At 41.0% G+C, this 71677-nt stretch overlaps 6 protein-coding genes across 6 annotated transcripts; 2 read left to right on the top strand and 4 right to left on the bottom strand.

The window, feature by feature from the left end:
- Nucleotides 1-9447: 9447 nt before the first annotated feature.
- LOC131327659 (uncharacterized) lies at nt 9448-10164 on the bottom strand. The gene has a single exon (XM_058360804.1). It carries the CDS (start codon nt 10162-10164, stop codon nt 9448-9450), a length of 717 nt encoding a protein of 238 aa, XP_058216787.1.
- A 17431-nt stretch (nt 10165-27595) lies between these two features.
- Nucleotides 27596-29622, bottom strand: LOC131327658 (uncharacterized). The gene is made up of 2 exons (XM_058360803.1): nt 29389-29622; nt 27596-29341 (listed from the first exon to the last, which is right to left on the bottom strand). Exons 1-2 carry the CDS (start codon nt 29620-29622, stop codon nt 27596-27598), a joined length of 1980 nt encoding a protein of 659 aa, XP_058216786.1.
- Nucleotides 29623-34407: 4785 nt separating this feature from the next.
- LOC131327656 (protein MAIN-LIKE 1-like) lies at nt 34408-36025 on the top strand. Its single transcript, XM_058360802.1, has 6 exons — nt 34408-34471; nt 34883-34908; nt 35012-35044; nt 35148-35180; nt 35296-35319; nt 35426-36025. The coding sequence occupies exons 1-6, from the start codon at nt 34408-34410 to the stop codon at nt 36023-36025; spliced, it is 780 nt and encodes a 259-aa protein (XP_058216785.1).
- A 2972-nt stretch (nt 36026-38997) lies between these two features.
- Nucleotides 38998-46290, bottom strand: LOC131327655 (PKS-NRPS hybrid synthetase cheA-like). The gene is made up of 8 exons (XM_058360801.1): nt 46261-46290; nt 46006-46101; nt 44714-45930; nt 44149-44611; nt 40326-41144; nt 40077-40235; nt 39797-39850; nt 38998-39156 (listed from the first exon to the last, which is right to left on the bottom strand). Exons 1-8 carry the CDS (start codon nt 46288-46290, stop codon nt 38998-39000), a joined length of 2997 nt encoding a protein of 998 aa, XP_058216784.1.
- An 8401-nt stretch (nt 46291-54691) lies between these two features.
- On the top strand, nt 54692-64176 carry LOC131327654 (uncharacterized). The gene is made up of 8 exons (XM_058360800.1): nt 54692-54781; nt 54973-55174; nt 55376-55656; nt 55766-56297; nt 58070-58100; nt 59261-59800; nt 59909-60132; nt 64067-64176. Exons 1-8 carry the CDS (start codon nt 54692-54694, stop codon nt 64174-64176), a joined length of 2010 nt encoding a protein of 669 aa, XP_058216783.1.
- Nucleotides 64177-70103: 5927 nt separating this feature from the next.
- Nucleotides 70104-70820, bottom strand: LOC131327653 (uncharacterized). Its single transcript, XM_058360799.1, has one exon. The coding sequence runs from the start codon at nt 70818-70820 to the stop codon at nt 70104-70106; it is 717 nt and encodes a 238-aa protein (XP_058216782.1).
- Between the last annotated feature and the right edge of the window lie 857 nt (nt 70821-71677).

The following is a 71677-nucleotide window of genomic DNA, read 5'->3' as shown; positions in this document are numbered from 1 at the left end:
CCAGTAGGCATTTATGTTGCTAGCTTCCAGAAAGCGTTCAACCTCCAGAAGACATTTGTGTTGCTAGCTTGCAGAAAGCATTTAGCCACCAAAAGATGTTTGCGTCGCTTGAAAGCGTTCAGCCTCTGGAAAGCACTCCCAACAGTGAAGGTGACGGAAATCTCCCTAACAAAAGGAGGTAGTGAGAATCTCCTAGAGTGCACGTGTGAATCACTCCGTCAGTGGAGGCAATGGAACTTTCCTTAAAACACTAAGTTTGAAAAGGCGATGGAAATCTCCAAAGGCAATAACAACCAACAAAGTTTGCCCAAAGCATTTAACAAGTCTTATAGTCAGAATTAGCCTTGGGGACAATCCCGAGCATGTGGAATATACTCAGAACTAGCCTTGGGGACAATCTTGAGCATGTGGAATCTAGCCTTGGGGACAATCCCAATCATACTCAGAACTAGCCTTGGAAACATCACGAGCATGTGGAAACTAGTCTTGGAAGCATCCCAAGCAGGAGGAACAAATCAAACCCCGTGGAAGATGGAAGATGGAATACTCAATAGCTCTAATATTAGTAGTTCTACGCTCACGTTCTCAAGCTCAGCCGACGCCACACCATCAACAAGATATCATATGTTCTCAAGCTCTATGCTTGAATGCTTAAAATCCAACATTTTGAATGTTCGAAGCTCTTCGAATGCCCAATTACTGTGTACTGGATGCTCAAGTTCTACACTGAAATGTTTAAGCTCTAAGCTTGAATGCCCAACCACTGCGTACTGGATGCTCAAAGCCTGTACTTTGAATGCTTGAACTCTACCCTCCGAATGCTCGAGCTCTATGCTCTGAATGCTCAAGTCCAGAACTTGAAAGAAGTTCTACGCTTAAAACAAACACACACGCACGGGCCCGTGCACATATTGCATTATTCACATCGAGTCTGCATTAATTACATCACCATTACCATTATCACATCTAACATATCATCATCTTCATTATACATACTTTGTTTTTGCATCTCTCACTCATGAAACAGGTCAATCCTGCAATCAAACCGGCTCTACGCCTCGGTTTTGTTGATTGGTTTAGTGCCTCGATCCTCTGGCTCTATGCCAAAATTTATGATGGGAAAGCTCCGTGCACAGACCTTCAGAATACAACCGATTCTGCGCCTCGGTTCTATCACCTCAAGCTTCAACTCCTCAGGCTCTCGCCTCATGATTGCAATCGACTCCATGCCTCGGTTCCACCACTTCAGGCTCTCACCTCATGATTGCAACCGGCCCCGTATCTCAGTTCCCTCATCTCAACGCTCCGTGCTCCAGTTATTGGCCTTGTGCCTCCCATATCTCAAAAATCAGCATCTAACTCGTCTCCAGAAGATGACTTGGGTTCCACCCCATATCTCAAAACTGGCGTCCAATTCATCCCCAGCAGATGGTTTGGATTCCACCCAATTACATCAATTCCATCCAGCTCATTCGTAAGGATAAAGCTACTCTACCGAGCTCCCTTCAGTCAAAGTAAGGATGATCAAGAAAAGCAAATGACTCACTCGCTGTGTATTGATCTACCCCAAAATACTACGGATGCTCTCCGTAAAAATTTCCCTGGTAGCCTTGCGCTTCTTCAACTACTCCTGGCCAAAATCTTGGCATTGCCCAGGTACGTTGCACTACGGCTTTTAAAGCCCGAAGGTACGTTTTCTGTTCTCAACCCTCCAAACTTTTTACTTTTTTACTGCCCTCCGAACTACAGTTGGTCTGAATTTCCCTTGTGGAATACGTAGGCAGCCTCCTAGCTCGACCATAACAAAAACCTTTTTCGAAAACCCTTGGAATAGTGGTTGGACCAAATTGACTTGTTTTGACAGCTTTGACTCTTACATAAACATGTCTCGCAATCCGTCTAAATTCAGTCAAAGAGGGGCATCTGTAGACACCCCAATTTGGCCTAACGATTATTTAAAGTCCCACCTTGGGGACCATCCCAATGACGATATGGATACAGTGATTGCTGATTGACTTCTCGTGAACCCATGGACTTATGGTAAGAACTTTGAGCCACTTAGAGGACCCAATCCAGAGCCATATAGCCTTCCAGACAGAAATACAGTATCCCAGGAGAATCCATTTGTCGGCCGTAACATCGATCTCACGGCCTCAACATCAATTCTTCACCCGTGAAGCCCATTGCTTGAAAATCTCCCTGAGAGATCAATCACTCAGCCGTCAGGTCCATTCCTTGGCTGCCCAATCTATTCCTCGGCCGCCTGATCAATGGCTCGGCCGCCAGATCAATGGCTCGGCCGCCAGATCATCTATTTTCCAGATTCTGGAATGTTCTGTCAATCGTTTGATTCGATCATCACAACCCTAGCAACCCTTTTCCGATGCGTTTGCGCTATGCAGCAGATTCGTCTAGAGATATTGTTGCCCTAGAATTCCTTTTTGATTCATGCCATTTGATTGGCCGGAGTGAGTCACCAATTGCCTATATAAAGGGCCCTTAGGGTTCCGAAAATAATACACAATTCATACATCAATTCACCCTCTCCAGCCATGAAACTCTACACAATTACTCTCTCATATCCCCTCTTCAAAAGCCTTAACCTTCCAAAGCCAGCCGCAATCCGACGATCGAACCCCTGAAGTACAAACCCTAAACCTAAGGTTTCGAGAAGTAAAGTCAGTCAATCATCCCTAATCCAAAGCAATCAAGCAACTGAGGGATCGAGGTGGTGAGGACCAGGGGCCTATGGTTTGATCTCTTTTACGTTTTTGTACTTCAATCATAGTATTTTGGTTTTCTGTTAATCGTTTAAGTCTGGTGTGAGGAAGAACATCGGCTGGGTCTTCGATCCTACGGCCGGTACATCGATCCAGAAGAATTCCTCGGCCGTGACATCCATTCACAGGCCGAGGGATCTATTCTCTAGGACAGTTTGTTTTTTGTTTTGATGCATGTTTTTATTACTATTTTGGCTCACCTTATCAACTGTTAAAAACTAAATAACCAAATTATGTGTTTAGAATTAAATAAAGCAAGTACTAATCATATGTCAAACAATTATGGGCCAGATTCACGACTGGGCAAAGAGGGGTGCCTAACACCTTCCCCTTATTGTACTTTTGGCTCCCGTACCCGGAATCTCTATCTCTTTTCCTAGTTTTATAAACTAGGTGGCGACTCTATTTTGATGATAACCGTTATCACGTGGTGATGTTCCTAGCCATGGGAACATCCACGATTTTGGTTTATAAAGTAGAACAAACAAGCATGATCAATCTATATGGCGATGCTCCGTTTGGGAGGTGTCTATAGTTTCTCTTTCCTATTTTTCACCACAACATCTAGATTAGGTGTGAAGAATACATCTATAGGCCCTTTAGTCTTCGGCTTTTTTGGCATAGGTTTAGAAACAGAGCCTTGACTGCTTCCAACGGATTTACGTCCAATAGATCTACCTCGTCCTCGCCCAGTGGCCCCACCCGGAATCTCCATAACATCATCTTCATCATCATCCTCCATACCATAATCATCAATATTTGGTATCATTTGCATTTGCTCTTTCAATGCTTCTTTTTTCCCATATACTCTTGAATCTCTAGTTTTACCTCGGGTGGGCATCTTGGACAACCTAACACGTCCCTATAACTTCCCACAAGGTGTTTCTTTGCCCGATAAACCCTGCCATTTGTTATTTTGCCACAAAAATTACACTTAAATTTATTAGTGTTCGCGGGATCTACCAAACTGTTATACTTCCATGCGGGATCTGTTCTATTCGTTGTTTCTTCGCTTGACATCTAACAGCAAAAAAAAAAAAAAAAACAAGTTCAATTTACATTAGGTAAACCCCTGACATTAGGAATCAGCCACAAATATATACATATTTTCTTATTTTTATTTTTATTTATTTTTAAAACCCCTCGGGTGGGTATCTGATCTCTATTCTTCTATTTTTATTTTTTTTCTTCTCTGTGTCATATCATACATATACACCAATACATGTATAAGAAGAGAGAGAGAGGGGAAGAATACCTCAGGAGAGACGAGAAACAAAGAGATCGACAAAGCAGAGACATAGAGATCGACGAAGCAGAGAAAGAGAGATGGACGACAGTAGCAGTGAAAGATCGACGACAGCAGCAGTGAGAGATCGTTAGCAGTTCGTTGGTAGTGAGAGATCGTCTGAGAGATGAGAGATTGTCGACAATCTCGGCAGAGAGATTGTCAGCAGTCTCGGCAGTGGGAGATGAGAGATCGAGTGAGAGAGGCCTTGATCGAGTGATCGAGAGAGGTCTCGATCGAGTGAGAGAGGTTGGCGAGAGGTAAACCCTTTTGTGTTTTTTTGGTTCAAATCTAACGGCGAGGGTTTGATCTTCAATATCCTAGGGTTGGGGTCAAATTTTAAAAGAAGCGCACTTTTCTTGCACCTCTTGCTTCGTCGCTTTTCCTCGCCTCTTGCGCCTACCCTGCGCCTTATTGAAGCCGTTGCGCCTGGGCTACCTCAAGGCGCAAGGGGTGTGCTGGGCCTCGCCTCGTGCCTAGGCGCGCTTTTGACAACTATGGTTGTGACACAGAGAGAGAGAGAGAGAGAGAGAGAGAGAGAGAGAGAGAGCAACAAGAATGAAGTGGTACGCGTGGAGCGACGATTTATAAGTTGAGGTCGGTGACATAGGCAGCTCGGACTACAGTCTGAGATCGGACGGCTGCTGATGCGCTTTTTTCAAGGCAGTGCAATCACAACGTGCTAGCTGGATTACGTCATCAACAAGGCGACAATGGTTGTTTTTTTTAACTGCGACAGTTTTTTTTTTAATGGTTGTGTCAATATTTGCGAATTATTGATTTGTGGCATATTTGATGGTTTTGTGTTAATATTTTGTAAATTGTTATTGGTTTGTCCGAACATGCTTAAGGAATTATACCTTGTTATTGGAATTTATGTGTAAGAGGGTATGGGTGCAGATATGATGTTATATTGTATGATATGCCGTAAGTGACATATATTTTAAAATATCACAGAAAATATTGACAATATTTAGTACAAAAAATTAGAACTGTAACGCCCCCAATTTTGGGTACGTTAAATAAACATTTTATTGATAAAACCAAATGGAAAATGGCTCGTTATTACAACAAAACTCCCACAAGAGTTTGATATTTATACAATGAAGAGGGTTCTAGGGTTCCTAACTATAGCTCCATCTGTTCCTCCATTCTAGCCAGCTCCTCAGCTCCAAAAGCCTCCACGGTGTACTGTTCATCTTAATCATCTACAAGGTCTGACACATTATACCAGTGTCGCCACTGATATAATATGTCAAGGTCACCAAAGGTAACACCGTGAGCTACAAAAGCTCAGCAGAACAATCCCATACCCGTTAACCCATAACTTATAAACAATAGGTCATAGATATAGCCCACAAACTCATGATTGTCACATAACTCATGTATAATGAATAACAATGACACATCCACATTCGCTATCTTCCTAGCGTTGGTGTCCATGACTTTCTGAGTTTCTCCTACGTGACTCCTCGTAGACCGTGTCAATGTTTTATCCACATTTTCATAACCATATCACATTTTCAAAATCGTTTCTAACACACCCAACCTCGGTTCTGCCATTCCGATCTCCCGAGTATCCACACACTGGTTATGCCGTCCAGGGTTCCCATTGGCACACAATTGCATTGGCTCCTCTCCACGGATAACCAAGCCATTCCTCACCATGGTTCCGCTGCTCCGGGTTCCCATGGGAACGCACACAACCTCACAATGGTTCCGTTGATCCGGAATTCCATTGGAACACACACAACCTCACAATAGTTCCGCTTTTTCCGGATTCCCATTGGAACACACACAACCTCACAATGGTTCCGCTTTTCTGGATTCCCATTGGAACACACACAACCTCACAATGGTTCTGCTTTTCCCGGATTCCCATTGGAACACACACAACCTCACAATGGTTCCGCTTTCCCCGGATTCCCATTGGAACATACACACACATTCCCACAATGGGCAAGTCCGGCCACATTGGGGTTTCAAAAACATCACCCTTTTCAAAACACAACTTGTCATTAACACCCCCTAGGCGTCATGTTTCTACTTTTTTGATTTCCGTGTCTCGTTCTCATGCATAGACTCCGCGGTAGGACTTTTCACATACGATATCATTCATTGAAATCTTGAAACTCAACTAGCAAGATCATCCAATTCTATATTGGTAATCATTCTCATAACCATCCTCAAGATCAAAATACGAATACTTCTATCAACAATAAGTCTTTATCTTTCGAAAACCGTTCTTTCTTCCTTTATTGGAAATTCAAAACAACATATGTTTATTGAAGCAAAAATCAATTATTCAACATGTTCATACTACCATTAGCAAAACGAGTTTGTTAACCATCGTGCATTCTAAACATAATAAACGATAGATAACCTTATCTTCTTTAAAAATACTTCAAGTTATACTTTGAACTCAAAAGTAGGGACATCCTATTTCTCAACATATGGTTCTACACTATACTTGGGTTTAATGGACGAGGGACTCTACCTTACTTCTTGGCGGTAGGGCGGCTACAGAAAGTATGTCGGTGATCGAGCGGAGTTACTTCCTATGGTAGGCTTCCGATAGCTTTGAAAGAGAAAGATTTCTCTCGAAACTAGATCTTGACTAAACTACTTAAACTTTTTGGATCGAAGGGTGGTTGAGGGGCGGTCTTGGATGAGTTTCAAGAAGAACTCATGAACACCAAGAACAAAGAAGAACAAAGCAATAACACTAGAAATTCTAGAGAGAGAAGTTGAAGAATGGAAGGTGTGAGTTGAATGGTGAGAAAGATGTGCTATTTATAGCAAAAGTCTTGGCTATTACCCAATGGATAAAATTTTTTCTAGCAATTATTGTCCAATGGGTAAAGATTTTCCTATTAAACTATTATAAACACATGGTACTTTATAATAAAATAAGTACACCTATATATATATATATATACATATATATACCAAAAAAAAAATCTTGGTAGATTTCCAATATCCAATAAAAATTACAAGATTAAGATTTTCTATTAAAATAATCCAATTTTGCACATGTTCTTATTAAAATATTAGATTTTGTACTTAGACAAATCTAGGGTATTTATATAATATAGTATATATGTACTCATGCCCAATATTTAAATAAGGAAGTAGGTACTAAGTATCCAATTGATTAAAAGGCTAGGATTCTCCCATTAAAATAATAATAAAGTACTTTGTACTATAATATTACTAGAAGTAATTAGGATCTAGGATTTAGATTTACTCCAAATACTTTTTAATGCACAAAATCACGTAGGAAATCCAAATCTTGATTTTTGTAATAAAAATCTTGTACCTTGTTGGAAGATTAGTGCTATTATCCAATGGATAACAATTTCCCTAGTAGTTATTAACCAATGAGCAATAGTTTCCCTAGCGGTTAATAACCAATGGATAATGGGAAAAAAGATATCTAATAAACAATGCATATATGTCCTTTGCACATGGGAAAATACACCAATATAATACTATATCTTACTATATCCTTGTACTTATCAAATATTCTAATGGAAGACCTATTGTCCAATGGACAAAGATTACCCTAACATTTATTGACCAATGGGTAAAGGTTAAAGGTCCAAAGGGTTCCACTAGGGTTTGAAAGGTTCAAAAGGTTCAAAAAAGGCTCATATAGGGTTAGGAGATAGTAACTAGATGAATTGGTAGTTAGGTCCCTCTAACAAATTGGTTAGGATCTAGCTATACTTGCCAAGTAGAATCTCTAGCCAATAAATATAATTTTAAAAGGCTAAAATTCTAATTATGACGGATTTTTAGGAATGAAAAGGGATTTCAAAAGCAATCCAAGTAATTAAAAATAAAAATTCAAATTTTTAACGAAATTTTTACTTACTAAAAATCAGGGTTGTTACAATTTATCCCCCTTAAAACAATTTCGTCCCCGAAATTGGCGCGTGACTACAGATTAGACATAGTCACTACGCTCCATAACTCTTTGGCATCACACGACCATTGTCTATGGCTCCGACAGGTCCTAGAAGTATCTCGGAGTAAGACGACAGTATTTTTGGCATTCATCACAATCCTTTGCATCAAATTAAGCCTCATCACCTGCTTAACCAGGCGGGGTTGAAGTTGCTTCTGCTGTCACACAATTTTCCTCGTTGTATGCCTTTGGTAAGGTTTCTACCGTAAACACCAACGTCAAATGCAAAACCTCTACCAAATCATTATGCGGTCCTGTATCCTACGCTCGTTTCATAGCACGTCCCTATTGAATCAGTATGCTTCCCCACCTAACGATATTAAACCCATTTCCAAAATTAGAAAACAACGGATCGTTTGGGCAGATTCACTCCATCATCATAAAGCATAAGTACTCTATCCTTCTCCGGGAAAAATCGAACATCAGCAAGTAAGCCCTACGATACAAACTCGAATAATATCCGCAAAGGCACTGAAAGAACCTATGCAATCACAGGAAAATAAGCCTTTGGTCCAACGGCTCTTGCAATTGGGTCTTAAGCTCCATTAGTTCAGCAGGGCCATTAGGTATGGCGCCATAGAGTTTGGTGCCATTTCCCGGTTGGAATTCTATAGAGAAGTCTATCTCTCCTTTTTGGGTGGTAAGCCAGGAAGTTCTTCAGGGAAAACATCGGCGTATTCTCTCACGATGTGTGGTAATCCCACTTCCATTCTGTAAGCTTCTTCCAATTGGAGACTAGCTAGCCATCCAAACAGTTGATTCTGCCACATGAATTTCCTCATCATCGAGCTCACCGTCTGTCTATCCCCCTTAAATTGGAAACGAGTCCCTTCGGGGGTATATGCGGTCACCATATTCTGATGACAGTCTATGACTGCTCGATGTGCTGATATCCAGTCTATCCCTAGAATTACGTTGAAATCCGCCATGATGATTACTTTACGATCACAGGTTAGGCGCAAGTTAGCTACTTCTAGTTCGCACCCTCTACACACTAGACTAACAGCTATCCTTCCCCCTAACGGTGACATTACTTTCATACACGTACTTAGGGGTTCTGTTTCTAGTGCTAGAGCAGTTACGCAGGCAGTAGATGTAAATGAATGCGATGCACGAGAGTCTAACAAGGCTTGTATGCAGGTACTATATAATAGTAGTGTACCATGGATCACAGAGGGATCCTGTTCTTGTTCCTCAATCTGCAGTGCAAAGATACGCCCTCCCGCGCTTCGTTGTGTTCCCATGGGCTGTTTTCCCTTGTTTTGCTGCTGCAATGGGCCTCCAGGGTTTTGCTTCCTAAAACTAGCCTGTTCTGGTGGTTGAGTTTTTTGGTTTCCAAAGCTCCCATCGCTCCTCCTTTGAGGCTGTGGGCAGTTGCGCCTAATGTGGCCCATAGCCCGACAATTGTAGCACTAAACTGTGGCTATGTCTTGACTTCCCCTCTGCGGTTCGCCATGTCCTGGTGTAGCAGTTTCCCATGATTGATTGCTTTGAGGCGGAATAGAGGGTTTGGTGGGGTAGGGTCCACGGTTGTTGTTGGGTGGTTGGGTTCGGATCGGTCCACCGGTGCCGCTTGTCGCCTTCCTCCATCGAGTTTTGAAGTCAGTCTCTTCACTCTCTAGCCGGAGTGCACACTTCACGACTTCAGCATAAGTGGTAAAAGCTTGAGCCACCACAGCCTTTCGAGCAGTCGTTAGTCCCCACTCGAATCTCCTAGCCTTCTTGTCCTCGGTTGGTATGGAGGTTAGGGCGTAATGGGACAATTCCTCAAATTTGGCCGTGTACTGGGTAACCGTCATTGTTCCCTGTTTCAGATTCAGGAACTCTTGTTCTTTGGCAAGGCGAAGAGGCGTGGGAAAATATTTGTCGAGGAACAGAGTCTCGAACTCGGCAAATGTCATGGTGGCTATGGCATGGGTCGCCTCCATTAGATCCCTCCAATAGCGGGCTTCTCCCTTCAATTGGTATGTGGCCAAGGCCACCCGATCTCCGTCTTGGGTAATCCCTAAAGTTCTGAGGATCATTTTGACCTCATTCAGCCAAGTCTCGGCTACAATGGGATTGGTGTCTCCGTGAAAGGTAGGGGGTCGACGTTTGCAGAACTCGTTCATTGCTTGAGTTCGGGTCATGGGTCTGTCGTTATGGTTTTGGTTTTGGTAGTTAGCGTTCAAAGCAGCTATGAATGCTTGCATGATTTGGGTTAGGTCGGAGTTAGCGTTTGAGGGTTCTCCGTTTTCGTATCCTAATCCGCTGCGTCGGTTCACCATCTACGAGGGGAAATTGAAAGGGGGTGTTTTAGTCTACTTAAAACAAATTTTCCTTTTGTAAATGGTGTTAGTTTATCGAATAGTATGCAACAATACTCTTAATATAAGCAAAATTTTCATAGATAAACAGAAAGATACAATCATAGGCATAGAGTTCTACTATAATGGCAAGTAGGGACATAAGGATAAGCACTTATGTGAATAGTCACTAAATACGAAATGTATCATACAAGGACAGTAGTAACGAAATAAGGCTTTTATTAATAACATAGGAATAATACAGCTTGGGAGATTCTTAAACAGACAGAAGTTATCCTAGTTTCCGACATCCTACATCCCGAAGGATTACAATTGCTCTTAGGTCGGCCTAAGATATGCCTAATTGGCGTCCGCTGCTTTTGGGGTCTCATCCTCTTCAAGATGCCTCACACCTAACTGATTTTCCTCCTCGGTAACCTCATTGGCGTCCTTATCGCCATCAATTTCTTCTTCCTTAACTCCAACCTCAAAGTTCTCCATCAGGGGTAAGGCACCAAAGAACTCATAGAAGGCATAATCCAATTGTTCGGGAATTCCCAGCTCAGTGGTACTGCCAATTTCCACACCTTGCTTCAATTTGAAGATTATTTTGTCAGAATTCCACCCAATTTGGGACGGTAAACTTAAACTCAATTCTCATTTGTGCAACGGTCAAACTATCTTATGGTCTACCCATGGCCGAGGTTTTGAACCTAAAACTTTGATACCAAGTTGTAACGCCCCCAATTTTGGGTACGTTAAATAAACATTTTATTGATAAAACCAAATGGAGTCTGGCTCGTTATTACAACAAAACTCCCACAAGAGTTCGATATTTATACAATGAAGAGGGTTCTAGGGTTCCTAACTACAGCTCCATCTGCTCCTCCATCCTAGCCAGCTCCTCAGCTCCAAAAGCCTCCACGGTGTACTATTCATTTTGATCATCTACAGGGTCTGACACATTATACCAGTGTCGCCACTGATATAATATGTCAGGGTCACCAAAGGTAACACCGTGAGCTACAAAAGCTCAGCAGAACAATCCCATACCCGCTAACCCATAACTTACAAACAATAGGTTATAGATATAGCACACAAACTCATGATTGTCACATAACTCATGTCTACTGAATAACAATGACACATCCACATTCGCTATCTTCCTAGCGTTGGTGTCCATGACTTTCTGAGTTTCTCCTACGTGACTCCTCGTAGACCGTATCAACATTTTATCCACATTTTCATAACCATATCACATTTTCAAAATCATTTTTAACACACCCAACCTCGGTTCTGCCGTTTCGGTCTCCCGAGTATCGTCACAATGGTTCCACCGTCCCAAGTTCCCATTGGCACACAATTGCATTGGCTCCTCTCCACGGATAACCAAGCCATTCCTCACCATGGTTCCGCTGCTCCGGGTTCCCATGGGAACGCACACAACCTCACAATGGTTCCGTTGATCCGGAATTCCATTGGAACACACACAACTTCACAATAGTTCCGCTTTTCCCGGATTCCCATTGGAACACACACAACCTCACAATGGTTTCGCTTTTCCTGGATTCCCATTGGAACACACACAACCTCACAATGGTTCCGCTTTTCCCGGATTCCCATTGGAACACACACAACCTCACAATGGTTCCGCTTTCCTCGGATTCCCATTGGAACATACACACACATTCCCACAATGGGCAAGTCCGGCCACATTGGGGTTTCAAAAACATCACCCTTTTCAAAACACACCTTGTCATTAACACCCCCTAGGCGTCATGTTTCTACTTTTTTGATTTCCGTGTCTCGTTCTCATGCATAGACTCTACGGTAGGACTTTTCACATACGATATCATTCATTGAAATCTTGAAACTCAAATAGCAAGATCATCCAATTCTATATTGGTAATCATGCTCATAACCATCCTCAATATCAAAATACGAATACTTCTATCAACAATAAGTCTTTATCTTTCGAAAACCGTTCTTTCTTCCTTTATTGGAAATTCAAAACAACATATGTTTATTGAAGCAAAAGTCAATTATTCAACATGTTCATACTACCATTAGCAAAACGAGTTTGTTAACCATCATGCATTCTAAACATAATAAACGATAGATAACTTTTATCTTCTTTAAAAATACTTCAAGTTATATTTTGAACTAAAAAGTAGGGACATCCTATTTCTCAACATATGGTTCTACACTATACTTGGGTTTAATGGACGAGGGACTCTACCTTACTTCTTGGCGGTAGGGCGGCTATAGAAAGTACGTCGGTGATCGAGTGGAGTTACTTCCTACGGTAGGCTTCCGATAGCTTCGAAAGAGAAAGATTTCTCTCGAAACTAGATCTTGACTAAACTACTTAAACTTTTTGTATCGAAGGGTGGTTGAGGGGCGGTCTTGGATGAGTTTCAAGAAGAACTCATGAACACCAAGAACAAGGAAGAACAAAGCAAGAACACTAGAAATTCTAGAGAGAGAAGTTGAAGAATGGAAGGTGTGAGTTGAATGGTGAGAAAGATGTGCTATTTATAGCAAAAGTCTTGGCTATTACCCAATGGATAAAATTTTCTCTAGCAATTATTGTCCAATGGGTAAAGATTTTCCTATTAAACTATTCTAAACACATGGTACTTTATAATAAAATAAGTATACCTATATAGGTCCAAGTACATATATATATATATACCAAAAAAAAAATCTAGGTAGATTTCCATATCCAATAAAAATTACAAGATTAAGATTTTCTATTAAAATAATCCAATTTTGCACATGTTCTTATTAAAATATTGGAATTTGTACTTGGACAAATCTAGGGTATTTATATAATATAGTATATATGTACTCATGCCCAATATTTAAATAAGGAAGTAGGTACTAAGTATCCAATTGATTAAAAGGCTAGGATTCTTCCATTAAAATCATAATAAAGTACTTTGTACTATAATATTACTAGAAGTAATTAGGATCTAGGATTTAGATTTACTCCAAATACTTTAATGCACAAAATCACGTAGGAAATCCAAATCTTGATTTTTGTAATAAAAATCTTGTACCTTGTTGGAAGATTAGTGCTATTATCCAATGGATAACAATTCCCCTAGTAGTTATTAACCAATGGGCAATAGTTTCCCTAGCGGTTAATAACCAATGGTTAATGGGAAAAAAGATATCTAATAAACAATGCATATATGTCCTTTGCACATGGGAAAATACACCAATATAATACTATATCTTACTATATCCTTGTACTTATCAAATATTCTAATGGAAGACCTATTATCCAATGGATAAAGATTACCCTAACATTTATTGACCAATGAGTAAAGGTTAAAGGTCCAAAGGGTTCCACTAGGGTTTGAAAGGTTCAAAAGGTTTCAAAAAAGGCTCATATAGGGTTAGGAGATAGTAACTAGATGAATTGGTAGTTAGGTCCCTCTAACTAATTGGTTAGGATCTAGCTATACTTGCCAAGTAGAATCTCTAGCCAAGAAATATAATTTTAAAAGGCTAAAATTCTAATTATGACGGATTTTTAGGAATTAAAAGGGATTTCAAAAGCAATCCAAGTAATTAAAAATAAAAATTCAAATTTTTAATGAAATTTTTACTTACTAAAAATCAAGGTTGTTACAAGAACAAATTAAATTAAAATAGCCAATTACAAGCTTCCATCAAACCAATTGAGCTGCTATAGAATACAAATAAATATATCAAAATGCAAAACAAATCTTCAACTAGTCCTCAAGTTGCATTAACATGTCACAACGAAAAAGATCAGACCTTAAAAAAAATTGGTCAAAGTTAGTTTACCCCGAAAGGTAGACTCAATTATAGTCAATAGTGAACATCTCCAGCCGATACCTTTTTTGACTTAAAAACCAAAATCTTGGTAAAAAGTTTTTAATCCAAACCCACAAATTAAGATTGATCCTTTGAACAAATATTTTCCTAATACTCCTTTGTCGTATTTTTCTTTTTATTTACTCTACTTGTGTTCGAGTATGTCATGTGTCGTGACTATCTAAACTAATGAAATCAGTGTGCGTTTTAATCCCTATCATGTGTCATGATTATCTAAACTAATGAAATCAGTGAGAGGGGAAAGCAAAGGAGGCCTTTCGGTTCAATTTTTTTATTTTAAAAATGAAGATTCAAAAAGTGACTGAAATGGATTTTGTATAAGAAAAATGTGTTGATTTCTTAGTAATTGCAAAAAATGTTATTGTTGTGTCATTGAAGTCATTTTTTTCACTTCAAGATTAATACACTATGACAAGGAAGACGACAAGACTCAAGAGATTTGAAAAATTGCAACACTCTAGCGACACTGCGAACACACTGTATGGTAGGGCCACACTCCTTGTGAAATGGAAACCCATGTTATCTCTATGAAAATTTGCAAATAAGTAATTGTTCTTGTATTATTGTGTCAAGAAGCTTAGGATAAAATCAATTTAAATTTCTCCTTGAGAATTTCAAAACCACATCATTTTATCTACATGACTCACATTCAAACCACTCAATCGTCAAGAGACGCAAAATCATTTCACGAACCCATGCCCCTAGTGAGTTTACTGCTTCAGGTTGAACTAACTACTTTAAGTTGAATTGATAAATGATCATCGCGCCCCTCATGGGAGGTTGAGTGCTTGTAAAGGGGGATACAGTGGTGCCCCTTTTCTCATGCAACTTTCTCTTGCCCATTGTGTTGGCTTCCACATTGGTTATGTCCCTAGTGTCTAGGACCTTGTTTTTTAGTCGTGTTCTTCAATCCGAGGACTTTATTATGGACCATAATGTAGGCTAGGGTTTTAGCTTAAGAAAGAAAGGGATTTAACAACTTAAACCTACTTTTTACTCATGCTCGGGTTCCAAAAGCTAGAAGCCATCTAATCGCTCTATATTGTATGAGAGAGAGATGTTTTTTCAAAATGCTCCCTTGTTTTTAGGATCGGAAGGGATGTCTTCTTCAAAATGCTCCCTTGTTTTCGAATTGGAAGGAATGATTTTTTTATCTTCATTTTTCTTCTTTCATTTTTCTTTTCAAAATACCCCTCCTGTGACGAAGGATTGGGAAATCATGTAGTGCAAGGCACCCTGTAGAGCGCACATGGACCGTCGATCTTGATAATGAATGGTTGAAATATGATTTTTAATTATGATCGATAAGAATCATTTATTTCCGGTCATAATTGATTTTTGATCTAGACCGTTGATTAATGAGATCGACGGTTACGTAGGGGTGCACTACAGCACCCCGGATCTGTGTGATAGGGGGCTCACTTTCCATTTAGTAATCTCGTTATTTGAAAGAAAGTATTCAGAGTCTCAATGAGGCTAACAAGGGGATAAGTGTTTGGATAATTTTGTACTTTCAAAAAAAATTTCGATTGATTCAATAGTATCAATAGTTGAATTCAATTTAATTTTTGTCGTTAAAAGAAAGAATTTATTTTAGCTTTTTTCAAATTAGTGCTTAATCCAATGGCTAGAAAATCCCACACACCCCCCGCTTCTCCCAAAAAAAAAAATACTCCTACATAAACCACGTGCCAACCAATGCGTAACGGTTGTAAATCTCGTTTTGTACCGGCCACGTACCGGATTTGTGTAAAACCGATAACTTAGACCTCAAATACCGTCCCGACTATGATACCGGGTATTACCAGTGAGTATCGGCGCTTTCGGCCGGTACCATTCTACATGACTATGAATGGCTGTGCAAAAGCATCTCGATCAGATCGCGTTGGGTGGGGGGGCCTATACCTGTTTTTCCATGGCTGATTGAATTTAATTTACTTTTTGTCATTATAAGAAAGAATTTATTTTAGCTTTTGTCAAATTAGTGCTTAATACAACGGTTAGAAAATCCCACACACCAGCCCTCGCTTCTCCCATACAAAAAATAAATAAATTACTCCTACATAAACCACGTGCCAACCAATGCCTACTGATTGTAAATCTTGTTTCGTACCGGCTACGTACCAGATTTGTGTAAAACCTATAACTTAGACCTCAAATACCGTCTCGGCTCTGATACCGAATATTATCGGTGAGTACCGGCGATTTTGGCCAATCTCGAACAAGATGGAGGTACCAGAGATTTTGGCCGGTACCGTTCTACATGACTGTGAATGGCTGTGCAGACACATCTCGATCAGATCGCGTTCACAGAGAGAGAGAGAGAGAGAGAGAGAGAGAGAGCTATACCTGTTTTTCCATGGCTGGTTGAGAATTGAGAGAGAGAGAGAGAGAGAGAGAGAGAGAGAGAACGGTAGATTTAGAACGACAGAGGCGTAGCTGCTGGTGGTAAAAAAGAGTGGGTTGACAAAATTGGTAACCCTAAAAGGACACAATGACCAATTACCCTTTCACCCTGCTTTTGAAAGGGTTATTACGTGTTGTCCATGGGGTAGCATTTTTTGTTCAAAAAAAGGGAAACGTGCAAACAGGTTGGCAAGTTAGCAGAGAAAGAATTTTTTATATTTCTTTTTTGAGCTTTTTGACAAACTTTTATGTGAGCTTAAAATCATGGGAGTTTTTTTCTCCTTTTTTTAATTAGGAGGTGTTTATATAATGAGAATGTAATTTTTTTTTAATCTAATTAGAGTTTTTTTTTATATGATGAATTGCATGGCATGAGAAGAGTAATCGAGTTATAACTATATGTAATGGTAATACCGCTAAATCCGAAACGGTGCCGGTTATCAGTACCGTATCAATAAGAAAATCGATACCCTAGCCAATACGGTATTCAGAACCTTAATCCGTACGTCTTACCATCTTGGCAAATACTTGTTACGTGCTGTTTGGCTGGTGAATTTGGAGCCGCCTGGATTTCTAATCTAGTAATCCACCTGTGGCTAAATTTCCCAATGATAGGGGTATCCTCGACGTTGCCGAAGTGGGGTGGACATTTGATGATTCTATCCCTCTCAAAACCCTACCTCGTCCACCTCGATCATCACCCTTTTCTGGATGATCTGTTGAAACATAAGAGAGTAGAGAGAGGAGGAGGAGGTCACCGATCAAAATTTCGGGTGTCTCCATCGCCGTGCAGGATTTGTGGATTTGCTCGATCACCAAATTTCATGGGAAATCTTTGCCAAAAAATCTTTTTGAGATAAGATATCCATGAGAGAGGGGAGAGAGATTAGTACTTATCTTTGAGAGTGGAGAGAGACGAACAAGAGAAGAGCTGATCTTTGAAAGTGAGAGATCGGTGAGAGACAAATCAGAGAAGAGCAGATCCGTGTTTATCTCCTCCACCTTATTTCCAAAGTGGGGAAGAAATAATCTAGTGGTTTGGTTCTTAGAAACCACAATGTTCCAATCCAAGTATCTAGAATGATTGAAATTAATTCAAAGGCCACAAACAATCCAGATTGGGACGAAAAAAACAAAGCTCCCTACGTTGCTTTGTACACTTTGTAATAAAAAGGAAAAATTATCCGATGTGTTCTCTTTACTTCTTAAAAAGAGTTTTTTAAAAAATTCTTTATAGATTCCCCCGATTTTCAACATTTTTCTCTCTATCTCTCTCCATTTATTATCTCTACTATTTTTCAAAAAACTTTTCAAAAAACAATCCAAACACAACACAATAAGTCAAAATTAATTAGTGTGAGAACCCACCTTGAGGAATTAGTCCCGAGAATTCATGGAAAGTTGATGTAACGCCCTGAATTTCGGAACATTAATAAAAACATTTAAAAGACAATTTTTCCAATTTAAAATTGATAGATTTAATACATCACTGTTTTAAAAGTAGATGTCATCATATTACAACCATATCAAATTAAGTTTAAGTAGCTGAATTTGACCAAATATTACATTTCCCCAAATAAACTTTGAAGCTTCAAAAATAAAGTTGACTTAAATTAAATCAGAGCAACTACACATACGGAAACCATGGTTCTTCGACTCTCTCCTCAGTAGCGTTGACTCCAGTCGGATTGTACGACACTTCTGTTCTGTCTTCGTACCTGGTGTTCGAGTTACCAGGGCAACATAGTATCGTGAGCGATGACACTCAGTAGCTAAAACCCACCCGAAACCCATAACTTACAAACAAGGGCATGCGCAATACAATTAAAGTAAGAACAATTAAAGTAGCAAGCGATCAATTTCAATTACTAGCCTTTAACTTAGTGAAATCTAGAATCTCAACCCTTGAGAAACATCCTCCCATGTTAACCACTAGGACTATGGCCACTCGTGATACCGCTCCCCCTTGCTTGCCCCAACTAGGAGCCCCGATGAAACGGCCTAAGTTATTTACTTAGTCGGAGTCATCGGCCGCCTTGCAAGGATGAATTCCCCTGGGAACTAACCGTAACCACTGGGCCCACAAGGAACTAACTGTAACCTTGGGAGTATATAGACCATAACCTGGTACTATAAAACATATCACCCTTTTATCTCCTATTCAAAAAGAGCGATCACGCAATGCCATATCCTAAGGTTTTAAATCGACAAACAACTGCCATACCCTGGCTTTATTTCTCTTCTCCCAAATTGGACTCTATGGATAACCTCTAACATATCCGGATTCACTGGATAACCTCCAAGAATCTCATTTAAACATCATTCCTCTGGCTAACTGTCAAACACATCATCTCCTATCTTCCGATTTCCTTTAACTTAAAAACCGTCTATGTGATCTTCTAACTACATGCACCAATCCCCGGTGAACCTAATGTCTGTTCTAAGTTCTCGTGCAACAAGGTGGATAACAATCAATCGTGATAAATCACAAAATGGAAATCATGTCGTTACCAAATAAAGTTTATTTTAACACATGAAGCATGTAACAATAAGGGGCATAATAATCAGGGTACAACTCCTAAATATATCTAGTTACCGATTAACCCAATATAAACTTTCCAAATAAATTATACCACATGTAGATCAATATCCAAGTTCACGTTTTACCCAGGAGCTGCAACATAATCACCATTTCAGGTGTTGTTCCACTTTCTAAAAAAGTAATTTTTAGAAAAAGAAGGTAATTTCAAATTCAAAAATCATGTATTTACACAAATAATTTTTCTATCAATATGGATTTTGTTTGATAGATCTCATTAAGATCTTTTAAACGGTGCAAAAAAAATTGAAAAAATATTTTTCATTTTCATTATATTTGAGTTTGAAATTACCTTCTTTTTTTAAAAAGTGAAACGCCACATCAATCATAATGCTAGTCAAACTTAAGCTATTAATATTTCCCTTATCATGTTTAGCACAGTCAACTTCTTTTTCAAGTTTGAGTATCTTAATCAAATATCACTTATGCACTTATCTAATCTATAACAAAATGAACACATTAATAACATTATATACTTAGGGAGGTAGGTTTCGACTACCTCTCCTCCCGAAGTGCAAGCAGTAGTTTGAAGAAAATAAACGGAGTGAATCGGCGGTTCGGTTGCGACGGCGTGGACTGATTTTGTAGGTTGTTATGGAGCTAAAATGGGGCGATGTTTGGGTTGTTTCGGAGCTGGAATGGAACTGGTTTTGGGGCTCATTCACCGAGCTGTTTTGGAGCAAAATCAAGCTATTTTTGGAGAGAAAACAGAGTTGTGTTTGAGGTGCAATGGAGCCGGAAAAATAGACGCTGAAATGGGTTGGTTTGGTGCTGATTGAGTGGTGATGATCTGAATGGGAAACAACCAGAGTTGATGTTAAGGAATTTCCATGGTCTCTCTCTTCTCTCTCTCTCGAGTGGTGTGTATAACCTGGGAATAATAAAAGGAAATGGAGAAGGGGGATATAAAATTGGGTTTTGGATTTTTTGTATGTAAGGTATTAACTTAAGGGTAAAGATGTGTTGTCAAGTTTGGAGGGAAATGAGGAGGATATCAAGGGATTTTGTCTCTCCCTCTCTGCCGAAAATTATAAAAATGGGGAAGGGTTGGGTTGGAAAAATGATCTGGTGCAACACATGCACACACTAGGAAAATTACTCACCGGATATGAGCGCGCACTCAATCGATTACGGAATAAAATTTTGTGTGACCACATAAATAAATTTCCACATTAAGTAAACTATTGAGCAAAAAATAATATTTTTGTTTTTATAATAATTATTATTTATTAAAAATACCGGGTCTTTACAGTTGAAATGAAATATAAGAAAACCCAAACATCGACTGTATAACTTGAGATTAACCTTTTGGGTCACGCGGTTAGGTTAATGGTTAAGCAAGTTAGCTAGACGGGTCATTACAGTTAGTATCAGAGCACAACTCTGGTCTACATGATAGGGCCACCTCTAGAATCTAGTACGAGCGCACTGATGTGTTGTATAAAACTAAGTGACACACTATGACCACCAGGGGAACACTATTGGACTAATGCAATGGACCTTGCATTATAAGGTGGAGAGACTGTTAGAACCCACCTTGAGGAACTAGTCCCACATCGGAATTCCTGAAAAGTTGAAATGAAATATAAGAAAACTCAAACAGCTATTGTATAATCTGAAATTAACCTTTTAAGTTACATGGTTAAACTAAGGGTTAAGTAGGTCAGCTTGACATGTCATTACAAGTATATTAAAAAGTAAAAAATAAATTATTAAATCTTAAAAGTTCAAAAATATGAAAAATAAGTACTTTTATAAATACAATTTTTATTTATTGCCTAATCGTATAATTATATTCCAATTATTGTAATATTAACATTAAATCTACACACAAGGGTAATTAAGTCATTTAACATCTTATCTCATCATATCCATTATCTAAATCTCCCTTCTCAAATAATCATTCAAACACCGGATATAAAAATTCACGTTTCTTAGGAGTAGGGCGCACTCTCATTTTATTGAGAAAATCTTGGGCGAAGATTATTTTAGTGTTGATAAGGAAGCTTTTAGTAAATACTATACATGATTGATCCTTAGTCATCTCAGGAGCATGTGATAGGGTCATGGATGTGTTTGCCTCTTCTTTAAGGTTTTAGGCCTTGGTTGGCTTTTTGCCATCCAATGGTGGTTTTTTTTCCCTTCTAGTTCCCAGCGGCATATAATTGTCGGAGTTTTTCTTTGCTTTGCTTGATGCCTCGTACTTTGCATCCTTTTAATTTTGTAATTTATTCCAAAAAATTAATAAATTTCTTTTGTTGTTAAAAAAAAAAGGCGCACTTTCATTACATATCCACCATTATTTTATATATTCACCACTCTCGTTACATATCCATCATTATTTTAGGGGGCTGCAAATTTTCTCCCGTAGCCCGTTACTCCACATAGCCCATTTCCAATATTTTAAAAAAGAAAATTTTCTCCATCTAACCCATTAAATGTACCTGATCTTCCTATTATACCCTTCCCTCTCAAAATTTACACTTGAACTCCCCCACCCATCCAAATAGAAACCCTAATCCCCCAGCCTAATCCTCCAGCCCACCCATTTATGTCTCCCACGCCACTCCATTTCCGTCTCCCACCACCTCCACCTCCATAGCCACCACCGCAACACCGCCACTCCTGCCGCCACACCACCGCCTCAGGTGCCGTTCTCTCTCTCTCTCTCTCTCTCTCTCTCTCTCTCTCTCTCTCTCTCTCTCTCTCTCTGTGTTCTTCTCTCTCTGTTCTTCACCACCGCCACCCCAGCCCACCCATTTACATACATGTATTTGTGTAGAGATTTTGGTAATTAGATCCCGTATTTGTGTAGAGATTTTGGTAATTAGATCTCGTATTTGTTTAGAAATTTTGGTAATTAGATCCCGAAATTGGTAGCCAAAAACGGTGAATGTTGAGATCTGTAAGCTTATATGTGAGATGCTAGGGTTTTTTTTGTATCCTCTATTGGTTCACATTTGGCATGCGCCTCTCTTTGCGCAAAAAAATGACAGCCCTAAACCTCATGTCAATGCAAATGGATTTGGCTTCATGAGAGGCAGTTGAGTTTGAGCTGTGCTACTTGTCAAAAGTGCCCATGCCTCCATGTACGATTTGAAGCTCCCGTTGGAGCTTCTCTGCTCGTAGGTGGATTCCTAAGATTTTGTCGTCTTATTACATTATCGTGCATGAATGGGATTGCTTTAGCTTGTGTGGATGAAATGTGCTTCGTCCCAACCTAACCGTTGAAATAGGTTGATTTACCCCGAGCGTAGGGCTAGGTCATTGTCAGCATAATATCCGAAAGTCCGAAATCGTTCCCACAGAGATGGTCTTTATAGCTTGCTAGGATTTTTAGAGGTAAGGGTTTGCGGCATTTAGACGGCCAACTTTTGGTTTTGCTTTGAAAAGTGAAGAATGCTCTTATGAAAAAGACTAGAAATGAGTTTTAACTAGATTAAGACACGCAGCAAGGCGTTGGAGTTCAAACGTCGTGAATTCCACCTTAGTCCATTCATGCAAGTTGCGATATACAAAATTTGTGTTAACGAACTCTTGCGAAAAAAAACAAAAAATTCATAAGCATGAGCCAAGTTGGTTTAATTCACTAATGCTGTAATAACAGAAGGATTGCACTACTAAAATTGAAAAATTTAACCGAAAATATATAAAAATATATATATATTCCTCCCCCCAACTTGAAATATGCTATGCCCTCATAGCATGGAGAACAACAGTAGGGAAAAAGGAACAAAAGATCGTACCTACGAGGGAATGTCAACCCCCTTATACCTCGACCAAGTTGGAGGCTTTTGCATCATTGCCTCCTTTCGTCATCCGAACTGCTTCCAAGGTCAACTCCTTTGGCTCCTCCAACGGAACCATAGCTAGTCACACAGGATCATGGCCAAAGCTTTATTGGACTAACAACTGCGACGCGTAATCGCACCCATGCTTAGGGCTCCTGAATGCCTCAATCACTCCGACGTTAGATCCAAACCACCAAGGCTGGTGCGGTAGCATGTACACCCTGTAAAAGACCGAAGCTCGAACTACCTACTAAGAAGCAAATGACATTAGAACCACCCGGCTCGTGTTATCCGGGCACCACACAAACATATATACAAACGAAAAATCAAAGAACACCACCCAATTTTCACGCAATCTCACGAGTCATACTTTTCTTCCCGTGTCTCACCGAGTAGACAAAACACGGGTTGCTATACTAGACCGTCGAAACTTGTTACATCATGCCCGAAGTAAAATTCACCGCCTGACCTCGCCAAGCAATTAAGCCCAGCGTTCCCTATGATCAAAACAAAGTGAGACAAGACAGAGCCTAGCGCCAAAGCACGGGAATATCAAGCCCCACCCAAAGACCTAAATTGCCCCCGATAGGGACATATCTGGTGAGCATGGATCGTTAACGGCAAACTACATCAAAGAAGGACTAATTAAAGCCCGATACAATGATGCATTAGAGAAATCTTTTGGTGAGAATATCCCGAAACATAGAAATAAGAACAAAACATAAAAGCAATATTTACAAATGTACAAACATACAGAATTTAATATCAGAGCTCGGAGCGTCCAAGTCACAGCTGGACTCCGCCAAACAATGAAGTCCAGCGTCCCCTAAGATCGTAACCAGGCAGGCACAAGATAGAGCCAAGTGCGGTAATGGAGGACCGGAATATCAAGGCCTAACCTAAGATCTATACCGCCCCCGTTGGGGCTAATCTGGAAGACGTGAGTGGTGCACTGTGAATTACTCCTATCAGAAAAGCTAATGAAAGCCCTATGTCACTGATATTAAAATTGCCCTTACTAACCGGAGCTGGGCACACGATCCTTTTTTTAGTAGCGGCGTGCGGAGCTACATATACCCAAGTCAATGGAGGGTACCCCCTACCCGGGGGCCGGGTCCGACAAACAGTTAAGTTCAGCAGTTACGCTTTCGCTCCCCGTGCAAACATAAATAAAACAGCCAAATCAAACAACAAGGTCAACCGGATACACCGGTACGACCAATTCTTCCTCAATTTCCGCTATCGGAAAGTTTTCCAAAAATGGCTTAAGCCTTTGCCCATTGACCTTAAAAATATTTCCATTCACGGGATTAACAACTTCAATGGCCCCATGCGGGAAAATGTGATGCACAATGTACGGGCCAATCCAACGGGAACGCAACTTGCCCGGAAAAAGATGAAGTTTTGAATTATACAAAAGAACTTTTTAGCCAACTTCAAAATTTTTCCGTTGAATGTGCTTATCATGAAAATCCTTTACCTTAGACTTGTAAACGTTAGTGTTATCATAAGCATCTCTACGAATTTCCTCAAGTTCATTCAATTGGAGTTTACGGTGAACTCCGGCGTCGGGCAAACGATAATTTAATTGCTTAATTGCCCAATATGCCTTGTGCTCTAATTCCACTGGAAGGTGGCATGCCTTACCATATACCAGCCGATAGGGCGAAGCACCCAAAGCGGTCTTGTATGTGGTACGATACGCCCAAAGAGCATCAGTCAACCTTAAAGACCAATCCTTCCAATTGGGATTTACCGTTTTCTCAAGAATACGTTTTACCTCACGGTTGGCAAGCTCGGCTTGACCGTTGGTTTGCGGGTGATATGCAAGGGAGACCTTGTGCGTTATACCATATTTCATCATCAACACGGCGAATGGCCTATTGCAAAAATGAGAACCTTGGTCGCTAATAATGGCACGAGGGACCCCAAACCGAGACAAGATATGCTCCTTAAGAAAGTCAAGCACTACTTTGTGATCATTTGTACGAGTTGCAATGGCCTTAACCCATCTTGACACATAATCCACCGCCAAGAGAATATACAAGTTGCCAAAAGACATCGGAAACGGCCCCATAAAGTCGATACCCCAATAGTCAAATACCTCTACTACAAGAAACTTGGCTTGGGGCATTTCATTCCTCCGGGTCAAGCTGCCCAACTGTTGGCAACGGTCACACGATTTACAAAAGGCATAAGCATCTTGGTTCAAAGTTGGCCAGTAAAAACCACATTGTTGGAGCTTGGCGGTGGTCTTCCGTGCAGAAAAATGCCCTCCACATGCTTCGGTATGGCAAAATTGTAGGATGCCACGTTGGTCAGAATCGGGAACACACCGGCGGATGATCTGGTCGGGACAGTATTTGAACAAATATGGATCATCATAAGAAAAGTGTTTCACTTCGGCAAGGAATCGCCGGCACTCATGAGAGGACCAATGGGTTAGAATCAAACCCGTAACCAAGTAATTGACAATGTCAGCAAACCACGGGGCTTGGGATACACTGAAAAGCTGCTCATCGGGAAAATTGTCTCCAATGGGTATGTGAGAAGTACGGTCTTCAAAATCCAAGCGTGACAAATGATCGGCCACCACGTTTTCTACCCCTTTCTTATCTCTGATGGTGATGTCAAATTCCTGCAACAGAAGGATCCACCGAATCAAACGTGCCTTTGCATCCTGTTTGGTGAACAAGTATTTCAGCGCCGAGTGGTCAGTGTAAATTGTGATTGGGGCACCAACTAAGTAAGACCGAAATTTATCCAAGGCAAACACTATGGCAAGAAGTTCCTTCTCCGTAGTGGAGTAGTTCATTTGAGCATCATTCAATGTCTTGCTTGCATAATAAATCACCCACGGATGCTTGTCCTTCCTTTGGCCAAGAATGGCCCCGACGGCATAATCACTTGCATCGCACATCAATTCAAATGGAAGATTCCAATCGGGCATTTGAACAATGGGCGACGTGGTGAGACTAGCTTTGAGTTTAGTGAATGCCAGCTCACATGCGGTAGTCCATTCAAAGGGAACATCTTTGGATAAAAGGTGACAAAGCGGCCTTGAGATGGCGCTAAAATCCTTGATGAAGCGCCGATAGAAACCGGCATGGCCAAGGAAGGAGCGAATGTCTTTAATGCACTTCGGAGTAGGGAGATTGGAGATAAGGTCAATCTTGGCTTTATCTACCTCGATACCCTTGGCCGATACGATATGCCCGAGCACAATCCCCTGAGTGACCATAAAATGGCACTTCTCCCAGTTGAGAACCAAATTTTTCTCCTCGCATCTTGTTAAGACCTTCTCCAAGTTGGCAAGACATGACTCGAAAGAGTCGCCAAACACGGAGAAGTCGTCCATGAAGACTTCAACAATTTTCTCGGCCATATCGCTGAAAATTCTCATCATACATCTTGAAAAGGTGCCGGGAGCATTACACAAGCCGAATGGCATGCGTCTATAAGCAAAGGTCCCGAATGGGCATGTGAACGTCGTTTTCTCTTGGTCGGACAAGGCCACTTCTATTTGGTTATAGCCTGAATAACCATCAAGGAAGCAGTAAAAGGCATGACCGGCTACTCTCTCCAAAATTTGATCAATGAAGGGGAGAGGAAAGTGATCTTTGCGTGTGCTTGCATTCAACTTGCGATAGTCTATGCATACCCGCCACCCGGTAGTCACACGAGTCGGGACAAGTTCGCCTTTATCATTTTGCACCACGGTTACCCCTGCCTTTTTAGGGACAACTTGAATGGGGCTCACCCATTTAGAATCGACGATGGGATAGATAATCCCAACGTCAAGCAATTTAAGAATCTCCGCCCTGACAACATCTTTCATAATTGGATTGAGCTGGCGTTGAGGTTGGCGCGACGGTTTAACATCCTCCTCCAAGTAAATGTGATGAGAGCATAGAGAAGGAGAGATGCCTTGAATATCTGCGATAGTCCAACCTATTGCCTTTGTATGCCGCTGCAAAACTCCCAACAATGTCTCTTCTTGGAGTTTCTCAAGGGAAGACGATATTACTACTGGAAAGGTATTGCCCTCGCCAAGGAACGCATATTTCAAAGTGTCCGGTGGTGCTTTCAACTCAAGAGTAGGCGGCTCAACACTAGACGGAACTATTTTTCGCTCAAGAGGGGGTAACTCCTCAAACTTTGGGAACCACGGTGCAACTCCACAAACTTCCTCATCGCCATCTTCTTCTTTAAGTAAGGAAAAGAGGGACTCCATCTCGTCGGATTCAAGGAAAGCGGTCTCTTCGGAGGTAAGAACCACCTTCAAAGAGTCTTTAAACAAGAAGTCATCTACATGCTCTTGGACCAATGTATCCACAAGATGGACATTTTGGCAATCGTCATCGTCACCCATTTGAACTCCAACGTTGAACATATTAACCTCCATCTTCATGTTACCAAAAGACATGTTCAATAGTCCGTTCCGACAGTTGATTACGGCATCCGAGGTTGCTAGAAACGGTCGTCCAAGGATAACGGGAGTAGACAATGGTGATGAAGACGATGGACAAGTATCCAAGACAACAAAATCCACCGGATATACAAATTGATCAACTTGGACCAATACATCTTCCACCATACCACGAGGAATTCAGATACTCCTATCCGCCAATTGAAGAGTAACCCGCGTAGGCTTCATCTCCCCCAAACCCAACTCTTGATACACCGAATAAGGTAGCAAATTTACACTCGCTCCCAAATCCAAAAGAGCTTGCTCTACTCTCTTACCCCCAATAGTAATTGCAATTGTAGGACATCCGGGGTCTTTGTATTTAGGTGCAAGATTTGCTTGGAAAATTTGGCTAACTTGCTCGGTAAGAAGCACCTTCTTGTGCACATTAAGCTTGCGTTTTTGGGTGCACAAATCCTTCAAGAACTTAGCGTAAGAAGGAATTTGCTTAATGGCGTCCATTAAAGGAATGTTAACATTGACCTCTTTGAACACGTCAAGTATATCGGCATCCTTGGATGGGTGAGCCGGCTTTTTCAGTCGAGAAGGATAGGGTGCCAAAACGGGAGAATCCTGTTGGCTTGGAGTGGCCTCAGCTTCCTTTGAACCTTGCACGGGAGATTCCCCGTCTTCTTCTGGAGAGGACTTGGGAGATTCCCCAAGCGTTGTAGAACTTGTTGATGTCGAGGCTGGTTCTAAAATACGTGTAGCCGGTGGATTGACAACGAGGTTGTCAACCGCCTTGCCACTCCTTAGAGTGATAATTGCTTGAGCTTGCTCGGGCGGTGGTATGGAAGAACTACCAATGAGAAGTTGACCTTGTGGATTAGCTTGTGGCTGGGTCGGAAACTTGCCCCTTTCTTGTTGGAGAAGCCCTATAGATGTGGTTATCTTTCCCATTTGGTTCTTCAACTCCCCCATCATCTGGGTGTTATTTTCATTGTAATTCGATTGAGCTTGCATGAAGGTTTGGAGAGTATCCTCCAAAGATCGCCTTGGCGGGGGTTGATATTGGTTAGATCCTTGAAACGGGCCGGACGGTGCAAAACCTGGCGGCCCTTGAGGAAAACAAGGCTGCCCTTGGCCTTGAGCAAGCCGCCATGGTTGCATTTGAGAAACATGAGGTGCTTGAGATGGTCCGCCTTCAATCTGATTGTTCCAACGGAATCCCGGATGTTGTCGTTGACTTTGGTTAAAGTTTTGGGGAAAAGATTCAAATCGTTGGTTCACCACACTAACCTCTTCGAGCGGGAGGTTGAGGTTATTGTAATGTTGCCTGAGAGTGGGAATAGACAAGCAATTGTCGGTGGAATGGCCCGATGTTTCACATATAGCACACATCTCCTCTACCGCTTGCTCTGCCTTAACTTCCTTTATCCCTTTCAACTCCAACTTTTCCAACTTTTGTGCTAGTTGCTCCATCTGTGTTTCGATAGCATTGTGCTCATTTATGGAGAACTTTCCAGATCCACCGGGACCTTGGCTAGCCATAGCTCTATCACCAGCATCTTCATAATTCCAAGTCAGAGACTTCTTGGCCAACTCATCTAAGTAATCCCAACCATCATCGAGTGACTTATTCATGAATCCTCCAGAGCACATGGTGTCAAGCAGTTGCTTGCTTTGTTGCGTGCAGCCCATATGAAAGTAGTGAATCAGTTGATACAAGGCAAAGTTGTGGTGAGGAACCGCAGAAAGCAAATCCTTGTAACGCTCCCAATACTGGTGGAAAGCTTCTCCCTCACGTTGCTTGAAACCCTGGATTTGATCCATCAAGAGCTTTGTTCGGCTTGCTGGGAAGAATTTCTTATGAAAAACATCTTGCCCTTCCCCCCATGTGTTCAAAGATTGAGGCTTCAAAGAGTGAAACCACGTCTTAGCCTTATCCTTCAAAGTGAAGGGAAAAGCCTTAATCTTGCTTGGTTGAGAAGCACCTCCCCGCTGACGAACGATTGGAGAACTTCCTCAAATTCCCTGATATGTTGGTACGGATCCTCGCGCTCCATACCATGGAAGAATGGAATGCAACGATGATAGTCTGACTTGAACACGAATGTGTTTGCAACAGTGGTGGGCCGTGGAAAAACTATCGATGACAACTGAGTGACCCGTTCCGGATTCAAATAGTCCTGAAGAGTCCTAACCGGAGCAGCTTCCTCATCTGCCATTGATGTTCTTGATGGAGAATACGGCCGAGAATATCTACTTGGTGGAGAGTAAGCTCGGAGATTTCTGTTTCTTACCCGAGGTGGCGAGCTACAGCGATGCAGTCGGTTTGAACGAGGACTACGATAAACCACAAGCATGAACCTTCGCTTTGGCCGAATAAAGGCTATGGAACCGCTCTGCAATAAGAAAAACAGACTGGAGGGGCTATACCGCCGCCTCTCTCTCAAGACAATTCTGAGGGGCTATGCCGCCGCCTCAATATACATATGTATGCAAGAAAAGAAAACAAAGGGCAAAAGATACCAACACTAGCTTCGTTACACCTCAAGTTGATAGTGTGATCGGTTAGAGGTATCCACTAGAATTAGTTTACAATGCACTAAGGAAAAATTAATGGAGTACTTACAATGGTTTGTCGAACCTCCTAATAAGCTATATAAGAAAGATCCCCGGCAACGGCGCCAAAATATGCTTCGTCCCAACCTAACCGTTGAAATAGGTTGATTTACCCCGAGCGTAGGGCTAGGTCATTGTCAGCAAAATATCTGGAAGTCCGGAATCGTTCCCACAGAGATGGTCTTTACAGCTTGCTAGGATTTTTAGAGGTAAGGGTTTGCGGCATTTAGACGGCCAACTTTTGGTTTTGCTTTGAAAAGTGAAGAATGCTCTTATGAAAAAGACTAGAAATGAGTTTTAACTAGATTAAGACACGCGGCAAGGCGTTGGAGTTCATAACGCCCGTAACTTAGGCTAACTAACCATTCTCAACGAAAACTCAGTTGAATCGCACGGCATAGGCTATCAACTGGAAGATTTTGCTAAGAAACCATTAAAGACAAGAAATTAAGTACGGAGAACAAGCGAGCTCTTTTATCCTCTTGGCAAACACGAGGCGAGACATAGCTCACGGAACCATATGTGCTAGCATATGATCACCGGAGGTTAACATCGACAAGTTTTGTTACATAAAAAGCGAACCACGTTCATTTTCCATACCGAACCTCGAGTATTTAGTTGAGAAAGGTAAGATTAACATAAGTCACATGACGTTAATCGCTCCGTAGCCGAGCCTAATCAACTACTCATGCATATTAAGAAGACTAGAAAGCATGGAAGGAATGATAAACATGATTAACCGATAAAAATGGAAATAAACTTGATTTTATAAAAGATCCAAAGCATACGAACAACTTTAAAACATGACAAATTAACGTAACGTAAATACCTTAATTGTTCTTGAGGGATTACAACTTGAAGGGTTAAGAAATCATTAATGGAGAAAAACTAAAGGTAGTAATGTTCTAGCTCCTTTTTGGAGGGAGAGAGTGATGACTATTTATACAAGAATGCACTTTCTCTCTCCCAAAAATATCAGAAAATATCCAAAAAGTGGAAACATGCCACAAATGGAAAGTTAAAATCTGACTAAAAGCATGTCGGTGAGACACCCGTATCGATACTCTAATACCGTATCGATACGCTGAGAGCCTGTTTTAATTCCAAAATTTCCCGTAAAGGAACCGTATCGATACTCTGTATCCGTATCGATACCGTGCTGTTTTGACCAGAAATCCAGAATTTCACAAAGAGGAACCATATCGATACGCTGGAAGCCGTATCGATACGCTGAGAGCTGCATTTCCTTCTGTTCTAATGAAGTATCGATACGCGGAGAACCGTATCGATACCGTGATATTTGCTGGCAGAATCAAGCCCCTCGTGTCTCGACTCAACACCCGATGGCCCTTGACTCTTCCCGACCCTCCGTTTGTTCATTCCATAGGCCGACGGCCACGCTCATAAGGCATCGCCACTTAGTTCCTCTCAAAAATTGTTCAATACATCAAAACATGGCCCTTTAATGTGTATTGCCTGAAACGCTCAACAGAAAACCTTACGCGCAAAATCACATAAAACAGTAAATAAACATAAGTTAAATGACGTAAAACGGGACTAGGTGCGCCAAGTATCTACACAATTGGGTGCTTATCAAAATGCTCAATGTTTGAAATTTTGATAGCGAGTCTTAGATATGTGGAGTGCAGTTGCCAGCTGACAAAAGTTTGAACCAGGGCTCTTTGAATAATCTGGAAATTGACAATAATCTGGAAAATGAGCTTGGTGAAGCCCACTTCCTTTAAGTAACCTATTTATTTATTTTATCTTCTTTTTTTTTTTTTTCAGAAAACACCCCTCCTTGATTTGGAATCGACTAAGGTGTTGGTTCTTTTCCAAAATAATGGTGGATCCCTCATAGTTTTGGATCCAATGACTTATACTGTAGAGGTTCAAAAGTTACTAAAACCAGTTAACTTGTGGCCCTCAGAACTAGTTTTGGTCTTTCCCAAAGATGTATTTAGGTTTTAAACAACTTCGCCAATAGCCTGTGTCCCTCAACAAAATATTAGTAAGGGTACTGGTATTAGTCTTTTTGAAAGATGTACTCATATAGGGTACTGATATTAGTTTTTTCGAAAGACGACTCATATTTGAAACAGCATCCTCATACTCAACAAAATAGTACTAGGAGTTATTACCAGACCAAATCAAAAGCTAAGGTATGGCCTTCATCATCCATCATCATAAGTTGCTTGGTAATTTGCTATTCTTTCTGTTCCTTCTCTGTTTTGGAATCTATTTTACAGAACACTTGCTACAAAACTTTTTTGACTCGATTTGTCAACCAAACAATGAACATATAGGAGGGAGAGCAATGAACACTTTGTTGCAGTGAGCCAAATGAGTTTGAAAATGTTATTGAGTTTGCTTTGGACATTGGTTGTCTCTATTTGCATCACTTGTATCAATTGGAGGAAGTCTGAGTACGTTGTGACGACAACGGTTGAAAAGCTATAGAGTACTAATATGGAGTCTTCATTTTGTCCTGCCATAAGCCATAGCTTACTGATAGTGCATGGTCTTATTGGCATTCTTACTTTTTGTTGCCTTTTCGGACTTGTAAATTTGTATTATTGTTGTGACATGCAAGTTATTATGCGTCCACCACGTGGAGTTCGAGGCCGAGGTCGGCCCGGGGTGTCCTTCAGGACGAGTCTGAGGCTCCTGAGGTAAACAGCTTTCAATAGTTGATTTTGGATTGAAGTTTGACTTTGCATGACCTTCTTTGGAACAAGATGTACAATAGCTTAAGTCTTTCTCATAGACAAATTCTGCCATCTTCCTTCGTAGTGTCTCATGTTTAACCAGTTGATCTTTTTATCACATAGGCGGTATTCGACCTGAAAACACGAGACTTGACATACCTGCCCGAGTTTATACTAAAAAAAAAAACCACTCTGCTTAGCTCGGATCTGTCCCACATATAGCGGAAAGGGCATGTACGAATAGTGTGAAACATTGTGTACAAAAAACTGTTTTAGTTTGTGTACAAAAAGCTAAAAAAAACCACTCCGCTTAAACTCAGATCTTTTTATCATGAATGTTTGATACTACTTGATGTGTAGCATTCCTTGTTATGACTCATCGATAAGAGGGTATCGTTCCCTCTTTCAAGACTACACATTTTTGTCCAGTATCCACTAATATAATTTGACCGAATGTGAATTAACTAGCTAGCTTTAAGTTCTGCCATGCTGAAGTGGCGTAGAAATTGATGATGGCATACTGTTCGCAAGATTGATGATGATAACTTCAACCATTTGAGCCACGTTGAAGTATGTTTGATGTTTGTTTATAATGGATATGGGCGTGATCAACCAAATTGATAAATAAGAACTTTATTGAAAATATTTTGTTGAAAGCATCTGAGTCAAAGTGGCTATGTTTAGCTGGAGAAAAACAAAGAACTTTGTTACTAGTAGTTTTTTGTGCAAGATTTTTTCTGGTAATGGAGTTCAAGGGTGTGAATAGGGGAAGTTTATGTCTCAGGCATTAACTGTTTGTAAGCAATAGTGTTGTGCCTCTTGCTAAATTGGAGATCAGAAGCAAAAGCTTCACGTATGATAAAATGTTCTGACTTGTGAATCAAAATTGTTTTGTGGTTTCATTTTGGTCAGCTTTCGGCAACCAAAAACCGAAATTGTTTATTATTTTCAGTAATCAGTATGTGACATGTTATGCTTATTTCGGCAAGCAGACATTAAAACTTCATGTGGAAATGAATAACTTGTAATTGTATTATTTTCATATACATGTAGGTTATGCATTCACTACCTCGAGTTCGAACTCAAGGAGGCCGAGATCGGGGCCGTGGCCGGGGCCAGGTCGAAGTGCATCGTCAGGAAGAGGAACATGCTTTCGTCGAGGACATACCTTTGGATGAGGTTAAAATTTTCCAATTTCGTAGTAGTTTGTACTTTATCTTTGTTTGTTTTATGAAACGTTCGATAACAAAAAACTGAAATATGTAAGTACTGCCTCTTTTAAGACTAACTTGTAATTGTATTATTTTCATATACGTGTAGGTTATGCGTTGACTGCCTCGAATTAGAACTCGAGGAGGCCGAGGTCGGGGCCGGGGCAAGGCCAAAGTGCCTCGTCAGGAAGAGCAAGATGTTGTCTTCAAGGACATACCTGAGGATGAGGTGAAAATTTTCCAAAAAGGGTTCCACTAGGTTTTTATTTTGTTGAACACTAACTCATATTATTTGCTTTCTATAGTTTTTTAGTTTTAGGAACACTAATATGTATTGTATTTGTTTTTGCTTATACGTGTAGGTTATAGCACCGCAGCCACCGCTAGAGAAAGAGGTAAACTTTTTCCAATTTCATAATTGCTTTCAATAGTTTATTTTTTAGTCTTTATTTGTTTTATGAACAATAATATGTATTGTATGTTTTTGCATATACGTGTAGGTTATAGCACTGCAGCCACCGCTAGAGGAAGAGGTAAACTTTTTCCAATTTCATAAGGGCGCTGCTATTCGCAGTCCCGTATGTTCAATTATACTCGATAGTAAGTTATCGAAATTGAGATACATTTTCAGCATCCAATTACCGAAATATAATAATTTTTTCGACAGCTATTTACCGAAAATGTATGTTCGGCAGTTGTTTACCGAAGGTTGAACATATTTTCGACATGTAGTTACCGAAATGTTATCTTGTTTTCAACGGCTATTTATCGAAATATTATGTATTATTTTCAACAATTATTTACCGAAATGTAGTGGAATATGGGAGAAAATAAGGGGCTGCGAATAGCAGCGCCCTTTCATAATTGCTTTGAATAGTTTTTTTTAATCTTTAGTTGTTTTATAATATGTATTGTATGTTTTTGCATATACGTGTATGTTATAGCACCGCAGCCACCGGTAGAGGAAGAGGTAAACTTTTTTCAATTTCATAATTGGTTTGAATAGTTTTTTTTAATCTTTATTTGTTTTATGAACAATAATATGTATTGTATGTTTTTGCATATACGTGTAGGTTATAGCACCGCAGGCACCGCTAGAGGAAGAGGTAAACTTTTTCCAATTTCATAATTGCTTTCAATAGTTTTTTTTAATCTTTATTTGTTTTATGAACAATAATATGTATTGTATGTTTTTACATATACGTGTAGGTTATAGCACTGCAGCCACCGCTAGGGGAAGAGGTAAACTTTTTCCAATTTCATAATTGCTTTCAATAGTTTTTGTTAATCTTTATTTGTTTTATTATTTGTTTTATGAACAATAATATGTATTGTATGTTTTTGCATATACGTGTAGGTTGTAGAACAGCCACCGGAAGAGGTAAATTTTTTCCAATTTTATACTAGCTTGCTTTTAATAGTTTTTTTTAATATTTATTTATTTTATGAACACTAATCTGTATGCTATTATTGGCATATATGTTTAGGTTATTCGAGGCCGACGTCGACATCGGGGCCGGGGCCGGGGCCAGGCAGAAGCGCAGCAACATGACGATGCGCCTTTGGATGTGGGTGGTCCGGAGGACCTATCCTTGCTAAAGAGTTTTCACACACATGTGGCTAAAGCCATTTTGGAGGGAGAAGAGAGAGGTACATTAAGCTTGCATCAACACTTGGGTCTTTTGGGCACTTGGGTAGTTACAGAAGACAGGTTCAAACAAAAGGTGTTGAATTCGGGCTTGCTTCCGTTGTGTAGCATAAATAAAAACGCGCAATGCAATTCCTTTAGAATTTTTGCATTTGTTGAAAGGTGGCATCCGGAGACGAACACCTTTCACTTTGACTTTGGTGAGATGGGGTTGACATTAGATGACGTAGAACATCTACTCGGGATACCTGTTCGTGGATTGCCTGTGTACACGGAGGATGAGAGGATGCCAAAAGAACTGTTATTGGATTTGCTTGGTGTGTCGAAGGAAGTAGCGACAAATGCAATTACTATGAATGCAGTTAAACGGTATACAGTTAAGTTGAGTTGGTTGGAGATGAATTTCAAAGACGTAAATGAGACGGACACAGACAAGTAGGTTGTGTGTTGTGCTCGTGCATACCTGCTATATGTCATTGGGTGCACCCTTTTTTGTGACAAGTCAGGTGGGTTCGTACAGTTTGACCTCCTTCCACTATTGGAGGATTTAGATCAGGTTCATACGTACGGATGGGGCTCTAGCTGCTTGGCATATTTGTACAGAAGTCTTGGTTATGCGAGTAGGAGGAATGCAAAGCAGATTGGTGGATTTCTTATATTACTAGAGGTACACTTACTTTTTTTGATTATTGAAAAACCAATAAGTTCATGTTACGGATATATGATTGTAATATGCTTCACATGCGTGTAATGCTATAGGCGTGGATAAACGAGCACTTCTCAACGCTACATCCTATTGTCGACCCAGAGTACATGGAAGAGCTTCCACGGGCACGACGTTGGTGTCTGCATAGCAAGAGTGGCACTAGTGTACAGCACTACGGGCGCGTGTCGGACAACTTACTTGTAGATGAGGTAGAATTCTAACACACCCTGGATTCAGTTAGTATACCAATTTTGGTGTGTGGGACATTTTGTAGAATTACGTTGCTAATTAGAAGCTGTCTTAGAATATTATACAGTTTGAGAGTAGAAATTAAACTCTTCCAGTAAGGACAGAGAGCTGGAAGTACAATTGTTTTATAAGCTAATCAAATATAGGAGAAGTTTCAACTTAACCTGTGTCAATATTCTCCAAATTCTCGGTAACACATTGAGATGCAGGACATGGCTTTTGCTTCAAAATATCTACCATCAAACCATTAGCCTTCTCCATTGTCTTCCTTAACTCATCTTCTGAAGTATCGTAACTGTAGCACAGTGATGCAGGGACATTAATCAAACAGAATCATTAATCGTGAAATTTCTTAAGCGTACGGGGACATGAATAATCAAGATAGCCTGCCAAAGTAACCCTGCCTCAAATTATTTTAGTTCAAATGAAGAAAACCCAATAGGAGTTCATGCCACTTTTCAATTGACGTGTTCACTATTTTCCCTCATCCTACTTCAAAACCAAGTTCCACATATATGCCAGACTTTAGTTTTTGAATGAATGATACAGTGTTAGTTGATGGCTTTCGCCGGATTGTTTGATTGACTTGTTATTTTATTGTACTAGTAGATATCATATGTTTTGTTTGACAAACAGGTGATATTTGACCCGTACAAGGACCACAGGCAAAATGTCTCTGAGATTACTTTCTACATTGGTCCCATTCGTGCCATGTCCTATGTGGAGCCATACCTCCCCGACAGAGTCTTGAGGTAGTTTGGTCTATTACAGCGAATACCCGCAGACCCTATAGCACCTTAGCATGCATCGAGAGGGCAGCATACCTACAACGTTGTTTAAGAATGAACTGAAGGTTTTTGGTCTAGCCCTGACTACCACTTAGTGTCTGAGGATAAGAGAGAGCGAACACCACCTGGGATTCCTTGGGCGTGTACTGATGACTACATTCCATGGTTGAGGGTGTTCTCACACCCGAAGGTGGGACGTGGTCTAGCACCTGGTGGAGGGCGTGTTAGGCAGGGTCGTGAGGAGCAGGTTCGAGTTGTGTTGGATGTGGTACACAGGGCTTTGGGCGATACTGAACTTGGAGCTATTGAGTTGCGGCAGGCACTGCAGGACGTAGAAACCATTTTACGGTCGACATTTGTTACTTAAAGGAGGCGGGGTGTTAGGGGGCAAGGTTAGATGTTAGGTTTATGGGTAAACAGTTCTTATTTGTCTTTTCAATTGTGTAAGACATTTGCTACTTAGACATGTTGGGCTTCTGGGGAACGGACATTTGGTCAAGCTTGTTCCGCTCTCTCTCGTAACAAGTTTAACGAGGGGTTTGTACAGGTTTTTGTTTTGAACTACATTATGCAATGTCTTTACCCTTCCATTTTAGGTCCGACTTGTTCATGGCTTTCTTTGAACTACTATGAAAGTGTCTTTCACAAAAACAAACTTTCAATATTCCGGGCCCCGTCCACATGCTCCTCCGCAGGAAGAGAATCTTAGTAAATATGGAGTGCAGTGCCTTGTCAAATCACTTTATTTGTTTCAAGTTGCAATTTTCTCCATACACACTCATTATCTACTCCCCCAGCCCAATTCAAAATTATGTATAGGGCCCCCATATCCACATGCTCCTCCTCAGGGAGAGAATCTAAAAAAGCATATATGTTCTGTAAATCGTGCAAATTATTCGATATCCAAGTGCTGAAATATTTATTATAACAACTTCGGGTTCTAAATACTGAAACTTTACACAAATTTTGGTACGCAACTACTGAAAAATTATAATAATTTCGGAAAGCAAATGCTGAAATCAACCTGCAACTGAAATTATTAACACTTTTCAATAATAAGAAACCGAAATTTTATAATTATTTCAGCAAGCAAATGTTGAAAATAGGGCAGAATATTTTTCCCCAATTATTTCGGCAAGCAAACTTTTGTATAGTGCCCCCACCCACATGCTCCTCCTCAGGGAGAGAATCTTTCGTAAATATGGAGTGCAGTGCCTTGTCAAATCACTTTATTTATTTTGAAGTTGCAATTTCCTCCATACAGCCCATTATCTTCATCTCAAAGCCCCAATGTATATGCCTATAAATTGGGAGCTGACTGAGGGAGTTTCGGACTCATACCTCCCTCTATATTTCCAACTATTTCATACAAAATTTATTAAGTATACAAAATTTGTAAACCCTATGGCCGGAGTTTCAATTAACATATGTACATCCCATAGCCTGCAGCTCCTTTCAGTGAAGTTATTTCGATGGCTTCTGCATTGTCATGCTTTCTCCAAGCTAGGTAATCAAGCCGTGTCCATCCGAATATCAGGTATTGGGAATATTCAACGTTCACACCGTTCGTTCCCTTGTCCGAATAAGAGGTTTTGGGAACGTCAGTCAGTGTGCGTATGTACTACAACGACCACATTTGGTTTCCTTGTTGAGTGGAAGGCACGTCACCTACCCTCTCCACGTCGTCGGAGTTGTAGTCACGTCGATGCTCCTGTTGCTGTCAAGGTGTGTGGAGCTCCCTTCACTTCCCTTGATGTGCCCTCTCTGGGTCTTGCAATAATAGGCAGTTGTGCCCTGTTGCTGTGTAGGAGGCCGAGCTACCCCAACCTGCTCCATCCTCAAACAGTATCGTTTGACATTTTCAATGTTATTTTATACTTGTTTTCTGTAAGTTATGGTGCTCAAAGTGTGGGAAAACGAGTCTTATAATCAATGAAACATTCTAAATGTTGGATAGACACTCAAATGTTGCCTTATATTTTCTGTAAAGGGGGCGACTATTCGCAGCCCTGTATTTTCTCCCTTAGCCTTAGCCCATTAAAAATTTCCAATTATACTCGACAGTTAGTTACCGAATTGAGATACATTTTCAGCATACAATTACCGAAATATAATATTTTTTTCAACAGTTATTTACCGAAAATGTATGTTCGGCAGTTGTTTACCGAATGTTGAACATATTTTCGACATGTAGTTACCGAAATATAATCTTGTTTTCAACAGCTATTTACCGAAATGTTATGTATGATTTTCAACAACTATTTACCGAAATGTAGTGGGCTAAGGGAGAAAATACGGGGCTGAAATAGTCGCCCCCTCTGTAAATTGTGGTACTCATATTTGGGAAAAAAAGATTCAGATTCACCTCCATCAATGACACTTCGTGGAACATGATAGCCTCAGAGAGCCCACCTAACTTTTTGTTCTAAAAAAAGCATTTTTCAGCAGGCACATGATGAAATAGTACCAATGATTCGGTATCCAAGTGCTGAAATATTATAAAAATTTTGGGTTGTAAATGCTGAAAAAATACAAAAATATCGGTATGCAACTACAAAAACATTACAATAACTTTGGAATGCAGATGCTGAAATGAACCTGTGCTTAGTCAATTTGTTCACATCAACCCCATAATAAAATAAATGGCACTAAGAGCGAAACCAAACTCCATGAATGTGCTTAGTCAACAACATTGCAATATAAAGCGTCAACATGATAACCATACATATAAAACAAAACTAATATACGTTAATCGACTCAGCGGTTACTACATCACTTTCTATTATGGCTTTAAATGCTTCTATTTGGGCAGAAAAAAGTGTCTCCCATTCATTGGCCTCCTCCCATCGAAATTTGAACCAATTGTTGGCAATAGGTGGCACGGGGGAACATGCTTTTAGATCAACCTATCAAAGTAAAAAGACTTTGAAAATTGCACATGAAGGCAATTTGTAGTAATGTTGAATTTATGAGAAAGAAAACTATACGGTATGTACCTGTACGAAGTGATCTCCATTCACGAGTCCAATTCCAAGAACCCTTATTTTGTCTGATGATGGAGGATGAGAATGGACTGGAAGGAAAGTAAGGCATTGAAGTTGGGATAGGAGGACAACCACCACATTATAAGTAGAAGCTACAACGTGACCCATGTCAGGAAAAATCATCCACCTGTCTTCGGGTGCAGTTCCATCTTCAAAGAATGACAATCTATAACGCAACTTGTTAGCACCTCCGATACCGATCATCTTTTCGTAAAGGTCATAATGGTTATTCACCTCCAAGAGCAAATCATTTTGGCATGTCTTCCAATTGTGCTCGAATTGGTGCATAAAATAAGCTACTGCTCGGTACCCACAATTTCCATCACTTGTCACATCCGTAATAGATTTTACGTGCGGCCGAATTGGTTCCGGAAAGTTATGAAGGTACGGTCCTACAAAAAGGGTTCCAAGAAGCTTTGGCTTCTTTCGCCTCGGTAACTCTTTTGCCGCCATGGGGGTTCTCACAACGGCCTTTCCCTTGGGGCTATTATCATCCACCGCCTTGATGCATTTTTTTATTGTGGTCTTGTCGGGGGTTTCCACGCCCACCTTGGCATTCGCCTTGGGCCTTTTTTTCACAGCTGCCTTAGCCTTGGGGGTTTTTTCCTTCACCGACTTAGGAGTTTCCAAGGATGCCTCAACATACTCAAACTCAGACGGGTTCCTACGCATTGACTTATTGACCGAACCGGACTTTCGACTGCGGGTCTGGACCTTCTGTTGGGGTGAAGACAGGGATATGGTTGATGGATTCAAAATGGGTTTCAAAGTCTTCATCCAATGCATATGGGTCATAGGGTTTTTGTAACAACTCCGATTTTTCGTTCAATAAAAATCTCGTTGTTATTTGAAATTTCTTAATTTCTCTTAATTGCTCGTTGATTTTCTATTTGATTCCTTGTGGTTTGTATTTAAGCAATCGAACGCCTTATTATCGTAATCCTCGTCTAGTAACCCTAATTTCACTTTAGCCCTCAAGGATCGTTTCTTGACTTTTAAGCCCTACTTAGCAAGCCTAGTTAGCTTCTAACCGACTTGTTGGAGAACCAAACTAGGAAGTCACCTAGTTACTTATCTCTAACCGTAGATGGTCCATTTTGCCCATCTTGAACCTTTTCAACCTTTTCAACCCTAGACTAGAAATTATTTAATTGTTTTCTTTTATTGTTTTAACTTTATTCTTTATCCTTTGGATGATAAATGTTAGGGGAACTATTATCCATTGGATAATAGAAACCCAATTCTTTATAATAAAAGGATTTTTGAAAGATTTGAACAAAGTACTATGATAATTACTTTGAAAGTACTTTTCAATTATTTTACTAATAAAAGTACCCTTGTAGCTATGGACCATTGGACAATAACCATTAGGGTAATCTTTACCCATTGGACAAAAGCCTTTTCTTTATTTTATTTGGTAAGTACATATATATATAAACACATGTGTAATGACAATAGGACATGTAGTCTTTTTAAAAAAAAACTTAGTTTAGTATTTAAAGTACTCGTACCTTATTATCCTTTGGTTAATAACCGTTAGGGGTTTTATTATCCATTGGGTAATAGGTTCATCTTCCAACTAAGTACTTAACCCATTAAAATAATATTTTGTTAAGATTCCCGGGAGTACAAAAGTACATTATTATATTAATTAAAGTACTCGTACCTTTATATTAGTTTAAAGGGAAAATCTTGACCCTTAAATCCTTTTAGATTTTAAAGTACCAAAGTACCCTTTTATTTATTTGTGTTCTTACATGTTAGTACGTACATATATATGTGTATATGTACCGTGAGAGAGAGAGGGAGAGAGAGAGGCCGAAAGAGAGGGAGAGAGGAGAGAGGAGCCGAGAGGAGAGAGGAGCCGAGAGGGAGAGAGAGGGAGAGAGAGAGGAGGAGAAAGAAGAAGGATTTGATGTGTGAGCCTTGACATTGATCTCCCATGTACTTCAAATCTTTGGTGGTTATTCTTCCTAGCCAAATCTTAACTCCATTGTCCTCCTTTGTACCACTTCAATTGTTTAAACCATGAATCTTGTACCAATGTCTCCTTCTTTCCAACATATCTTCCAAAGATCAAATCCAAGGACCAAAGTAGCCATGCAAGCCTACCATTTAGCCATTGATCTTCCAACCAAGCCTTAACTTCACCCATCAACCTTTCAATCACCATGACATGTGAAAGAAAGGTGAGGAAGAAAGAGAGAGAGAGGGGTTCGGCTAGAGAGAGAGAGAGGGAAGCCTTTGCCTATAAATAGAAGCTCACTCCAAGCTTAAACTCACACCTTCAACCATTGCTCTCACTTCTCTCTAGAAATTTCAAGAGTTCTTGCTTTCAAAGTTCTAGTTTTCTTGTGTTCTTGAGTGTTCTTGAGAGAAACCACTAAACCACCTTCCAAAACCACCTTTAGATCTTTTAAAGTAGCTTAGTCGGTTAGAAAAATTGTTTCTAGGAAAAGAAAGTACAACTCTTTTCCTTTCGAAGCAAACCGAAACCGTTACGCTGCCAAAATCCAAAACCGACGACCGAATTTTCATAACCGACTACTACCGCCAAGATGCACGGTAGGATTCCTTATCTCTATACCTAAGTATAATGTAGGATTTCCTTAACTTCCATCCCAAGTAGTTATCCATATCTTCCACCCTAAGTATAAAGTAGTTGTCTTTACCTACTATCCCAAATATAAAGTAGTTTTGTATCATAACTCTAAAATAAGTTCATTAGAAAGTAACTTTGATCATTATGTTTAAAGTAGATAAGGTTATCTTTTGTTGAGAATGTATGAGATGCATGATGTTGTTATTATGATTCAAGCATGTTATGTGGTCAAGAGTTGGATAATATTGTTGTATTCATTTTGGAAATTTATAAATGCTCGTTTATGTGGAAAGTCCTACACCACGGAGTCTATGCATGTAACGTGACACGAAAACCAAGAGAATAGAGACATGGCACCTAGGGTGTGTTAACGAAGATGAAAAAGTGTGTATCCGAGGGAGGAAATATTTTGAAACTACATAATGATCGGTTTTGGGTGCATTATGTGAGTTATGTGTGTGTATGCCAATGGGAATCCGGCGCGGCGGAACCATTGTGAGGATACTCGGGAGACCGGCACGGCGGAACCGAGGTTGGGTGTGTGCTTGGTTATCCGCGGTACGGAGCCAATGCGATTGTGTGCCAATGGGAACCCGGCGCGGCGGAACCATTGTGAGGATACTCGGGAGACCGGCGCGGCGGAACTGAGGTTGGGTGAGTTAAAAAGGAGTTTTTGGGTAAAAAGGAAAGTGGAATAATAACATAGTCTACGATGAGTCTAAGAAATGAACACAACGTTAGTTGAGTGAGGATTGTGGATTAGAATACTTGTTGGACTAAATGCATGATCTAAGTGGAATTGTTGTTATTATGTTCTTACGTTCATAAGTTAAGGGTTAGAGGGTTTGGATTATTCTATTGAGCGTTTAAGCTCACGGTGTTGCCTTTTTGGTGACCCTGGCCTATTTATATTGGTGGCGACACCGGTATAATATGTCAGACTTCATAGACGAACAGGGTGAACTATACACCTTGGAGGCCTTCGGAGCCGAGGAGCTAGTTGTGATGGAAGAACAAGCGGAGCTGTAGTTAGGAACCTTAGTTCCCTCCCGTTTGTAATAAAAGTACTTCTTTTTAAGTCTTGATGTAATAAAGAGCCGGACTCAGCTTTTATTTCAATAAAATATTTTATTTAACGTACCCTAAATTCGGGGCGTTACAGTTTTGGCCAACCATTTTGGCCATAAAGATATTCCAATCGGCATTCATTAGTTTCAAAATTGCCCCATCATCTTTATGTTTCTCAAACGAAAGCATCTTCCAATGATCATTAATCAACGACAACGGTATGGGTTCACCTCGATTCCTGAATGGAGCAATCTCGTGAGCACAAGGTAACCCATGGATTCGGTGAATAGGACAGCCACAGTCAACCTTGTCCTCCACGACCATGTCATCAATTTTCTTAATCTCCAGCAACATTAAACCCATGGCAGTTTGTGAAGCAGCTCCCCTTAAATGGTCGAAGATAGGAATTCTAAATTGGTGCTGCCAACAATTCAAACTTTTCTCAAAGCTACCCATTATATCCGTGATTTGTAATTTAACCAAGTCGTGCATTTTAACCCAGGCCGCCGAGAAGTTGGCTTGGCAATTCGCAATGTGGGATTTAAGCTTTGCATGTTCAGACTCAACCCTGTGGAAATGGTAAAGGAAAGTTTTAGGCATCGAAATATCAATATCTAATTGTGAAAAGATATGGACACCATGAAACATGCATATGGTGCTAGCCATTTACCTATTGCTTGTCAGGTTGCCAAAGTGCATTACATTGTTCGTCCAAGCTGATACAAATTTCTGCCTATACGGTCCCAACCAATTTGTCTCAACGTACAGAAGCGCATCTGGATATAGCACAAACTCCCGCTTCATTGTACAAAGTGTTTGCTCGTATAAAGATATAATTGGTGAGTACACCAGTGAATCCCAAGCATGCTTAAACAGAGCCCAAGCCGTCTCATCAAACATCTTTCTGCATTTGGCATATACATTTTGCCCAATATGCCATCGACAAAGAAGATGGCTGGCCGTTGGGAACACTCTTGTAATGGCATTCACTAGGGCTAACTCCCTGTCTGTCACAATAACACCTGGAAGTGCCTCGGGATCCATCATACTCTTCAAATTCTCCAACACCCACGTATAGTTTTCCTCTTTCTCCCCATCGATGAATGCAAAAGCAGCTGAGAAAGTCCTCTCAGTGGATGTAATGCCAACAATATGGAGCAAAGGAAACCTGTATCTGTTGGTCTTGTATGTGCAATCCATCAGCAAAACCCGAGGGAAAGCACGCAACATGTCACAAGAAGTAGGATGTGACCAAAACAAGTCCTTCACACAGTCATTGTCATCTTTCCGGTTAAACTCGATGTACCCATATTCTTGTAACTTAGCCAATAAATATTGCATTTGAAATCTCCCCACTCGGTCCTTAAGCCCATGCTTGTAGCGTGCGTTGTAGATGGTTTTAATTGAACTTACATTGAATTCATCCTTGCCCTTTATTAGACTTAGGATCTCTCGCAGTTTAGACAATGACGAAACACACATATCCACCAACATAGTCGACTGCTCCGAAGACAACCTCGTGGGATAAGCGTGCCCCTCAAGCTGTTTCGCGGGAGTATGATTGTGATTGCCGTTGAAGACAGTGACAGTCCAACCTTCCAACCCCTTAACACATCTCAGTTCAAATGGGCATTCACATTTCTTAGTTCTTGTGACACGTGCTATCTTCTTTGCCTTCGCTTCTTTGCCTTTGTCCTTCACATTACCTCCTTTGTCATTTGCCTTCTTGATAAACGGTCTAAACTTTCCACCCCGTTCACATGCAAACCACATCCTTGCCCTTCGGTTCTTTGCCATTCTCTCTGACGACTTTATGATAATCACAAACCCATTTTGCTTGCCGGTAGATGTTATCCAATCTCTCAACATATCTTCAGATGGAAAAACCTACAAACATGATTGAACATTGTTTATTTAATAGCAGTAAATAAAAAAAATCAAAAGAACCATTGAATCATTCACCTGCTTCAAAACACTCACATTCTCCGTTGTAAACTCCGATGTCAAATCATATAGGGCCATTGGACCTATGTGGCTGCCATGCGTTGAAGCATCAACCTGAAGAAAGTATAAAAAATTCAAAAGTCCATTAAAACAAGTTTTCTACCTTTTGAGTGAATGTCGAAAATACATAGAATTCGGTATATAACTGTTGAACATAAATATCACTTTCAGTAACCACATGTCGAAAATATGTACAAAGTTTCAGTAACCAACTGCTGAACTATGTATACGAAAATCATACATGTTTTTCGGTAACTACACGTCGAAAATATATTCAAACTTCGGTACTCAACTGTCGAACTATCTATACATAGGAAAATCATACATAAATTTCGGTAAATTGCTGTTGAAAAAAATATTATATTTTGGTAAATTCATGTCAAAAATATGTTCAACCTTCGGTAATCAACTGTTGAAAACATATTTCGGTAAATTCATGTCGAAAATATGTTCAACCTTTGGTAACCAACTGCCGAACTTATATATAGGAAAATCATATATACAACATTCAGTAAATTGCTATTGAAAATAATATTATATTTGGTAGATTCATGTCGAAAATATGTTCAACCTTCGGTAACCAACTGCCAAACTCAATACTATACATAGGAATATCATACATAAATTTCGGTAAATTGCTGTTAAAAAAAAGATTATATTTTGGTAAATTCATGTCGAAAATATTTTTTCCATGCCTTGAAGGGCAAAAGTCAACGCAGTTTTGAGTGGATTTCAGATTGCGACTCCGCCTTGGCCAAACTAAAGGAATACCTAAGCTCGGCCCCACTATTGGTGAAACCAAAAGAGTTCGAGACCTTGTATTTATATCTTGCCGTCTCCGCCCATGCAGTCAGTTCAACACTGGTTCGGCGAGTTGGCATGGACAACATGCCAATCTACTTCACCAGCAAAACACTGCTACCCGTGCAAACGCGTTATCTCCCCCTCGAGAAGTTAGCACTTGCTCTCGTCTCGGCAGCAAGGAAACTCCTACCCTACTTCCAATCACACACCATCACAGTCTTAACGGAGCACCCTCTCAAGAGCCTTTTTCGAAAGGCTGATCTCTCCAACAGGGTCTCCAAATGGGCAGTTGAGCTGGCAAACTTTGACATTCGTTTCGAGCCGCAGACGACAATCAAAGGCAGGTTCTTGCCGACTTCATCGCTGAACTAATTCCGGAAGACACAGAGACTCTCAACACTCTCCCACCACCTCAACCCTTGACCGAACAAAACTCAGCACCAAAGCCATGGTACCTCTTTCAAGGAGATATTTGGCGCCTACACGTTGATGGAGCCTCCAACAGCAATGGAGCCTCCAGCAGGGATCGTATTAGTTTCACCTTGTAAGACACTTCATGAAATTTCTATCCGCATCGACTTCCCCGCCACCAACAATGAAGCCGAATATGAAGCCCTCCTTGCTGGCCTACGCTCTGCAATTGCATTAAAAACCACCGATCTTGTGTTCTATTGTGACTCTCAACTCATAGTTAACCAAGTAGTTGGTGACTATGAAACTCGAGACCCTAGAATGTTGAAATACCAAGCAATAGCAGCCGAACTCATCACGCACTTCAAGAATTTCAAGATTGAACAGATCAACCGCGAGCACAACATGCATGCAGAAGCACTCGTTGGCCTAGCCTCAGCTACAAAAGCCTCTGAATTTAGAACCATCAACTTTGGCAGCATTGATCACCCAAGCTTTAACACCACTCAAGAAGTACTCAACGTTGAACTTGGCCCCAGTTGAATAGACAAGATCATTGCATTCCTCAAGCATAATACTCTACTAGTAGACAAGAAGCAAGCATATCGCATCAAGAACAAAGCTGCTTAATACTGGCTCTCAGAAAGTGGCCAACTCTACAGGAAATCTATCTCTGGCCCTTATCTCCTCATTGTCCATCCAACCCAAGTACCCAACATTACCACCGAGCTTCACTCAGAAAGCTGCGGCTGCCACTCTGGTGGCCACTCACTCTCCCAACGAGCAATGAGTCAGGGTTATTTTTGGAAGAACATGAAGAAAGACTGCGAAGAAGTCGTCCGCAAGTGCCGACCGTGTCAACTTTTTTCGTCGATCCCAAAGTAACCCACCTAGAATCTCTCCCACATCACAAGCCCTTAGCCTTTCGCACAATGGGGGCTTGACCTCGTGGGTAAGCTGGCTACAGCATCGGCGGCTTCAAATTCTTGATCACGACAACGGATTACTTCTCAAAATGGGTAAAGGCCGAACCTCTCATCACAATCACCGAGGCTGACGTAAGGAGATTCATCTGGAGGAACATCGTTACCAGATTCGGCGTCCCATATGCTGTTGTCTCATACAACGGCACCCAGTTCGTTAGGAACGGCCTATCCAGCCTCTGTGAAGAATTTGGGATATGCTTCTTTAATTCTACTCCAGCATACCCGTAAGGGAAAGGCCAAGCCGAGGCCACGAACAAGACAGTCTGTGCTGGGATCAAGCATCGATTAAAGTCTAAGAGACGAAAATGGGCTGAGGAATTGCCATGCATTCTATGGGCTTACTGTTCTACACCAAGGCACTCCACCAGTCAGACACCCTTTTCAATGGCGTTTGGCATGGAGGTCGTAATCCCACTGGAGTCGAAGTTCCCAACTCTCAGAACAGAAACCTTCGACCCCAAGATAAGCGAAGAAGCTGTGGAGCAAGAACTCATCCTAGCCAAAGAAAAGCGTGACGACGCTCGCCTAAAGCTTGCCGAATATCAGCTGCAGGTGGCCAAGGGATACAACCGAAGTGTGCAAACCAAGACCTTCAAGCCTGATGATTTGGTTTGGCGAAAAGTTGTGCAAGCCAACAAGAAAACGAAATTCAAACCCAATTGGGAGGGACCTTTTCGTGTTGTCAAGATTGCTGGTGAAGGGGCTTACGTGCTAGAGGACATGAATGGGAAAGTCCTTACCAACCTATGGAATGTACAGAATCTGAAGAAGGCATACATGTGACCAACCTTTTCCAAATTCACGTTGTGCTCGGCCACATACTATCGTTAGCTAATCTTGATTTCCCAAACTTTAAATTATGTTAAAGTCTTGGCTTCGGCTGCATTATCTACTTCATTTCAAGAATGGCTTCAGCCCTTAGTTTTCATTTTTCTCTTGTACTCCTAACGTTTTTCAATACGAAGAAGAATCTTGTTTGGCGATTGATGTCTTCTGCACTTTTATAGCTTGTTTCATTTATGTTTTCACCACCATAAATCACCTTCAGCAAATTCTGCCAACCACAAACCTGGACTTCGGTCACACCCATAAACGGCTTTCATGCCATTGCTTCGGCCACTATCATTGCCCCAAGAAGCAACAGGACATATGGTACACCAAACCTAAAACACACATTACGGCTGGAATTTAGGCTTCGGTTCAGCTTGGTAAGACATTAAGGTTGGCCACAACCCAGTTACACTCACGATTCGGTGAGCAAACCACCCACAAACATTTAACAAACTCCATCCCTGATACCTTGGCCAATGGCTAGCACTTTGGCCTAGCCCCGGCCACAAGCGGGGGCAGCAATCAAACCTATGATCCAACACCTAAGTCTAACATACAAGTCGACGGCAACTACAGGCTCAGCAATTATCTACTATCAGCTAGTTATTCCTACTTTGGCCAACGTTCACCTTCCTAGCCGAACCTAGACCAAAGTGGGGGCTACAGATAACTACTATAAACAAGCAAGCATGTCAAAACTCTTCCAAAGCATGAAAATTGACAACCAAGAAGCAGAAACTCGATACATTCCAAGTGGAAAGTCCAAATATTCATCCATTCAAAAACCATAGAAGTACAAGTCCCCTAAGTCTGGAGGCTCGGCTTAGTAAATTGTTCGCTGCCGACCTCCCTAAACTATCACATCTGGTACGGTAAACTCCAAGTACGGAGCCGTCCAGTCCAAAGTTCAAGTAAAAAATTAACAAAGTCAAGAAAAATAGCTATCATCTACTCAAACTTGAGCAGCATCTTCAGCATGAACTTTAGCCTCGGCAGTGGCTACAACATTCCTGGTCACGTTGCCTGAGTCTTCGGCGACATTCTCTCCACCAGTATCACCATCCACCCTTTTGCCAAGGGCTCCACCGTCGCCTTCGGCATCAGAGATGTCCTCAATATCTTCTTCACTCTTAGGATATTCCTTTGGAGTGAGAGGCGTGCACTCTTCGGCGGTGTAAGGAAGTTCAAGCTCGGGAACCACATGAGCAGGAATTGACTTGGTTAAATTCAGGTCGGCCTCCAACCGCAGAACCCCACACGCAGCCTTCACCCCATCCTTGTATCCCTTCCTGTACGCAATTGGCACCCTAAGCTCCACCTCTTCGTTCACCATCTTCCTAGCTTGCTGAATGTACTCGGCCCCAGCCCGGTCAAATCCTTCCTGGAACGCTTTTCCATCCACTTCTTTCATCTTCCTCTTTTCCCTCCTCTGCATCTTCCCCAGATCATGCTCAGCCCTCTTGACCTTCTCCGCGGCTTCATCTCTCTCTTTCTCTGGCTCCGCAACCTTGGCCTTGGCAACCTTTAAGCTGTTCTTCAACGTCTTCGACTTGTCACGCTCGGCCTTGAGGTTGTCGTCATGGTATCGGGCTGTCTTAGCTGACGTAAGCTCAGCCTTGTTGTAGGCTCGGAGCAATGCCTATCCAACCTGCACAAAAGGACGTGTCAAGTTCAGGAAGACAAAAAGGTAACGTTTGGAAAAAGGTCAGGATCGAACAAACCTACACAAGGTAGGCACTCGCGTGAATCAGGCTCGATTGGAGGTCTTCGGGCACCTTCTCCATGTTGTTTGGCAGCGCAAGACCATGGAGCATTGTGACAGCAAGACCAGGCTCCATCTTCACGCTGTCGTCCCATCTGTAAGAGCAAAAGAAGGAGAGAAGTCTTTTACTATCGCCTGGCTGGCCGAACCAATAGGTTGCTGCACAGCCTTTGAGCCATCGGTAGCTAACGACTCGGTTTGCTCATTCTCCTTCGGAAGAGGCTTCGGCAGCCTGGTCGAAAAGAAGTCATGCGTAACTTTTTGTCTTTTTTCAACGGGCGCGGGAGTGTCTGAAGTACTTGGCCGAGCCCTGGAAGCTTCCTTTAGATTGACGCGAACCACATTCCTTCAAGACATCTCTTCTGTAAACTTGGGAACGATGTTTCGGAGGAGAATGTTGATACCTGGAAGCTCGATCTGTTGGCTCACTTGAAACCAAAAACCTGTCGACTTCCTAAAGGTGGGGAACTTCACTCTCGGCTCCTTCCCCTTCTTGGCTCCCCTCGGTTGCCTTTTTCCTGCCTGTTGCCCACGGCCCTTCTTCTTACCACCGGCTTTCTTGCTCGGCTCCTCCTCTTTCTCCTTCCTTTCCAACTTTCCCTTATATGAAGGAATGTAGCCCAAAAAAGTCAGTGCGTCTCGACAGATCTGTGCCTTCAAGATGTCCACATGTTTTTCGACGACCAAAGATTGCTGAGTCTTCATTATTGCTCGGTGATCTGCAAAGAATGTAGATGATCAACATTGGAAAATCATATATGAGTTTAAAGTTAAGCTCAGCGAAACAAAAAAAAATTATCGACAACCTCTAAAATCCTTGACTTTTGGCACATTGTATCTACGAATCGTTTGGTCGCCGAACTCATAGTTACCATTTACCTCAACATAGAAATTTGCCCACTTGTCGGTGTCAGGTAGACCATCTATCAACCGGTCCTTATCCCTACGCGTCAATAGGTACCTACGCTCGATCCGCCCATGCTTCGACATTATGTATGTGTGGAAAAGGTTGGCAACCGTGAACTCCAGATTGTGGAGCTCCTTCAGTTTTATCATAAACATCACGATCCTATAGCTGGTGATTGCAAAGTAGTGAGGGACCAGGCTAAACCGAGAAAGAAGCTCCCTCAGGAAGGGGTGAAGTGGGAACCGCAACCCGGCTTCGCATATCGCCATCAATGGGACGGTGATACGCTCGGGATGATCTCCCCTCTTGTCCCTGATTCTATTACTAGCCACCTGGCTAATTACCACATCATCTGGGATGTTATACTCTCGGCAAAATTTTTTGTACTCATCAAGCTCTCCATTGAAATAGTGGGCATTGGACAAACCTGGCCTCTATCATAAAGATCGGCGACCTGCTTATCCTCGGATTGGACTCCACTTTGCCCCGATTGAACAGACGTGGAGGCTTCGGCCTGTGAATGAAATCTCGATTCGGCCTTAGGACCCAGCTAGGGTTCGGCCTCAACATTGGTAGACGGAGACGACGTGATTTTAGGCTCGGTGAGGAATTCATCCTCACCATACTCGTAATCACGTTCGGCATTCGAATCACTAGAGTCGGTTGACATATTGGAAGCAATTGAGGAAGTCTGGCATCGGCTTCTGCGCCTCTCCAAGTACTCACGAATTATCAAATCTTCGTCCCTCGAGCTTCCAGAGTCAGAAGAGATGACTATGACCGGGTGAGCCAGATCTAACAAAACAAGAAAGAAGTAATGAGGAACCTCGTCGCTAGCCAAAAGACAAGGATTTCACTACGTTCGGCTACCCTACTGGCCCACCCTATTTCACTCTATAAAGATTCAAGCTCGGGAAACACTAAGACGCGAGTTATGAGGCTCGGCGTACCCTAATGTCAGCCAAGCCAACCAACGCAATGGCTAGGGCTCGGAAGAACAGATTGAAGGTGAAGATGAATAGTCCGTTCATCTCAACCTTCGTACTGTTCATACAGAACAAGGAATCCCCCAAAAAAAAACCCAAAAAAATAGTGTGAAAAGACATAAAAACTATAGAAAAATAAAGAGAAGCAAGAATCGAGCACATACCTGGACTTTTTTTGGAAAATCCCGTGGTGGATCGATGGAGAACACAGATCTAGTACGAGAAAGATGAGAGAGAAGCTCTAGCGATGGAGTTGTAGAGAGAGAAAGCACTCGTAATGTTCCTCTTTCCTCTTGCTACCGTATTTATAGACGAGGGTTGGGGATTTTGAATTTCCCGCCCATTCTGACACCGCCAAACCAGTAACCAATCGGTGTTTGTAAAGACCCGTATTTTTTAGAACATATATTTATTTTTTTCTTGTAAACGTACAACTTGTCGAGATAGACGGTGTGGATTTACGGTGCGGTGTGTTCGTGAAAGGATATAAGGGTAAATGTGAGAGAGGTGTACGTGTGAGTGTGTGGTGTGAGAAGTAGGGTATAATTTTTCCTTGGTCTTCTAATAAATTCCAGAGGAATGCTTTCCTCTTTCTCATTTTCTATCTCTTGGCTCTCTCTCTAACTCTCACATATCTCTCTCTCTTGGCTCTCCTTCACTCTCACTCAAGAACCCATCAATTAAAACAACATGAAACCTACACAAACCCATCTACATTTTACCTTCTATATGCATTATTGAGCCTTAATTTCGTGGGTCAAGCTCGGGGAAGGAGGAACCGGCTGATTTTGAAGTTTTGGAGGCTAGGTCTTTGTTTGATCTCGGCTTTGATACTTGAGGTAGGAAAATCTAACTAATTTTATGTGTTTATGAGTTGATATAGTGTTTAAGACTTGCTATTGATCATTGTATTGAGATTTGTTGTTGAATTCCTTTGAAATCCCCAAAATCTTCTTGTTGTCCTGTTTATCTGCTGCTGTCCCGTTTTTCAGAGATTTTTCCCAACTTCGAACAGTCATAACTTCCTCGGATATCGAAAATGCACAAATTATATATCGAATTCGAGATCTTGAAGTCAGCTTTCCAGGGCCACCAAAATCACCTTAAAACTCCAAGTACACAGAAAGTTATGATCATAGGAGTGAAGGTGTGTCAGCTGCCTCGTTTTTTGTTGTTCCTGTCATTTTCTGGGTTTTTGCCCAACTTCGAATGGCCATAACTTCCTTGTCCGATGTCCAATTCGAGCAAAAAGAAGAAGCAGTTTCTTTAAATTTGAAAGATGAAAACGATCCCCGAATGGTTCAGGTGGGCTCCACTTTATCTCCGGAGGAATATCATGATTTCAAAGAATTACTCACAGAGTTCAGTGACATTTTCACATGGTCTCATCAAGACATGCCCGGCATTGACCCAGAGATAGTGGAGCATCGAATTCCCCTACTACCAAATGCCAAACCCGTTAAGCAGAAACTAAAGCGAATGAGGTCGGATTGGGTACAAAAGATTAACGAAGAGGTCACTAAGCAGATCGACGCCGGTTTTCTTATGGTTTCTCAATACCCCACCTGGGTTGCCAACATTGTCCCAGTTCCTAAGAAGAATGGGCAAATTCAGGTGTGTGTCAATTTCAGGGATTTGAACAGAGCAAGCCCTAAGGACGATTTTCCCCTGTCGCATATTGATGTACTTGTTAACAGTATGGCGGGCCATGCCATGCTCTTGTTTATGGATGGGTTCTCCAGGTATAATCAGATTCTCATGGCACCGGAAGACCATGAGAATACAACATTCATCACTAAATGGGGGACTTATTGCTATTTGGTCGTGCCGTTTGGTTTAAAGAATGCCGGTCCTATTTATCAGTGCGCTGCTACCACCATTCTGCATGACATGATGCACAAAGAAGTTGAGGTCTATGTGGATGACATGATTGCCAAGTCGAAAACTCGTGAGGGGCATGTACATGTTCTTTGAAAGTTCTTCGAACAACTCCGTAAGTACAGAATGCGTCTCAATCCGCAGAAATGCACTTTTGGGGTCACGGAAGGTAAGATACTCGATTTTCTGATCACCACTCGTGGAATTGAAGTTGACCAGTCAAAGATTGAGGCTGTGCTTGAAATGAAGCCTCCAGAATCTGAAAAGGGAGTGCGGAGCTTTTTGGGGAAGGTTTAGTTCATCAGTAGATTCATCGCCAAGTTAACTTTGACTTGCGAGCTGATGTTTCGTCTTTTGAAGAAGGATACTCCATTTGTATGGATAGACAGGTGCCAAGCGGCATTCACGTCCATTCAGAAATACTTGCAGAACCCTCCAGTTCTCATGCCGCCGATTCCTGGGAAGCCATTGATACTTTATTTATCTGTGAATCCTTCATCCATGGGGTGTTTACTAGCTCAAGAAGGAGATAAGGGTGTCGAGAAGGCCATTTATTATTTAAGTAAGAAGATGGTAGGGTGTGAAGAACGCTACACGACGCTGGAGAAGACGTGCTGGGCTCTTGTTTTGGCCTCTAAGAAGTTGAGACACTACATGCTGGCTTATCCAGTGAAGTTGATTTCTCGAATGGATCCTCTCAAGCATCTATTTGAGAAGCCAGCACTTACTGGTAAGTTAGCACGTTGGTTACTCTTGTTGGCAGAATTCGATCTTGAGTACGTTACGAGGAAATCAGTAAAGGGGCGAGCAGTGGCGGAATTCTTAGCCAATCATCCTATTGATGGACCGGAGGACTCAGATTTTGTGTTCCCGGATGAGGAAGTACTAACGGTTGTCGAAGATGTGTGGACACTTTACTTCGACGGAGCAGCCAACCAGAATGGATATGGAATCGGAGTGCTGTTGATTACACCTGATGGTTCTCACATTCCGCTTGCGTTCAAGCTCAACTTCGATGTCACGAACAACCAAACGGAGTATGAGGCCGGCCTGTATTGTTGGCATGGAGGCCGCTCTTACCCTTGGTGTGGAAAAACTCAAGGTCATTGGTGATTCCAACCTTGTCGTATGTCAAGCCAATGGGGACTGAAAGGTTCGTGAAGAAAAGTTGAAGCTTTACCATCAGGACTTGGAGGATCTCATTCCTCGTTTCAATAAGGTTACTTTCACTCATATTCCCCTCTTGAAGAATCAATTCGCCGATGCCTTGGCAACTTTGGTTTCCATGGTCAAACTTCCTTTGGGTGACAAACTGCGCCCTATTCTGATCGAACAACGGGACTATCCTGCCTATCAGTATGTCAACTCCATTGATGATGTGGGCGATGGCCTACCCTGGTGCCACGACATATGGAATTTTGTTGAAAGTGGGAAGTATCCGGCTGATGCTTCTAAGAAGGATCAACTTGCATTACGAAGGATAGCGGCCCAATACATCCTTTGTGGGGGAAAATTATACAAGAGATCCCATTGTGGGATGCACAAGCTCTGTGTCAGTGGCTCTGAGGCCACAAGGATTATGGAGGAGGTTCATGAGGGAGTCTGTGGTCCTCATATGAGTGGTGTCATGCTTGCTAGGAAAATCCTACGACAGGGTTACTTCTGGTTCACGATGGAGTCTCAGTGTATAGATTATGTATGGCATTGTCATAAGTGCCAAATCCATGCCAACTTAATGCATGTTCCCCCTTCTAGCTTGTAACAACCCTGATTTTTAGTAAGTAAAAATTTAGTTAAAAATTTGAATTTTATTTTAATACTTGGATTTGCTTCCAAAAAAAAATTCCTTTTGTATTTCTAAAAATCTGTCACAATTAGAATTTTAGTCTTTTAAAATTATATTTCTTGGCTAGAGATTCTACTTGGCAAGTATAGTTAGATTCTAACCAATTAGTTAGAGGGACCTAACTACCAATTCATCTAGTTAATTTCTCCTAACCCTAGATGAGCCTTTTGAACCTCCTTAAACCTTTTGAACCTTTCAAACCTTAGTAGAACCCTTTGGACCTTTAACCTTTAACCATTGGTCAATAAACGTTAGGGTAATCTTTGTCCATTGGACAATAGGCCTTCCATTAGAATATTTGATAAGTACAAGGATATAGTAATGTATTGGTGTATATGCACACATGCAAAGGACAAATATGCATTATTTGTTAGATATCATTCCATCCCATTACCCATTGGTTATTAACCGCTAGGGAAACTATTGCCCATTGGTTAATAACTACTAGGGGAATGATTACCCATTGGGTAATAACACCAATCTTCCAACAAAGTACATGGAGCTATTAAATAATCCCTCCATAGATTTCCCATGTGCTTATATGCATTATAATATATGGGTAAATCTAATCCCTAGATTTCTAAAGTACTTTTATAATACTTAAGTACTAGTACTTCATGTATTATTATAATAAGGGAATCCTAGCCTTATATTCTATTAGATACTTGGTACTTATTTATAGATTTAAATATTGGGCATGAGTACATGCATATATATATATATATATATATATATATATATATATATATATATATATATATATATATATATTACATTAGGCCCTAGATTTGGCATGGTACATAATCTAATTGTTTAATACTACATGTGCCTGATTAGATTACTTTAATGGGATATTTGATTTTGTAAATCTAGTACCCTTGTACTTTTTAGTCTTTCGTTTAGACATAGATGTAAGGATGAGATATGGAGAGAGAGAGAGAGGGACCGGCCTTGTGAGAGGAAGAGAGAGCCAAGGTTTTGGCTATAAATAAAGCCACCCTCATGCCATTTTAACTCACACCTTCACTTCTTTGCTCTCACTTCTCTCTAGAAACCATTTCGTTTTCCAGACAGCTACTGTCCCTTCGCAAATCCTCATTTTTCTCCTGCTTAAAGTAGTTTTTAGAACCAATTCCCTTCGAAAAAGTTGTAGAACACTTCAAGACCTTCACGTTAGACCCAAGAACCACCCTAATCGGTCAAGAAACGGCAGAGATACTGACATCCGAAGTTCAGTAAGAATCTCGGATTTCCAGTTCCAGACAGCATACTGTCTCTTCCTTTATCACCATTTTTCTCCCACCTAAAGTAGTTTCTAGGATCAACTTCCTTCACAAAAGTTGTAGAGCGCTTCTAGAGCTTCAATTTCGACCCTAGAACGATTGTATTCGGCCAGAGATTGACCGAGTTACTGCCATCCAAAGTTTGGTCCAGATTTGCGAGTTTCACCACCCGTAGGATTTTCCAACTTGCTTATTCGGCTCCGACTAGTTTCGGATCAAGGTAGAATACCTCTACTCACTTCCCTAAGTATAAGTAGATTATCCTTAATGGATTTTGAAGGATAGAACTTATTGTTTGTTTAAAAGTATTTGTATTTTGATCTTTAAGATGAGTATGAGAATGCATATATGAATTGCTTGTATTACTTGTGGTGTGATAAAGCATAAATGATTTTCACTCCAAAGGCGTCCGTACATGTGGCGTTACGCTTTAAGTGTTGACTGGGCATGATTAACAATATAGAGTTGGATGATCTTGCTAGTTTAGTTTTAAGATTACAATGAATGATTTATGATTTCGAATGTGAAAAGTCCTACCGCGGAGTCTATGCATGAAAACATGACACAAAAATCGAGAAAGTAGAAACATGACACCTAGGGTGTGGATAATGATGAGATGTGTTTTGAAACCGCAATGTGGCCAGACTTGGTAGCCCATTGTGTGTATGGAAACCCACGATGTGGCCGGACTTGGTAACCCATCGTGTGGATTGTGAAAACTGCAATGTGGCCGGATTTGGTAGCCCGTTGTGTGTATGAAAACTCGTAATGTGGCCGGACTTGGTAGCCCATTGCGTGGATTGTGAAAACCACAATGTGGCCGGACTTGGTAGCCCATTGTGAAGATTGCCAATGCGGCTGGACGTGGTAGCTTCATTGGTAATGTGGCTTGGTTATCCACAGAGAGAAGCCAATGCAAGTTTTGTGTGCCAATGGGAACCCGGTGCGGCGGAACCATTGTAAGGATACTCGGAAACCCAAAACGGCGGAACCGAGGTTGGGTGTGTTGAAAAATGATTTTTGGAAATGATGATATGGTATACGAGAAATAGAAAATGGTGACACGGTCTACGACGAGTCGCGTAGGAGAAACTCATAAAATCATTGACACCAACGATAGTTTGAATAGCGAATGTGGATGTGTTATTGTTACTATCTGTTGTATATGATCTTTTATTTGTAAGATATGGGTTAGTGGGTATGGGTTATTCTATTGAGCTTTTGTAGCTCATGGTGTTACCTTTGGTGACCCTGACATATTATATCGGTGGCGACGCTGGTATAATGTGTCAAACTTTGTAGATGAACAGGGTGAGCTGTACACCTTGGAGGCCTTTGGAGTCGAAGAGCTGGCTAAGATGGAAGAACAGGCGGAGCTGTAGTTAGAAACCTTAGTTTCCCTTCCCATGTGTAATGAAAAGTACTATTACGGAGGTTGAGATGTAATAATGAGCCAGACTCTCTTATTTATGTAATAAAATGCCCTTTTAACGTACCCAAAATTGGGGGTGTTACATAGCCTATTTGGCATGACTTCTCATTGGCCTTTCTCTGTGTGGGGCATTGATGTTATTGGCATGATCAGACTGTCTGCTTCAAACGGTCACCGGTTCATTTTGGTGGCGATAGATTACTTTACTAAGTGGGTGGAGGCTGAATCCTTCAAAACCCTAACTGCAGTTCAGGTGGCCCATTTTATTAGAAAAAACATCATCTATCGATATGGTGTGCCTCAAGCATTCGTATCAGATAATGGGACTCATTTCAAAGGTAGGGTTTTGGAATTGTTTGAAAAGTTCGGAATCCAAATCCATCATTCAATTGTTTATCGCCCTCAAACGAATGGAGCCGTTGAAGTAGCAAATAAGAATATTGAGACGATTATCAAAAAGTCTGTTGAGTCCGCCCGGGACTGGCATGAGCAACTACTTCTAGCACTATGGGGGTACCGGACGTCAATTCGTACATTGACAGGAGCAACACCCTATTCTTTGGTTTACGGGATGGAAGCAGTACTCCCTATTGAACTTGAGGTGCTGTCATTGAAAATTATGGCAGAGTGTGGACTCACAGAATCTGAATGGCTCAGCGGGAGGTTTGTTGAACTGATGCTTTTCGATGAAAGGAGACTCCGCGCTTTATACCATGTTCAGGGATATTAGTGAAGGATCGCACGGGCTTTCAACAAGAAGGTGAAATCTAGGAACTTGGTTGAAGGAGACATGGTTATAAAGGAGATTCGGGCGCCTGTGTTCGATCCCCATGGCAAGTTCCGTCCGAAGCGTTCAGGGCCTTACTTCATCAAGACCATCCTTTCTGGGGGAGCAGCTCAGCTTATAGATCTCGACAGCAATGAATTTTCCACTTTGGTGAACCTAGATCAACTCAAACGTTACTACCCCTGAGAGAAGCTCGTTGGGCCGAAAACCACAAGGGTGGGCGGTTCCAAAAAAAAATTAGAGCAAGCCTGCTGGATCGAATACCTGTCAAGGTGATTCAGGAAAAAATAAATAGGCAATACTCGAAGGCTCGCTAGGCCGAAACCCCGAAGTGGCGGCACTAGGCAAAAGTTAAAGCGTAAAAGGAGAGGTAAAATACTCGAGCGAACCTTGGCCTGAACTGTAACGCCCCGAATTTTGGGTACGTTAAAGAAAACATTTTATTATAAAAACAGAGTCTAGCTCATTATTACATCATAAACCTTGCAAAAGTACTTCTATTCAAATAAGGGAGGGAACTAGGGTTCCTATCTACTGCTCCGCTTCCTCCTCCATCCTGGCTAATTCTTCGGCTCCAAAGGCTTCCAAGGTGAAGAGCTCGCCCTGTTCGTCTATGAGATCTGACACATTATATTGGCGTCGCCATCCATATAATATGCCAGGGTCACCAAAGGTAACACCATGAGCTACAAAAGCTCAGCAGAACAATTCCATACCCGCTAACCCATAACTTACAAACAAAAGTTTATATACAACAGACAATAACAATCACACATCCACATTCATTACTTAGCGTTGGTGTCATGATCTTCTGAGTTTCTCCTACGCGACTTGTCGTAGACCATGTCATCATTTTCATATACCGTTCAACATTTCCAAAATCATTTTTGAACACACCCAACCTCGGTTCCGCCGTTCCGGGTTCCCGAGTATCCTCACAATGGTTCCACCGCACCGGGTTCCCATTGGCACACAATTGCATTGACTCCTCTCCGCGGATAACCAAGCCACAATTCAAAACCCTCAGTTTCGCCGCTCCGGGTTCCTGAGTATCCCCCAATGGTTCCGCCGCTCCAGGTTCCCATTTGGGTTTTCGAAAATTCATCCCTCGGTTTCGCCGCTCCGGGTTCTCTTTGGGTTTTTCACAAATCTTTCTTTTACACACGCACACACACAACTCACATTATGCAACCAAAACCGGTCATATTGTAGTTTCAAAATATTTCCTTCCTCGGAATACATTTCCTTTCATTGACCACACCATAGGTGCCATATTTCTACTTTCTCGATTTTCGTGTCTCATTTTCATACAAAGACTCCGCGGTAGGACAAAAGCAAACATGAATCTAACAAGATCATCCAACTCCATAATATACCACAAGTAACACAATCAATTCACATATGCAACTGAAACTCCTTGAAATATCAAAATACGAATACTTCAATCCAAATAGTAAAGTTTGAACTTTTCGAAAACCGTTCTTTCTTAGCAATTCAAAACAACAACGTTATACTTGAGTAATAAGTAAATAAGAAGTAAGTAAGGATTTCCTTACCGTTCTTCTAGGCGGTAGTAACGGCTTACGGACGGTAATCGGCGATCGGACAGAGTAACTTCCTACGGTATGCCTTCGGGAGCTTCGAAAGAGAATGGTTTCTCTCGAAACTTCTTCTTGACTAACACTACTCTACTTTATGGATCGAAGGGTGGTCGGGTGGCAGTTTAGTGGCGGCTTTGGATGAGTTTCTTGAAGAACTCAAGAACACTCAAGAACAAAGTAAGAACAAATTAGAACACTGGGATTTTCTAGAGAGAGAAGTTGCTAGGTGAAGGTGTGAGTTGAATGAGAAACATGGGGTGCTATTTATAGCCAAAATCTTGGGCTCTCCCTCCCCTCTCATGGCCGGCCCTCTCTCTCTCCAAATCCTCCATGGATTTGCTCCATTAAGTTGTCAAATCACATCACATGTCATGTCATGCCTTGTCCAATCATATCTTAGGTGCAAGGCTATAGAATCAAGATCTTAGGCTTTTTAGGTGAATCTAGTTAATTACAACCTAGGTCTAGCTTGTAGTCAAATCTTAGGCTAACAAAGGCTAGGATTGTGTCATAATGGCCCATCAATAGGTTGTCATTAGGCAAATAGGCTTAGGGCTATTAAGTAGCTTGGAGTGTACTACACACTAGCACACACCTCAGTTTCTCTTTCCTCTCCGAACCGGCCTCCCTCTCTCTCTCTCTCTCTCTCCCACGGGTCTCTCTCTCTCTCTCATGCTAATATACACACACACACACGCATATATATATGTATATAACCAAGTACAACTACAATTAAGTACTATATGAATCTTTCTAGATTGCAAGTACAAGATTCCCTCATTAAAGAAATCAAATAAGCACATGTTTTTATTAAAATATAATATTAAAGTACAAAAGAATCTCAAGGTACAAGTTAAATCTTCTAGTCTTTCAAGTACAAATCAATTAAAGAATGACTAATGGTATTAACCAATGGGTAATAATTTTCCTAGCGGGTAAAGACCAAAGGATAAAAGAAGTACAAGTACTTTTATACTTAAAATAAGATTTCTTAAAAGACTACATGTCCTATATGTACTTTAAACAAAATATAATAATGAAAAGGTTATTAACCAATGGACAAAAGTTACCCTGACATTATGGACCAATGGATAAAGAATAAAGTAAGTTTGATGAGAAAGTTTGAAGGGACAAGGTTGGCTTCTAGGAAACAAGGTACAAGATTCCTTTATTATGACTAGTCAAATCAAATTTATTGGAAGATTTTCTAGTCACATTGGTACTTTATTGGTCATAAGACTCTATTACCCAAGGGTCACTAACTTCCCTAACGGTTATTACCCAATGGGTAAAGGATCCAAAGAACTAGGTAGTTGATTTCTAACTAATCGGTTTAGAATCTAGTTCTATGTGCTCGGGAAACTACTTAGCCAATGGTTAAAATTTAGGGACGAAAATCTAATTATCACGAAATATCGGAAATATAGAAGGAATATAAAAAGTAAAAATAAAATTCAAATATTTAACGAAATTTTTATTGACCAAAATTCAGGGGCGTTACAATCTATCCCCCTTAAAACAATTTCGTCTCCGAAATTGGCGCGCGCTAGGTTTCGAATAGGTGAGGGGTAAGGTTAAGGAACGAATGAAACACCTAGGACGGTTTGGTACTACACAGCTACTGCTTAGAGGCTTCGACAGGTACTAGAAGTACAGCGTTTCAGGCATCCCTCATAATCCTCTGCATGTTTGTTTGATCGAATCACCTTCTTTTACACGGCGGAGGTTGAGTTGGTTTAGCCGTCGAACGACTCGCCATGTAGTACGCTCTTGATGAAGTTTCCATCCAACGCCAAATGCAAAACTTCTACCAAATCATTATGCGGACTAGTATCCCACAAGCGTTCCTAGTACATCCTTGTTGAACCCTCATGCTTCTCGATATTAAACCTATTTCCAAAAATAGGAAACAATGGGTCCATAATCGTAAGGCATGAGTATTCCATCCTCATTCCGGGAATAAACGGATTTCAGCAGGCAATCCTTGCGGTACTCTATGAACTCGAATATTATGATTGTAGGCAGTGAAAGAACCTATGCAGTCACGGAAAGATAAACCTTCCTAACCTCTCACAGTCGAAGCGTGCCTTCTTTCTTCTTCTCGAACAATGCCGGTGCTTCCCATGGTGACGTACTCGGCCTAGTAAATCCTTTGTACATCAGCTCCTTCGATTGGGTCTTGAGCTCCTTGAGTTCAGCAGGGCCATTTGGTATGGCGCCATAAAGATTGGTGCCATCCCCGGTTGGAGTTCTATAGAGAAGTCTATTTCTCTCTGGGGTGGTAAGCCAGGAAGTTCTTCAGGGAAAACATCGGCGTATTCACAACGATGTGTGGTAATCCCACTTCCATTCTATCGGCTTCTTCCAATTGGAGACTAGCGAGCTATCCAAATAGTTGGTTCTTGATAAGTGTCGAAATATTGATATTTTGGCCCTCTAAACTACATTCGTTAGTCATTTATTTATCTTACTTTATATTTACTTTGTCTTTTTTTGTGTTTACAGGTTGCTTGAGATCGTTATCTAAGATTTTGGATAAAAATGAGAGTTTAATGAAGTTTGGGGTTAAAGAGCAAAGTGATTCAAAATTGAATGATTTATTCCCAGTTACCTAAGGTCCATGGGCCTCTTATGTAATTAATGGTTGAAAATCTATATAAGGGGGTGGAAACCTACTGACGAAGGAGAAAATCAGGAAAGGCTGGACGGCAGCCTTTGACCTTGTTCGAAGAAACGGCAGGACATCACGGAAAAGAAATTGGGGAACACCATTAAGCCCATGGCCGGCTAATCCCATTCCCTAGGGAGAAGATGAAGCACCGTGCCAAGTAACTTTGTATATGTATAGGTTTAGGTTTTAATATTCGGATCGATTGTTTAACTAGAACTCGTTTCAGTTTTATAGAATGATTTTAATACTTTTAATCTGTTCCGTATTTATATTCGCGGTTTTAAATACGGAGTTAAACAATGGTATTCTTTGATTGTGGTTGGAGTTCTGAGATAGATTATGCTCGTAAGACGGATCGTGCCGTTAGGCGGCCAGATCGGGCTAGTGAGACGGTCCGTGCTATGGGATAGTCTATGCCTTTTAACAACTCAATTATCTTCTTGACGATTATCGAAAGGGATTGCAAGTTCTAACGATAGTCTTTAATGATTCGAATGTTAAACCTAGCCTATGCATATCGTTTTTACGTGGTCGGGGTGGATTTGAAACCCTAGGTCTTTTTCTCATCAGTTTTCAAATCAAATAGTTAGTAGCTTTTTTTTAATTAATTAGTTTTCTGAAGTCAAACTATTCAAATCTTTTTCTCTTCAAATTAATCGGAATAATAGTAATTCAACCTCACTGTCCCTGCGGATCGACACTCGGTCTTGACCACTATTCTACGGAGTAGTAGTTAACTCCAAGGTTTTATAAATATATTTTTGACACGGTACGACGCGGTCAAATTTTGGCGCCGTTGCCGGGGACAGTTTGCACGGTTACATTCTTTCGATTAGTTTTTATTTTAGTTCTTAGTTAGCAATTTTTTTTATTGTTTTTATTATTACTTTTTTTTGTAGCATTTTTTCTAGTGCAGGATTATCGACTTTACGAGGAGAAAAAAAAAATGAAAGCTAGCAACTGCTTTGTGGTGGGGAAAATTCTTAACAAAGTACTGTAAGTTTTTTTTTTTTACTTGCATTAGTTGAGAGGCTTGCACTAGGGTTTTATTTTATTTTATTTTATTTTTATTTTCTATTTTTGTCTCCTTTTTAAAAATCAAAATACCAAAAAAAAAAAAAATAAATAAATAAAAGATGGCTTATTTTGCAAGTTGCTATGGAGGGTATGACAATCAATTTGATCGATCAGTGTCAACTTTACCCAATTATTGGCTACATGTGCTTGATGATACTGTTCCTAAATTTTATGGTATAGCTGGAGAAAATCTATACTTACATCTAGAAAAACTTGAGGAGATTTGTGCTAATGATGAAGTGGCTCTGTTTAGATTGTTTCCGTTCTCTCTAAGAGATCATGCTAAGAATTGGTTTCATTCTTTAAGCCCACAATCTGTTCATACATATGGAGATATCCAAATATTATTTACCAAAGAGTTCAACCCCATTTACGAGACTCACATGCTATTTTGCGAAATCTCAAATTTTTATCAACAAGAAGATGAGTCTTTTCCTCAATGCTGGTGGCGGTTCAAATATTCACTTTGCAATTGGTTTCAACATACCTATGAACTTAGTTATGTTCTGGGTATATTTTACAAACGTTTAAATTTTGAAATGCGTCAGATTATAGATAAGAGGTGCAATGGTGAATTTTTGGACAAGGATGGAGAAGAGATTTGGGATTATTACGATCAATTTGCTAAGGATTGTCTCTCCTGCAATCAAATTGAAAATTTTGAAGTGATCAATTCTAATGCGTTGGCAGAAGAAACCACAGAGCCACTTGTAGCTTGCAAAATAGTTGATCCAAGCGATGAACCTAAAGTGCAACAATCTCCTCAAGAGCATTTTAGTACACTTGAGATGGATTTTCATGATACGACTCTTGAGAAATTGGTGCCAATAATTGTGAAAAGTCCACTTGATCTTGATAATCAGATATCCCCTATCATAGATGATGCCATCACTTCTATTGAGCATCCACCATTACAAAAGATTATCGAGTTAGAACAAATTGATTTTCTTGGTGTTGATCTTTTTGATGTGGCTTACCAACCATTTTTATTGAAACACATCGACAGCTTGAAAATTAATTTGGTTTGGAATTCGCACTTGGTGGAATCTCAGTTTTCAACGCGGCTAAGGCAATTGAGATATTCTAAGTATTTGATTTTGTGGCATGGTCGCGTACAATTTTTAACGGAGTCTTTGAAGTGGGGTGAGACGTTCATATTAGTTGCTCTCCTTAGTGTAATGAATGATTGGATTTCACATTATGGGAGTGAATGTCATAAACTTTTTGTATATTTTCTGTTTTTTTTTATTTTTGTTTTGTTTTCTTTTTCTTCTCTCTTTCTTAGGTTAGTTATTTATTTTTCTTGTTTCTTTTTGTTGTGAGGACTAACATTGCAGGACGCTTTCATTCACGTTGGGGGGTCTCCTTCCCGCTATCTAAATTATTTCCTACGTAGTTCTCCATTGCGAGGTGATACCTTTCCCTTCTTTTTCTTTTATGTCCTCTATTTTTGTTCTTTTGCATTCAATGAGGGCATCGAATGGTTCAAGTTGGGGGGAGGGACTACTTCGTAGTTTATTTTTTCTTAGAGTCTTAAAAATCCAAAAAAATATTAAAAGTTTTGAAAAATCTAAAAAATATTGGTACCCTTTTGCATGCGGTTTGACACTTGTTGTGATTACTTGTTGGATAACTGAGTTGAGGTGCGTTGCCTACCGTAATGATATCTGTTTTTGGCATGGTAGTTCTACTTGCTAGCTTGTCTTAAGAAGTTGATTAGGGCACTTTGGTTTGGCACTCTCGCACTTCACGTATACTTGGGCCTTGATCACTTGTGAGTTGTGAATTGACTGTTCTTGATGGCTAGATTAGTGGAGACTTATGCCCTAGTGAGCTTTCGTGCCTTAAGCTTTTTGTTGGAGTGGTGTCGAATAAACTCTTTGTTTGTCATGGAAAGAAACACATTTGTTGTCAATCTCATTATCTTTGGTCGCCAAGTGTTGGACTAGAATGCATAACAATATCTCTTGGTTTTGGTTTGTCACATGGATGTTACACCCCTGGGAGAGGATTATAGGCCGTCTTTGTTATTTGAGCCCGTTCGTTCTTTTGTTTCACATTTATCCCTTGCGAGCCACATTGAGCCTTATACATTTAGCCTTTTCTTGGTTAGCTCCACCTTCCATATTGTGTTTGGAGAAAGGCGAAAATATAAAGGTATAATTTTTGGATAGATTGTGAAATTTTGTACTTGAATTGGTGGTGCCCCTAAAAAAAAGAAAAAGAAAACACAACAACACAAAAGAAAAAAAAGAAGAAGAAAGGGGCACCGGTATGTTTGAAAAGGAGGAATCGTGTTTTATGATTGAAAAATGTTGGAAGGTTAGAAGGAGAGATAAGGTGGAGTTGAAAAGTGGAAAAAAATTGGGCACACATTATTAAATTAGCCCTAAGTTGTTTGCCTATTCTCGGACACGTGATGTTTTACCGTAACCTTGAAATATTTTTCCTTACCCCACATTACAACCGAAATTAAAGTCCTATTTGATCCTTGGGGTGATGGAAAGTGGATTGAAGGATGTGAGAGAGAGTTCCAATGCTTGGTGGTTCGTTCATGAGACCGTGTGTCCATATAAAGCATTCTTTTCGTGTCTTGTGTGCGAAGTACTTTGCTTTCCATTTACATAATTTCAAGCCGCACACTTGAGAGTTACAATATGCACCTTGTTTCGAGTGATTTTCTTTGTGAGTGCATGACACACTTGTGGTTGAGGATTGAAAGTCGAGACTCGGTCCACAGAGAGCGGTTAGTCATGGCACACTTGTGGTTGAGGCCTATATCACACACACGCTAAGCCTAGGTGCAATGGTTTATTTCTTGACTTGATAGTGTTTGGAACTATTTGTGCGTTCTTATATCTTTGAGGAAGTTGCACATTCTTCGCTTGATGGACCAATGAGTTGCATGTCGAGTTTCAAGTTCCATGTAGAAGGGTTCATGGTGTTTTGTGGGTTATCACTGCTGAAAATCCTCACGAGACTTCACTCGTCCTACCGGGGCCACCTGGGGGTTTAAAAGAACTATCCATTTTAATTTATTTTCATTAGTTGTTTGCTAGGGACTAGCAAAGTGTAAGTTGGGGGGTGTGATAAGTGTCGAAATATTGATATTTTGGCCCTCTAAACTACATTCGTTAGTCATTTATTTATCTTACTTTATATTTACTTTGTCTTTTTTTGTGTTTACAGGTTGCTTGAGATCGTTATCTAAGATTTTGGATAAAAACGAGAGTTTAATGAAGTTTGGGGTTAAAGAGCAAAGTGATTCAAAATTGAATGATTTATTCCCAGTTACCTAAGGTCCATGGGCCTCTTATGTAATTAATGGTTGAAAATCTATATAAGGGGGTGGAAACCTACTGACGAAGGAGAAAATCAGGAAAGGCTGGACGGCAGCCTTTGACCTTGTTCGAAGAAACGGCAGGACATCACGGAAAAGAAATTGGGGAACACCATTAAGCCCATGGCCGGCTAATCCCATTCCCTAGGGAGAAGATGAAGCACCGTGCCAAGTAACTTTGTATATGTATAGGTTTAGGTTTTAATATTCAGATCGATTGTTTAACTAGAACTCGTTTCAGTTTTATAGAATGATTTTAATACTTTTAATCTGTTCCGTATTTATATTCGCGGTTTTAAATACGGAGTTAAACAATGGTATTCTTTGATTGTGGTTGGAGTTCTGAGATAGATTATGCTCGTAAGACGGATCGTGCCGTTAGGCGGCCAGATCGGGCTAGTGAGACGGTCCGTGCTATGGGATAGTCTATGCCTTTTAACAACTCAATTATCTTCTTGACGATTATCGAAAGGGATTGCAAGTTCTAACGATAGTCTTTAATGATTCGAATGTTAAACCTAGCCTATGCATATCGTTTTTACGTGGTCGGGGTGGATTTGAAACCCTAGGTCTTTTTCTCATCAGTTTTCAAATCAAATAGTTAGTAGCTTTTTTTTAATTAATTAGTTTTCTGAAGTCAAACTATTCAAATCTTTTTCTCTTCAAATTAATCGGAATAATAGTAATTCAACCTCACTGTCCCTGCGGATCGACACTCGGTCTTGACCACTATTCTACGGAGTAGTAGTTAACTCCAAGGTTTTATAAATATATTTTTGACACGGTACGACGCGGTCAGTTCTAGCCTTTGATCTTTTCGTCACCGCACTTGCCGTCTGTCTATCCCCCTTAAAAGGAAATGAGTCCTTCCTAGGGTATAGGCTGTTACTAACTTCTGATGGTAGTCTATGACCGCTCGACGTGCTGATCGCCAGTCCATCCCCAGGATTGCGTCAAAATCTGCCATATCGATCACTCGAAGGTCGCAGGTCAAGCGCGAGTTAGCTACTTCTAATTCGCACTCTCTACACACTAGACTAACAGCTATACTCCCCCCAAACGGTGATGTTATTTCCATACTCATACTTAGGGGTTCTGTTTCTAGTGCTAGTGCGGTTACGTAGGCAGTAGCGGTAAAAGAATGCGATGCCCCAAAATCAAACTAGGCTTGCACGCAGGCACTATAGAAGCGTACCTTGGATCACCGATGGATCCTACTCATGTTCCTCAGTCTGCAGCGCAAAGATACGCCCTCCAGCACTCTGCTGAGTTCCCATGGGCTGCCTTCCCTTGTTCTGCCCATTCTGCTGCTGTGATGGACTTCCAGGGTTTTGCTTCACAAAATCGACCTGTCCAGGTTGTTGAGCTTTCTGGTTTCTAAAGCTTCCATTCCTTCCTCTTTGAAGTTGGGGGCAGTCGCACTTATAGTGACCCATAGCCTGGCAGTTGAAACACTAAACTGTCGCTATGTCTTGACCGCCTCTCTTTGGTTTCCCACTTTCGAGGATAGCAGTCCTCCAGGGTTGGGTGCTTAGAGATGGGTTAGAGGATTTGGTGGGGTAGGGTCCATGATTGTCGTTGGGTGGTTGGGTTCGGATTGGTCCACCAGTGCCGTCAGTAGCTTTCCTCCATCGGGTTTTGAAGTCCAATTGCTCGCTCTCTAGCCAGAGTGCACACTTCACCACTTCAGCATAGGTGGCGAAGGCTTGAGCTACCACAGCCTTTCGAGCAGTCGTCAGCCCCCACTCGAACCTTCTGGCTTTCTTGTCTTCGGTTGGTATGGAGGTTAGGGCAAAGCGGGACAGTTCTTCGAATTTGGCCATGTACTGGGTGACGGTCAATGTTCTTTGCTTCAGGTTCAAGAATTCTTGTTCCTTGGCTAGGCGAAGGGGTGTGGGAAAATACTTATCGAGAAACAGGGTCTCGAACTCGGTGAACGTCATGGTGGCAATGTCATGGGTCGCCTCTATCAGATCCCACCAATAGCGTGCTTCTCCCTTCAATTGGTATGTAGCCAAGGCCACACGGTCTCCGTCCTGGGTGATTCCTAAGGTTCTAAGGATCATCTTGACCTCATTTAGCCATGTCTCGGCCACGACGGGATTGGTGTCTCCGTGGAAGGTTGGGGGTCGGCGTTTGCAAAACTCGTTCATTGCTTGAGTTCGGGTCATAGGTCTGTCGTCGTGGTTTTGGTTTTGATGATTACCGTTCAAAGCAGCTATGAACGCTTGCATGATTTGGGTTAGGTCGGGGTTAGCGTTTGAGGGTTCTCCGTTTTCGTATCCTAATCCGCTGCGTCAGTTCACCATCTACGAGGGGAAATTGAAAGGGGGTGTTTTAGTCTACTTAAAACAAATTTTCTTTTTGCAAAAGGTGTTTCTTTCAAAAGTCGAAAGTAGTTTATCGAATAGTATGCAACAGTACTCTTAATATAAGCAAATTTTTCATAGATTAGCAGAAAAATACCATCATACGCATAAAGTTCCACTATAATGGCAAGTAGGGACCTATGATAAGATTCTTCCTAATACAAGTTGGAACGATCCTACATACTCCTACAACATGGTCCTACAGGTTGTCGGGCTTTACCCTACGTTGCTGCTACTCCACCCTAGAGTAGGACAACTCCATAAACTCTCTCAACCACTTCATGTAGTTCAAGCTAACAGGTTGGCTAGGTGGTTTATCTATAAGGACAGAGTTTTATTAACACTAAGGAAGGCTTTCTAGGTTCCACAATTGATTCTTGATTTAAGTCATCATCCAATTGTTCGGGAATTCCCAGCTCGGCGGTACTGCCAATTTCCGCGCCTTGCTTCAATCCGAGGATTATTTTGACAGAATTCCACCCAATTTGGGACGGTAAACTTAAACTCAATTCACGTTTGTGCAATGGTTAATCTATCTCATGGTTCTACCCATTCTACCCATGGCCGAGGTTTTGAACCTAAAGCTTTGATACCAAGTTGTAACGCCCCGAATTTTGGGTACATTAAAGAAAACATTTTATTATAAAAACAAAGTGAGT

Source organism: Rhododendron vialii, chromosome 5a, assembly GCF_030253575.1.
Source record: "Rhododendron vialii isolate Sample 1 chromosome 5a, ASM3025357v1".
Taxonomy (NCBI): Eukaryota; Viridiplantae; Streptophyta; class Magnoliopsida; order Ericales; family Ericaceae; genus Rhododendron; species Rhododendron vialii.
This window is presented reverse-complemented; position numbering and strand designations above follow the sequence as displayed.

Bases quoted from the DNA above. Each gene is read 5' to 3' on its own strand.
- LOC131327654 (XM_058360800.1), top strand. From the start codon at position 54,692: ATGTACATGTTCTTTGAAAGTTCTTCGAACAACTCCGTAAGTACAGAA. The intron at 55,175-55,375 runs GTAAGAAGATGG...TCTTGTTGGCAG, and splicing joins GAAGGCCATTTATTATTTAA to AATTCGATCTTGAGTACGTT. The intron at 56,298-58,069 runs GTATAGATTATG...TTGATCTTTAAG, and splicing joins GTTCACGATGGAGTCTCAGT to ATGAGTATGAGAATGCATAT.
- LOC131327659 (XM_058360804.1), bottom strand. From the start codon at position 10,164: ATGACCCGAACTCAAGCAATGAACGAGTTCTGCAAACGTCGACCCCCT.
- LOC131327656 (XM_058360802.1), top strand. From the start codon at position 34,408: ATGTATTGTATGTTTTTGCATATACGTGTAGGTTATAGCACTGCAGCC. The intron at 34,472-34,882 runs GTAAACTTTTTC...TGTATGTTATAG, and splicing joins AGCCACCGCTAGAGGAAGAG to CACCGCAGCCACCGGTAGAG. The intron at 35,320-35,425 runs GTAAATTTTTTC...ATATATGTTTAG, and splicing joins TAGAACAGCCACCGGAAGAG to GTTATTCGAGGCCGACGTCG.
- LOC131327653 (XM_058360799.1), bottom strand. From the start codon at position 70,820: ATGACCCGAACTCAAGCAATGAACGAGTTTTGCAAACGCCGACCCCCA.
- LOC131327655 (XM_058360801.1), bottom strand. From the start codon at position 46,290: ATGTATGATTTTCGTATACATAGTTCAGCA. The intron at 44,612-44,713 runs GTAAATGGCTAG...CCATTTCCACAG, and splicing joins GGCAACCTGACAAGCAATAG to GGTTGAGTCTGAACATGCAA. The intron at 41,145-44,148 runs GTTGGCCAAAAC...CATTGGATGAAG, and splicing joins ATATCTTTATGGCCAAAATG to ACTTTGAAACCCATTTTGAA.
- LOC131327658 (XM_058360803.1), bottom strand. From the start codon at position 29,622: ATGGCAGATGAGGAAGCTGCTCCGGTTAGGACTCTTCAGGACTATTTG. The intron at 29,342-29,388 runs GTGCTTCTCAAC...TTCACTTTGAAG, and splicing joins AATCGTTCGTCAGCGGGGAG to GATAAGGCTAAGACGTGGTT.